The 72089-nt window shown below is 37.3% G+C and overlaps 3 protein-coding genes across 10 annotated transcripts; all 3 read right to left on the reverse strand.

The window, feature by feature from the left end:
• Positions 1-5948: 5948 nt before the first annotated feature.
• LOC142167097 (uncharacterized) lies at positions 5949-6584 on the reverse strand. The gene has a single exon (XM_075227253.1). It carries the CDS (start codon positions 6582-6584, stop codon positions 5949-5951), a length of 636 nt encoding a protein of 211 aa, XP_075083354.1.
• Positions 6585-14508: 7924 nt separating this feature from the next.
• Positions 14509-22366, reverse strand: LOC107808979 (uncharacterized). Of its 6 annotated transcripts, none has more exons than XR_001653298.2 (10): positions 22198-22365; positions 22013-22091; positions 21184-21263; positions 20998-21064; positions 20750-20821; positions 17108-17314; positions 16826-17009; positions 16617-16753; positions 16159-16370; positions 14509-14985 (listed from the first exon to the last, which is right to left on the reverse strand). XR_001653298.2 is itself a non-coding variant. In XM_016633549.2 (8 exons), exons 1-8 carry the CDS (start codon positions 22271-22273, stop codon positions 16748-16750), a joined length of 750 nt encoding a protein of 249 aa, XP_016489035.2. In that variant the 5' UTR covers positions 22274-22366; the 3' UTR covers positions 16503-16747. The 6 variants fall into 6 exon arrangements, 2 of the variants coding, with proteins under 2 accessions (XP_016489035.2, XP_016489034.2); XR_001653297.2 differs by lacking the exon at positions 14509-14985 and adding an exon at positions 16021-16064; XR_001653299.2 differs by lacking the exon at positions 16159-16370.
• Positions 22367-25884: 3518 nt separating this feature from the next.
• On the reverse strand, positions 25885-37153 carry LOC107808980 (serine/arginine-rich splicing factor SC35). 3 transcript variants are annotated; one of them, XR_001653300.2, is made up of 10 exons: positions 36912-37153; positions 36716-36794; positions 35964-36043; positions 35778-35844; positions 35529-35600; positions 28439-28639; positions 28152-28335; positions 27942-28079; positions 27386-27705; positions 25885-26965 (listed from the first exon to the last, which is right to left on the reverse strand). XR_001653300.2 is itself a non-coding variant. In XM_016633550.2 (8 exons), the coding sequence occupies exons 1-8, from the start codon at positions 36985-36987 to the stop codon at positions 28074-28076; spliced, it is 765 nt and encodes a 254-aa protein (XP_016489036.1). In that variant the 5' UTR covers positions 36988-37153; the 3' UTR covers positions 27800-28073. The 3 variants fall into 3 exon arrangements, 1 of the variants encoding a protein (XP_016489036.1); XR_001653301.2 differs by having other exon boundaries at positions 27386-27767; XM_016633550.2 differs by lacking the exons at positions 25885-26965; positions 27386-27705 and having other exon boundaries at positions 27800-28079.
• Between the last annotated feature and the right edge of the window lie 34936 nt (positions 37154-72089).

Genomic DNA, 72089 nt, shown 5'->3' on the forward strand with positions numbered 1-72089 from the left:
AAGAAATATTGATTCAATTCATATCATATCTATTACTAAAAAAATACAAAAATCTAACTACACCTGGTTCAAACAAAACCTTTGGAAAAGAACCGCGACACAAAGAAAAATCAAGGGGAAATTATTATACTACCTGACAAAAGAAAATCTTTTTGTATTTTTCTTTCGACTTACTTCTCTCAAGAAACCCGTCGAATGATATCCATCTTCGGGAAAAGTCGACAGTTTTAAATTTTTTATTGTTTTTTTTTCCAACTTTTTCTCACTCTAACTACTTAAAAGTACAAAACTAAAACTAGCACATATACATACACCACACAAATATCCCCCACCCCACACTTTAAGTTGTGGCATGTCCCCATAACACACAATTTAAAAGCAAAAGTAGAGAAAACTTTCCTGAATCTCTAGTCGGGGTATGAGTCGAAGTCGGGCTCCATTCCACACTCCTTAACTAGTGCACATATCGATGCAGACAACTTCTTCTTAGCCTTATTCGGGTACACCCCAAACTTATCTTTCTCAATCACTGGAGCCATTTCTTTTGAACTCTTCACCTTCCACTCAACACTTACAACTGGCTTCTCCTTTTTCACCCCCAGTTGCTACATTCATCTCAAATGTCACCGTCTCCTCACCCACTTTAAGCATGTGTTTCCTATCATGTATATCCAGTATAGCTCTACCCGTTTCTAAAAATGGTCTTCCTAAGATTAGGGGTATCTCCTTATTCTCCTCCATATTCATCACTATGAAATCTATAGAAAATATGAACTTATTTACCCGCACTAAGACATCTTCTACTATCCCCTCGGATATTATCATTGTTTGGTCGACCAACTACAAGGATATTGATACTGACCTTATCTTTCCAATTTCATTCTCCAGCTTCCTGTAAATAGACAAAGGCATTAGATTAATTGAGGCGCTAGAATCACATAAAGATTTATCAAAGTTAAGAGTGCCTAAATAGTAAGGAATTGTAAAACTCCCTGGATCTCCATACTTTTATGTGAGTTTATTTTTCAATATTGCACTGCAATGCTTTGTGAGCTTTACCACCTTGGTCTCTTCTATCTTTCTCTTCTTTGTAAGGATCTCTTTAAAAAACTTTGCATAAGCTGGCATTTGTGAGAGAACTTCAGTGAATGGCAAGTTTACATTAACCTGTCTCATCATATCTAAAATTTTCTCAAACTGCTAGTCCAGCTTTTCTATATAGAGCTTTTGGGGAAAAGGTAGAGCAGGCATGTGCTTGCTCACATCATCAGATTCCTCCCTTCTTGAAGTTTCCTCCTTCTTCTTTTTCTCTACTCCCTTCTTGCCTTTTTTCTTCTCAGTCTTTTTATCATCTTCAATTTTCAGCTCCTTCCCACTTTCTTTTTCTGGCGCAACTTCTTTGTGAATTGAAGTGGGATCTTTTAATACTAGTCCGCTTCTCAAGGTCACAACATTTACCATTTCTTTTGGATTCTTTTTATTACCAGCTGGCAGAGTACCTGGGATTCTCTCAGATATTATAGTTGCAATTTGTCCCATTTGTCTCTCCAAGTTATGCAAACCTGTCCCAAGTTCCTTGATAGCTGCCCCATGAGCATCTAATCTTTCATCAGTCTTGACAATAAATGACTTCATAAGATTTTCTAACCTAGACTGAATTGGCTGTTGAGGCTGCAATTGCGGCCTCGGCTAATTCCCAAAACCAGGAGCTCCTTGAAATCTCAAGTTATTTTGTTTCCATGTATTTGATGTACCCCCAGGTGAACTCCATGAAAAATCGGGGTTCTTTTGACCCATTTTATTGAAGTTGTAATTACCCACAACATTAACTTCCTCCATTGAATCTTGACACTCATGAGTAGGGTGTCCTCTTCCATATATGTCACATGCTGCACGAGGCTCATTATATATTGAAGCTAAGGTTACCTTCCTTATTTCCTTTGTTATGGCATCAAGTTGTACCTGCACAGATGTGTTCGCGTCAACCTGGTGAACACCAGTTCTTCTTCTTCTTTCAGCAACTTCAGAGGGCCACTGATTTTCATCCTCAGACAACTCATCTAGAATTGTGACTATCTCCTCTGGAGTCTTTTTCATCAACGGGCCTTCAGCTGCATTACTCAATGTTCTCTGTGAGTCGGTGTCAATCCATACCAAAAATCATGGAGTTACATCCAGAGTTCTATTCCACTATATTGAAATTTTCGCACTATCTCCTTAAACCTCTCCCACGCTTCGAACACAGTTTCAGTCTCATTCTGGCAGAAATTATGGATTTCTTTTCTAAACTTGCCCGTTTTAGCTGAGGAGAAATATTTAGTAAGAATTTTTCTGGTCATCTCCTCCCATGTTCTAATTGATCCATGAGGCAAGCTTCGAAGCCAATACTTTGAATTGTCTTTGAGAGTGAAGGGGAATGCCCTTAAGTAGACTGCATCTTGTGACACACTATTATATTGGAAGGTGTTCATAATCTCCTCGAAGTCCATCAGATGATTGTTTGGATTTTTATTCATCTTTTCTCTAAAGACACAATTGTTTTGGAGGGTTTGAAGTAACCCTTGCTTTAACTCAAAATTGTTCGTTGCAATAGGAGATGGTCTCACACTCGATAAGACTTGGTTGTGGAACGGTCTAGCATAATCGCCAAGTGGTCTCCCAGTACCGGGGATATATTTCCAAATTGGTCTGCACCCATAGGTCGATTCTGAGCCATTCTTCGAGCCCTCTCCTCCTCGAAGACAAGTTGTGCATTTATAAGAGCTGTCTCCTCCGCATCTCGTGCAACGTTTTCTCTTTGCTGGGCTGCCTCTCTTGCAGCCAAACCAACATTATCCTCATCTCCCGCCATTACTTCTTTGGTTGAGGATTGCCCAACTTTCTCTGTATTCGTGGGGAGATTTATTTCTTTCCTCAGATTTCACAGTTGCTTTTCAATTTCCTGCCCGTATGGTAGCAATTCCTTCCCAGAAGATCGGGACATGCACCAATCTAACCTATAGCCTGTGTACAGTCAAGGAACACCAAACGTACAAAGAGAAAAACAAAATAAAAAGAAAAATTCCTGAATTAACACTACAAACTATTTCCTACACTATTGATTGCCAATCCCTAGCAACAACGCCAAAATTTGACGAGCTAAAAACACAACATAAAATTATGCTCGCCAGTTGAATATAGTATAGAAAATATCGTATCCACAAGGATTGGAGTTAAACAATGTTTTCGTAGTTTATAGCTTTATTGCTATTCACGATAATCAACAATTAAGATTTGTGTGAATTAAAACTAATATTAACTAAAAGTTCAACTATTGGCTAATGACAAATGCAACAAGAGTAAGCAAGAAGATATCAAGGGGAGAAAATAGGGGTTGATTGGATAGGTGTAAGGTACTTGTTTGGGAATTATATCTAGTCGATTCACTTCTAACATTCAAGTGAGTCTCTCGAATTCACTCAATTATTAGTTAAACGTTTAGTAAAAACTCCTCTCTCGATTAAGTCTCAACCTCACAATATAAACTAAGTTAAGTTCAGTGAAGATATGCAAGAATTCGTAGTGGATTAGTCTTTAGGAGAACCTCTTTCAATTATCCTCCTAACTGGGTCTAAACAATAATTCAACTAGCCTCTTTCGATTACTAAGAAGAATCAACGAATTCAACCAACAAGATAATGCAAAACATCAAAAATTATGCATCTTTAGATTACATAAATATGTGAATATGTATGCAATAATAAAACTATGCAAAATGAATTTGGTCGCGCATTTTTCACCCTGTTCTGCCTCCCGTGCGCCCAATGCGCGACTAGTGCTCGGCCGCACACGTAGATGGATTTATGTTATGAATGTGGAAAAATATAAGACATAAAAGTTGTAGAGCTTTAAAATATCTTTCCAACTATATATTGCAGAGTCCAAACGGAGTTCTGAGTGAAAAGTTATGTGCATTTTACTAGACAATGCGCAAGATGCCTGCTCGATTATTCGTTTCGTTCTTAAAATGCACTATCATCCGTTGATCCACGAATACGATCCCGACTTAATCTTTGGGCTTTTACTCAGACTTCAAAGCTCAAAAATAACTTGAATTCATTCCATAACATCTATATAGACCGGAATCACTCCTACAAGGCATACAACACACAATTAGTGCAAAACACTAGCGAGTAAAGCTCCAATTCAATTAAAGTGCAGTAAATTAGAGTGTAGTAATTGACTAAAACATGAGATTATAGCCTACCATCAATGTAAAAATCTTATATTTGGCAATAAGTCAAATTTCATAAAGGGGAGACAGAGGGAGTAAATAGACAAAATCATTATATATATATATATATATATATATATATATATATATATATATATATATATATATATATAAGTGGACTCTGTTTTCTAGTTCCGAGAGACGGAGAACAGTCAGGTCCCGTTTCGCCAAAAGCTGATTCCGATCAGAAGTAAGTTCTTCCTTCTCATGAATTAGCCTTTGAAGGTCCTCTGAAGGAAGAAAATTGTCCTGCAAAATAAGAAGAGGTAAAACTCAAAATACATTCATTCAAAAGTGGGGAAAATAATAGAGGAAGAAATAAACGTACCGATGCGGCGTTATGCATAGAATTGTTCAACAAACACTCTCCCGAGAGTGTCTGAATCTTCTCCCAATTTTTTTCTGAAGCCAAAGGCTTTAGATAGTTAGCAATCTCCACTGGCCTCGAAAGCAAGTTGCACCCGGTGGAGACCGAAAGGGTAACACTCTTCCTCCTTTGTGGATCTTCATAAGGGGCAACATAATTTTGCCCCAAATTCTCTTGAACTGGGTACTGGGGAGGAGGGATACCTTCTTCATGGTCAGGTGTGACCGATGGAGATGATGCAGCAATCGTTGTTTGAAGAGTGGATGAAGATGGAAATGATATGGCAGTTGCTGGTGATGGTGAAGGTGGAGATGAAGCTGATGGAGTTGAAGAATGTGAAGCAGCTGCATAAAATGCAGTTCTGGTTATTTGATGCTCGCCAACTAAAGATGGCATGGACCTGGTACTCAGCCTCGCAATACCGGTTATAGCAATTGGGGCCCGAGAGTGATAATTGGCATTATCTACCAAATCAAATTCTCCCCAAAGTGCTCCGACGTCATCTTCAGCTGTTGCAATTGTCTCAACAGGTCGAGCATCCTGTTGAGATGATGAGGATTGTATCCTTCTATGTAAAGAAGCTCCCTCATCACTAGCTTCTTCATCATTGTCGATCATCACAATGTCTATCACCGGCCTGGAAGGAGGACCAACCACTATCGCCACCGGGGATGATTCAAGGGCATCAACCTTTGCCCTCTTATTCATTTCCCCGGCCGCAGGGGAGCGTCTCTTTTTTGGTTACTTGTTCTCTAGTCAGGGACTCCGTAAGGAAATGCTTGCACCCGAAGTAGGCCCGGAGAAGCTTGTTCTAGTAAGTGCCTCCTGAAGTAGCCTCGCCACATCAGCAGGGTCAGCCAAAAAACCCTCCTCGGGGACATCAACGGAGCTCGCAGGTAGACCTAATTTCGTGAGCAAGTCATAAGGGTTCAATCAAGTTCTTCATATACAAAAAGTGAAAATGAGGTAAATTAAAGTTACCATGATTTTTGGCCTTCCATCCGTACTTAATGGGCAGTTCTTTCCACAAACGGGTTTCGGATGTAATAGTACCTATTTCCAGCGCTGTTACATTAGCTGTAACTTCTGTGGGCTTGATGTTAGGCAATTACAGGATTTGTTGGTATTATTCTGGTATGAAAGTTGGTGCAGTGGGAGTGGAAGTGAAAGTTGGTAGTGCAGGCTGTTCAATCACCAAATTAGTTGTTCCTTAAGGGTTGTATTTCTTATTGAACTTACCATCATTTGGATATCCCACTAGCTTGTAGCATTGTCCCTAGTATGACCTTTTAGTTTGCAGTAATCACACTAGAGATTATAGTTCTTCTTTAGCTTTTGCTGATTTCCAACCCTATTTGTCAACAAGGCAGCCATTTCACCAGCATCTAAATTTGCAGAAGCATTTGCCATAGTCTTTTGCCTTTCACGTTCCATTAGCATTGAATACGCCTTATTCACTGATGGTACTGGGACCATCATCAAGAGCTGACTCAGAGCCTGTTCGTATGACTCATTTAGCCCCATTAGAAATTGTAGATGCTTTTGGCGCTCCATAAAGTGAACAAATTCAAGAGATTTGGCACGGTCACATCTAGGAATTTGTGCAAAACTATCAAATTCTTCCGAAAGCACTCTCAATCTTGAGAAATAAGTTGAAATTGAGCTAGTGCCCTGACTAGCAGTAGAAATTTCTTTGTGGATCTGAAAAATCCTAGAACAATCTACCTTATCAAAACGCTCCTTCAAATCATCCCATACCGCACCAGTATTTGAGGAATACACCATTCCACTCAGTAATTCCGGTGAAACACAGTTCATCAACCAAGATAGTACAATCGCATTACAATGTTCCCAAAGGTCAACGAGATTTGTACCGTAATTCTCCCTTTTGCATGTGCCGTGAATGAAACCTAGCTTGTTTCGACCTAGGATTGAACTCCTCATCGCATGGATCCACACTGAGTAATTTTCGGTCCTCTCAATTGTAACGAGATTAATATAGCTCCTGAATTATCATTTGAATTCAGGAAGAGCGGATGATTGTGACTTAGTTTCTCCGGTTCGGTGTTATCGACTGTCACCATTGACGATCTTCCTTCCAAGCTTAGAGAAAATAAAAATTGAAGACAATAGGACCACACTAATGTCCGTGTTAAGCTGATACCATGTTGAATTCAGCTATCCATGAAGCTTTGCCATGGTGATTGAGCTAAAATCTGAATTGCCATGTTAGCTAGAGAAGAAGGAGGTTGCAGAGAATGAATCTTAGGGAATATTCTAGAAGAGGAGAGAGAAACTCTAATTTTTCATTCCAAGTGTAAAATGTATCTGTACATGTGTATATATTATGTGTGAAGACTAATCAATCTCTCACGACCCAAAATCTATTATAGGTCGTCCAACGTCATCGTTAGGCAAGCCAACAGGAATCATCTAAATAATTATCTATTTTAAATCTTTAAAAATCAGGAATTTTATTAAATAGATAGAATAAAAAGTGGCACTCATAGAAACATGTGCTTTTCTTTACCAATTTACGAATGTAAATAAATTGCAAAGTGGAATGATAAAAATGACGTGAACTACAATAATGATCATCCACTAGGAATCCCCAAAATCCGGTATCACAAGTGCATGAGCATCTACTAGAAAATATAATAAATACAACGCCTGTCTGGAATACAAGTTAGACAGGAGAATGTAAATAACTCCGATGGAAACTCTATATGATGCGGATCGTAACATGGAATGCAGCTCACCGTAAAGTCCCCGCAATAGTTGCGCCTCTGCGCCAAAGAGACCACCAGACATATATATATATATATATATACTTGCACAATAAGTACAGAGTGTAGCATGAGTACGTAAATCAATACGTACCCAGTAAGTATCTAGTCTAACTCCAGAGAAGTAGTGACGTGGGGTCGACATCGACACTTACTAATGGTCCAATAAATCAAATACTATAAGAAGTAAACAAATATGAGGCAGGGTAAATAAACGACAAAAACAATATAGGTATGTGGAATGATCATCCTCTGCACAGTAAACTCAAGCTCTCAATTATCGGCTACCTCCTCAACCGGATTATATAAGTAAAATAGTCCCCATCAGATAGGTCGTCAAAACTCAAATCAGGGAAACTCACGGATGCGATGGCTTCTTGTCAAATATTGCGCACGACGTTGCCGAGGAGAACGGCCCGATCCCATAATAATATGATACTGCCGAGGGTCTAACGGCATGAACCATAGATGCATCTATTATACTGTCGAGGCGAACGGCCCGCTCCCATAAGAGTGTGGTACATAATCCTGCCGAGGCAAACGGCCTGATCCCATTAGAGTAAGAGGTTTTAACGGGTCCCTGACCCCACTCACAAATATACGTGTGAGTTATGAAATTTAAGAAAACTTTGCATTGATACGCCCAACGCGAGAGAAATTTGTAAGGGAGGCACAAATTTCCACAGCTAATCAAGTAGATCGTCCAATTTCTAAAATAGCGAGACCATTTCTCTACGTAAGTCAAATCTCAGGCCGTAATGCAAATAAAGTAATTAAACAAGAAAGGATGTCTCAAACAGCACATTTAAAACATACCGTGAATCTTAGTCTACCCGGATATAATCAGGAGTTCTAGCATACGCACGGACACTCGTCACCTCGTATGTGCGTAGCTCCCACAACATGTAGCATGTAATCAATATAATACCTACGGGGTAATTTCCCCCTCACAAGGTTAGGCAAGAGACTTACCTCGCTCTGAAGTTCCATAACCAGCTCCAATGCCTCTTTAACTTCTCAATTCAAAGCCAACGATCCGAAACTAGTCAAATAAGGTGCAAATCAATCAAAATATACTCTAATGCGTATAATGTAACAATTTATAATAATTCTCAACCCCAATCGAAAAGTCAACAAAGCCAACCTTCAGGGTCACGTGCCCCGATTCTGAAAATTCTCAAAGATAAACTTTACACATAACACCACGAACTCAAATATATAATTCATTCCTAATTCCATGTCCACTTTCATGGTCAAAATCCAAAAATGCCAAATTCTATGTTTTCTTCGAAATCCCACAATTTTCACCAATTTTCAAGTTCAAATCCATGTATAATTCATGTGTTTAATTTACAATATTAAGAAATTACTTACCCCATAATAGATGATTAAAATGGCACTCCAAAATTGCTCCAAAGTCGGCTCCCATGGAAGATATAAAGTGAAAATGAGCCAAACCCCTGATTTTAAAAGAACATTGCCCATGTCGACCTTCTTCGCGAACGCGGCAAGTCCATCGCGTTCGCGAAGCACTACCAGCTCCAGTTCCAAAACTGCTCTTCGCGAACGCGAGTCAAATCTCGCGAACACGATGCTTTACCAGGCGAACCTTCGTAAACGCGGTGCACTTTTCACGAACGCCAAGGCTAAAATCTCCCAAGCCCAATTTCCCATTCGCGAATGCGATACCCCAATCGTAAATGCATTGATTTGCTCCTCGAACCTTCGCGAACACGTTCCCACAGTCGCGAATGCGAAGCATAAAAATCCAGCAACCGAAAATCCCTCTTCGTGAACGCGGTGACACCTATATGTTTGCGATGAACGACACCAGAACCAGCAACAGCAACAGCAAAAGATGAAGAAATTATCCGAAATCACCCCGGAACTCACCTGAGGCCCTCGAGGCCCCCGGGACCCCGTCCAGTCACACCAACCATTCCCAATACATAACACGAACTTGCTAGAGACTCAAATCACACCAAACAACATAAAAACTACGAATCAATGATCAAAACCATCCTTTCAACATTCAAACTTCGACGAACGCGCCCGAATCATACTTAAATATTCCGGAATGATGCCAAACTTTATGCACAAGTCACAAATCATAATACAAACCTATTCTAAGGTTCGAAACCCTAAACGGACATCGATAACACCAAAGTACACCCCAAACTAAACTTAGAAAATTCTAAAACCTTCAAAATGCCAGTTTTCCACAATAAGTGATGAAATGCTCCTAGGCGACTCGATACTCAACCCAAACATACGCGCAAGTCCGAAATCATTATACGAACCTATTGGAACCTTCAAATCCCGATTCTGAAATCGTTTACTCAAAAGTCAAACCTTAGTCAATCGTTCCAACTTAAAGCTTCCGAAATTCGATTCCGACTACACGTACAAGTAATAAAACATGAAGTGAAGCTACTCAAGGCCTCAAACCGCCGAATGACGCACTATAGCTCAAAACTACTGATCGAGTTGTTACGGTATCTAGCTGTTGTTAGTATTAAAGCTAACTCTAGTATAGTGTAAGTTAGTTATAACTAACAAATGGATAACTAAGTAAGCTAACCACCACTAGCACTACTAATCTCAACAACTTCATTGCTCAAAATACTAGACAAACTCCCCCTCTCTGCATAATCGTAAACCAAGAACGAGTGTTGTGCATTGGAACAAGAGCCATAGAGTTTCACAATGTTCCGATGCTTAATCCCTATCAATTAATGCCTTTATTTCATTCATAAAGTTTTTGAGATGTGTATTCTCAAATGAAGAATGAAGTCTTTTCACAGCTATATTCTCTAATGATGGAAGGTTTACCTTGTAAACGCTTTCATGCCCTCTTTGCCCAATGCATAATTTTGCATCAAACACCTCTGTGGCATTTAAGATATCCCTGTAAAATGCATTCCCATCTAACATGGATATCGAAAGCCAACCATCATCCCGTCTTTCAACACATCTAACTCTCCTACTTTTATCACTTATAAGAAGACGTCAATGAAAGCACATAGAACAATTACTACTGCTCCCATAACAGGATCGGAAGTACGGTGATGAGGATGAGTTTACGTTTACGTCCCTTCATGGCCTTTCGCAAGGCTGGAATCCTGCTATATTGCCGCAAAGACATTTGTTACATTCTAATGAAGCATTTGTAAAAGCTTTATTAATTGGTATTGGACCTTCCAATGCATTACAACAACAACAACCCAGTAGAATCTCACTAATGGGGTTTGGGGAGGGTAGTGTGTACGCAGACCTTATCCCTACCCCAAAGGAGTAGAGAGGTTGTTTCCGAAAGATCCTCGGCTCAAAAAAATAAAAAGACAAAACGACAAGAGGAGACAACATTAGTATCACCACAACAATCATAGAAAAAATAGGAACACCATGAAATGCAGAAGAAAGATGCAAAGAAAAAACGATATCTAGTAAATAGAACATGCACTGACAAGCGAAGTAGTAAAACACAACATTGTCACTAGCTACCCTAGACAAAAACCCTATGTGGCCAGTCCCACAATGGTAAGAAGTAAGTCAAGACTTAACTACATCCTAACCTACAACTCTACTACTCGACCTCCACATCTTCCTATCAAGTGTCATGTCCTCGGAAATCTGGAGCCTCGCCATATCCTGTCTAATCACCTCTCCCCGATACTTCTTAGGCCGAGATTCAGGAATACAGCAAGAGATGTCATTGTGGGATAGATTGATGTTTGCCAAGTTCTGCAAATGGGCTAACTGAGGAGATATCCATTAAGAAGGTTATGGCTCAAATCAAGTGCTCTTAGATGAGTTATCATCCCTATCTCCGCTGAAATTTTCTGGTCAAACTTGTTGTTGCTTAGGTTTAAGAGAAACATATATAAGAAAAATGAGTATATAATATTGACCAAGAACAAGAAGGAAACAAAAAACAACTTATCAAAAATACTGTGTCGTGGCAAGCCACTGTCTTGAAAGCAATTTCGGCCCGACTGGGTGCAAATCGTTAAGACCGGTCGTTCCCCAAAGTTCCACAGCACCTCCAAACACGTGCACTCGTGGGTGGAAGTTTGGAATTTGTACAAAACAATTGCTCAGAAAATAGTTGAAGAAGAAAAGAGATGAAGGTGTTTTCAGTGTCAGATTATTCACAAAGAAGACAAACTTTTGTAGGCAAAGTTGTTGGACAGTTACACGTGAAGGAATTAATCTAAAGCTGTTACAGAAATTAAATGGAGTCGTTACAAAAATTAACTACAGCTGCTATAAGAATTAAACAAAGTTATTGCAAAAATTAAATCATGGTTGCTACAAAGTACTTAACAAATTGGATGTTACAAAATCCAATTCAATGAGAATGAATTTGGACATATTCTGTATTTGGATACTTTTCTAGTATGCTCAAAAAATGAAGAAATAATTTTAGCAAAACTAGGGGGCAAATCGACCCGTTTTGCCTTCAGGACCAATTTCTCATGTGCCCGAGACTATTCCCTTTTACTAGCTCTTTACAAGCCCAATAAAGAGTAATTCATTATAAAGAGAAGAAAAAGACTTTCCACAACCAATGAGGGGCACTTTATCTTTCACAAAAGACAAAGAAGTAAAGAAGGAAAAGGGACTACAAAGAAATCTTTGACTTTGCATTACCATCTATAAATAATACCAACAACATGTTCATGTAATCTCTTATAAATCGCAGTTGCTATCATCTACTTATAAATCCCATAGATACCAGCGACTTATAGATCGTTTATAAATAACATTATACTACTATGTTATAAATCGCATTTCCTTCAGCGACTTATAACTGCAATTATAATTTACGTCTTGATCTATTATATTAATATATTGGACTTATAAATCACATTTTCTGTATTCGACTTATAAATCGCATTCGCAATTAGTATTTGCGACATCACAGTAATCGTTAGTAATTACTCTTTGCGACTTATAAATCGCATGTAACGTAATTAGTATTTGCGACTTATAAATCGCAAGTTGTAATGGCAATTAGTATTTGCAGATTTATGCCTCATTTATTTTTTTAAGATTAAGATGTCTGAATCTGAATACATATCTGAATATGAAGATGTGTATTAAGATTAAGACATCTGAATCTAAATACACACCTGAATATTAAGATGTGTTTTAAGATCTGAATACTAAATTATTAAGACTGTTTATTTTTTAAACATCTGAATATATAGAATTTATCTTTATTTAAAAATTAATAAACATAAATTCAAATAAAATATTAATTAATCTAATATTCTATCAAATAAAATGCTAGAGACGGTGGTTGGTGGTGATTTTGGTTGATGGTGATGGTTCTGGGTAGTAGCTAGTGGTGAGTAATAGCGATAGCGATTATGGTTGAGGATGGTGGTGGTGGGTGGTAATAGTTAATAATGGTGGGTAGTGGTGGTGGTGGTGGTGGTGGTTGTGATTGAGGAAGGTGGTGGTAGTTTATAATGGTAGGCAGTGCCGGCTATGGTTGTTGATGGTGATGGGATGGCTAGTTGTGGTAGTTAAGGTGGATGAGTTTGTGGTTGTGGTTGAGAATGATGGTGGTGGGGTAGTGGGGATGGTGGATAATGGTTGTCGATAATGGTGGCAGTTATGATTGAGTATGGTGGTGGTAGTGGATGGCATGGTGATAGTTGATAATGGTAGACGGTGGCGATAATTAATAATGAATGTAAATGATAGTATCTTAATGAAATTAAGTCTTTGTTATATATCTTAATCATACAAATATTTCCAGACTCATTAAGTGATTGAGAATTACAAAAAAACAAACGCTTAATGATTAAGATTCAAAGCCGATTTGCGATGGGATTATTCCTGCAATCTGATTGAAGGACAAGTCAAGATAGACAAGATTAGTGAGCTTTCCTATTTCAGGTCGGATGGTGTCAGAGAGTTGGTTCATGCTAAGATTAGCATATTCAAGAAAAGGGAGAGATGAAAATGGAAAATCATTGAGTGTGCGAATGACACTAGCATTCGTAATATTCAACCTGTTTACCCTTCCATTAGCGCATATAACTCCATGTATACCAGCCCTTGCATGCATCAGAACTTGCCACTCTAATGCTAGAAGAATTCTTGGCACTTAGTGTCCATGAAGCCAATAAGGAATTATTCTGGTTTTGGAAAGTTGCTTTCCACTTTAGGAGAGCATTTGCTTCTTCAGTGGAAGCAAAAGTAACTGTGAAAAGATATACTGAAGGAAAGAAAATATTATAGGAACCATCATCATGGCTAAAGAATGAAATTAGGTTGTTTGATTTGGTTTGTAATGAACTCGTGTGTTGGGTAGAGTTTATATTATGGTGAATATCATTACAAGTCATTGGCATTTAATTCTCAACTTGTGAAGTAGAAAGACTTTGGAGTCGATGAGTTAATGTCTCATTATCCATGAAAGTAAATACCAATGAAATATGTACAAATACAACTGAACCATGTAGTTGGACAAAAGGCCCCAACCTCAGTTCTAGACCAACTCGATCTGAGACACCATTACTTTCTAATCTCTGCTACTAGTTAACATATAGTCATGTGCTAATATACTGTCTGCCTTTATATTTGGGGTTCGTGGCTTCTGCGCATATATTTTTTTTCCTAATAAGTAGTTTTGTTTTTATGCACAGCCTCTTCGGCCTCCGAAAAATATGTGCAACGCCTTTTCGAGGTTATGAATTCAAATGCTGCTCATTATTTTTCCTCTCCAGCTTTTTTCTTGTTTTTCCAGCTAACGGAACACTAAGAGAGCGAGGGTTGAAGTTCATTGTACCTTTTCTCTTTTGCTTCTTAAACATTAGTGTAAAAATCAGTACTTATTATGTAAATACATTACACAATTATTGAAGGGAAGACTGATACTTTTCTGTGCTTGAGCAGTTAGGAGGTGAACTAGTATGCAGCGCAATATGTGGTTAATCTTCAGTATTACAAACTGTCGGCTAGTCAAACAGATTTGGTAAATACTTACCAATGTTTGCACGAACGCATATCTACTATAAATTACCAGGTGATTTAATAAGAAAAGAATATATATAAATTACCCATGGTTACGTGATAAAATATGTGCAAACATATATCATATATCTATTGGTTTATAACAAACATCATTTGTACATTTTATATGGACAATTGTTCCATTGGCGAGTTCTAGTAAATGCCGTTGGATCACAATTTTATTTTAAAAAGATTGAAGAAAGAATAACAAAATGTCCACTCTCCATCGTCCACAAAGCTGACAGTGGTCTTGGCAGGAATGTCCATTGGTTCGTCAATATGGAATGAAATTGAAGGATTATTCTTTCTGCTGCAACATGGAAGTTTGCCAATTGCAACAGGTAAGGTAAAAGAAAAATAACAGGCCCATCACCCACTTTGCTTTTGAACTCTCATCACAGCCTCATTAACCAAACATAAAGAGCCGACCCTGCTAAGTATCGGGCAACAGGAAAATCCGAAAGCTCCCTAAGCAACATCTTGATACCTTTTCCAACATCCTCATCAAGCTTAGTCAAATCCATAGCCATCTAGTAAAAATGTATTCGTCCAATATGGTAAGCAATTAATTAAGCACATGCGGTTCAGAAACCCTATGAAAGGGCACAAATTCCCGGTGAGACAGCACCATAACACAGTAATATCCCACAAACCGAATCAACTAGAGATCTAGTACACCATCATATTGGAACCCTAATAGAGATGGTATCACACCCGACTACAGTAATGAAAAATACCCTAGCCGCTATCACATAACCTCGCCAAAAAAGGCACCTCTATATGCCACTGGAAAGTTCTACAGTGATTTCTAACACAAGTGCCAATATGAAGATAACAAGAAAGGTGAGTTCAGTGTATCCAGCAAAGTGCAGGTGGAGTCAAAGGTTAGGTTTGATAAATTAGCATTCTCACTGTTGGCAACGTGCACATGTTCCATTAAAAAAGTAACCACTAGGAGACTAGGTCACCCAGCGCAACATAAACACACAACTTAGCTCCTGCAGAAGGTGCATGAACAGCATCCAGAGGATCCAAATGAACACATTAAGCAGACCATCAACACCAAAAAGCAGCATCAATTTGATAGGCTATCAGCTAACAGCAACAAAAGATCTACAGGGATCAGCTAGAATGTCATGCATATAAGCATGAACTCATGCGCTGTAACATAGTGCAACTATCATTAGCTTAATTATAGGAGCTACGCTATGTACTTGAAGAACATTTTTAACACCATAGAGCACATAAAAGATACTAGAACCAAGTATTAACAGATTGGGAAATTCATTATTTATTTTATTTACTTTGATAAGCATAAGATGAAAAAATCGTAGCAGCTCGATGTTTACGGTCAAACAATCACTACGCCTGAACTCATTGATTCAGTCCAATATTGATATCTCTACTCAACATAACAAAATCTTGACCTGCATTCAACTTCAATATACAAATGTGGTTTTTTCATCTTTAAGATGATCATAGCTAACACCTTCTCAGGGCAAAATATGAAGTTAAGGCAGAAAAAGGAAATGACTGTCAGGCCAAGGGCATAAACCTAGCGTGACTTCAGAAATTCAGGAGTTTCTTATCCTTACTGATCATGAGCATCCTGAACATTTGTATAGAAAACGATAATTTGTCACCAGCAACAAAACTACAACAGCAAAGCTAAAACAGCATCAACAGCTACTGCCTTTGCTTACCATTTAACCAACAAACAGTAGTATATCACCAGCAACAAATTATAAACAGCCAAGTTAAAACAGCATCGACAGCTGCTGCATCTTCTTGCCATTGAGCTAAGAAACAGTAGTTTGTGACCAGCAACAAAATTACAACCAACAGCAAATAAAACAGCATCAACAGCTACTGCATCATCTTGCTATTCAGCCACATTGACTTTTCACGGACCCAGCTATAGAAGGCCAATAATTTTCATCATAAGTAAATTACCACAAGGTATACTACTACAATATATGCAGTACACTTTGAATAAGAAAAGCAATAAGAAATCAAATAAAGCCAAACAGAAAATCCACAAAAGCAGTAATTATAAACCAACAATAGATATCTCAATATCAGAACACCAATCCATAATACCAGTATGCAGAGGTAACATCAAAGTTCTGGTATGGATCAAGTACAACAAAAAGAGTTAAACCTTATAAATAAGTCAGGCCAATCAGTTCTAGCAAGCAGAAAATAGATGAAAGGTCCTTCATTTGGGAATGTCCTCTTGATACGCAGCATTGACCAAAGCCAGATGACAATTGTGGCCTCCTCCTTTGCTACTTAATCCTACAAAAGCAAATGATGTTTTCTCATCACATTTATACTATAATAAAACAATGTACGACAGCCACAACTTACATCAGCATCAGAACATGGCAAGGGGCTGCGAGAACCAGCACGTCTACCACGCGGTGAGACACTCTTGGGAGTTGGAGACCGCTCCTTGCGATTACGACCATCTGGACTAGCATCCCTAGAAGGGGTTGTTCTGCGTGGAGAAGGGCTCCTCCGAGGACTGGGGCTACGACGAACAGGAGAGGCACTTAAATGTAAAATAACACGTCAGACAAAGCTTATGAGATTGCTTTCCCTGGGGAAGAGAGAGATAAGAAACAAAATATTTAATTATAAAAAATCTACCTTCCATGAGACCGACTTCGGCTGCGCCTCTCTTCATCATATTTACCCCTTCCACGAGCTTTGTGATAATCCGGGCTGCGGCTGCGGCTTCTGCTCCGCTGACGGTAATCTTTGTCTCTTCCACGGTACCGATCACGGTCATACCTCCCCCCACTTCTACTTCGGCTTCTCCTTTTAGAATCCTTGTCCCTATAATGATCTCGATGCCTAAGATAAATAAACAAATAAAAGAAGGTGAAGTTCAGATTGTGAAATACCGCCCCCTACAACCTCTTTTAGCTCAGAAAAATGTCAATCATTTAACTCAAGTACCACACAAAAGTGGGAAGCAAGATTATGTGAACACTTCCACCTTGTTTTGGAGAGGTCATAGGTGATAGCAGAAGAATATCAACAAATGGAGAACAAGAAAGAGGTAAGAGAGTATTCATTTTAACACCAGTATCCATTCTAAAACCCAATTATGTTTATCCACAAAAGCTCAAATTTTAACTATGCCTTGATGGGATCACCACATTCCACACCCATAATAGGTTTTGAAGTTATAGGTTGTTCTGAACACAATCCCAAGCAGATAACCGATATTAGTATCCAGCCAGGTAGTAGGTGATGATGCTGAACATATAAAGGAATCACCATCTAATCAAAATGAAACATGATTTCGCAATCCTACTCAGATATTTTGACTCACATATTTTGTAGTGTTTGCAGTGTAGATCGTAAAAAAAACATTAACGGCAGGAAGCAAGTATATACCACAACATTATTTATTATCATAAATATTAATGACAGGAAGAAAGATAACAACTTTACTGATTTCCATACTTCCCTCTCTTACCGAGATGGCTGGTACATACTACAAAGACGAATTGAAAGCATGAAGGCCAAAATAAAGTCATTATCAATTCAATCATTCAACTCAACAAGAGGAAAAAATCTTCCCCAAAAAAGGAAAGCTTAACAAAGCTGCCGATTTATTAAGGGAAAATTCCATGTACAACAGCTGATGAAGGAGGATAATTTTACCTAAAATTCAGAAAACAGTCACCAAATTTTTTTCAAGAAAAAGATCATTCAACTAGTTAGGTTTGTCAACTGAAAAGCTACGGAAGCATCACCATCTCCCTTCCATTCCCTACTCCAGATCATCCACATTTTATTAAGGGCGGAAAAGGACAGGGAATTTCACGAAAATCAATTGCATAGCAGTTTTCACATGTTTTGATTGCAAAGAATCATGAGACCCAAAATAGCATCTCTCAAGCAGGCAGTAGAATTTTCTACTAGTAAATCCTGCAGCCTGATTTTAAAGGATCGTTTTAAACCTCCACACTCTGGTTACCAAAAGAAAAATTCTGATAATTCTTTTGACATCAATCAGTTAAAAATCAAAATTTGTAAATCTGAGCAACGGAAATGTTTGTCGATAGTATAATGTTAAGAGAAATTGGCAAAAAAATCTAAATCTCTGAATGCCTTAAACTATGTTTAATTCCACGAAGAGGAGTGAGAGGAACTAGTATGTTCACTTCCATAAGGTTGGAGTATTTTGATATTCTACTCCTAGTTGATTAGTGCTTACAGAATAATCTATATCTATATTATATTAGTCATTTGATTATGTTCCTAATATTTAGTAATAATTGTCTAATTAATTTTCTAACATTTAGAACTTTGAATCAACTAAAATTTTAGTTATTAAATCTTTCCTTATTTGAACCAAGTAAAACTACTAATATGCAAAAATTTAAAATCGAGTAAAATTTTACTTACCTAAAGTCCTTTTTTTATGATCTATTATTTCGACATGAAAACACTTAAACAATAACAATTAATTAATAAAAAGGTATATCTTAGTACTTGAAAATTATTTCTGTCCAAGTTTTTGCACCAACAAATATACGTGTACCATTATATTTGGAATGTTCGTTTCTTATGATTTTGTCCTTTTGTATTCTTTTCTGCAATCTCTTTGTTGTTTGTGAATTTATTAATGTAAATTAAAAGTTCTTATCAAATGTGGCTCATTAATTTATTTCTTTTGTGTTTTAGTTCCTTAGTTATTGACGGCTTGTAGTGCATTACATATCAAGTTAGTTATCGTATAATATTAGTTTAACATTAGTCATTTTAGACTTTATCATTGTCAATTATACATTATACTTATTTTTCTATGAGTTATAGGGTTAACCTCTTCATTCTCAAAATTTCTAAAAGACCAAAAGTATCAAATTTTTAATTCATTTTATTTGGCAAGAATCTTTGAAGAGTTGACAAAAGTATAAAGGAAAAAATATTTAACAAAATTTAATTTTTCAAATTTCATGCTTAAACAAAGTGTGGTCATTTTGAATTTAATACAGATCAACGAAACAACAGTGATTTTCATAAGATATTTTAAAAAATATACTCTTTACATTCACATAAAATACAGGTTTATAACAATATAGAAGTTTGCATTGTTAAGTTGTTTTCTTATAGAAGTGCTTTAAAATATCCAAGTTAACAATGTGAATACAAGTTAACATATCGTTCTACTTTTTCCAGGCTCCCAAATACAGTTAAAATTACAATAAGGCATCCAAGGATGTTTTCATACATGATTTCATTCTTTATTGAGCTAGCTTGTATAATATCGATATTCATAAGTTTTAGGCGCTTAAACTTCTTCTCTTAATTTTTGTTTTATAAACTTAAAATACATTATTTAACAATAATATTTATATAATTTTTAAAAAGTTTATACTTATTAACATGGGAACACGTGCAAAGCGCGTACCCTAAGACTAGTGTGAAATAAATAGATAAACTCTTAATTTCAGTGCATTTTTGAAAGTGTTGGGATAAATAATTTTAAAAAAAGAGAGAGAACTAGGGAGGGCTATCAAACCCTTTACAGTTTTAACTTCTAGTAGTCTTATACTTACCAGATAAGGACAAAACTCTACTCTATTGTTTCCCCTACCACCACCAGCTCTCTTTTCACCTCCAACTAAAGACAGTGTTAACCTGTTTAGTATTCTTTGAGAACCTTTAAGATCGCTTCTCTTAATCATTGTTATTAAAAGCCATCACTTCATCATGATGGAGGGTTATCGCTTCAAGGAAGCCGCGTGCTTTAAGAGGTGTGCACTTCAAATAATGAAGCGCAAATTAATATAAAAGAAAACAACGATTTTTTGAATCTCAATTTGGAGGAGTTGGATATATTTTGGAAATATTATGTATTGGTGCTAAAATTAGTTATTCTAATTGTAATTAATTGTTATGATACTAAATTCATGTATGACATTTTTTCTTTTCCATAGATTGCGCGCTTCAAAGAAACATAAATAAATAAATTGCGTGCTTCATTTCAAAGAAGTTGTGCGCCTCACTTCTCGCTTTTCACTTCAAGTCACATGGACCTTGCTGCTTCTTTTCACTTTTCGCTAGTAAAAACATTGCTCTTGACGTAGAAAGAACACATGATCACAAATTCCCATGAAATTCTTATAGGAAATATCCCCAAAGTTTGATTATGAGTAATCAATAGAGCTCAATGATCAGGATCGCATTAACACAAACAATTATATTCCAATTGAAATCCAAATGTCCACGATAGGACTTTAAGTGGACACAATTAAATAATTAAGCTCTTACCTTGATCTAGGACTACGGCTTCTTGACCTTCCTCCTGTCCTATTTACAGGCTCCAAAATTCTACCTTTGTCACTGATAAGAAAAAGAATCCTAGTCTCTATTAGACATAGTTTTATTGCCACAAAACAAAAGGTTATTACAACTCAATTTATAGGGTAAGATGCACCTAAATATAGAAGAATAAAAACCACAACTTTAAACAAGGAAGCTCTGCAACTTACTGAATATTTGCATCAAATAAAACTTACATTCTCTCGGCATTTGGGCCGTACTTTGCAAATCGAACCATTATTTCTCGACCATCTACAACTCTTCCTGTGCCCAAATATTGGTGTGATCAAGAGCAACATAAGACTACACCCAAAACGTAATATCTACAAAAAGTTTGAAGGACTAAATAACTTAATTTACATATTAGTGATCACTTCACTTACCATCGAGCTTTTCCACTGCCTTTTGAGCCTCATCCTGATACTTGTAGCGCACAAATGCAAAACCTCTAGAATCTCCAGTCCTAAAGCACCAAATAAACATTGTACATGTCAAATAATAGAGACACCACTACATCTTTGTCTATCTCCATACCAAGATAACACCAAGACATCATCTGTAGGTCTCAGCTCATAAGTAATGTAAAACTATCAGAAGTAACACCTTGAAGAGGAGAAATCATTTCCTCGCTATTTCACTTCAATATTTATATGATGGTACCAACTACACGCTGAACTTATAATATTTTTTCTATGACGATAGTGTTCGAGCCAAGTTGCGCGCACCTCCGACTATCCAAAACGATACCTGCATCCTCCCACCTAACAGTACAGGTACCCGGTAAAGCTGTTCACCAAGGCGTAGGCGGATAGGAAGAAATAACAGTTTAAAATATTAATTTGACTTATGTATTATATTAATGGTAGTTAAATTAAAATTTCAGGATAATGTTTGAAAAGTTAGTTTGACAGAGAATATATCAATTATCAGATGAATTTGAATTTTCGAAAGTTCCAATGTAAATGAATTTGAGCTCATCAAAGTTGTAAGTAAAGTATAGGATGATATAATTAGTTTAATGATGTCTAACATTTAATTGAGACATACCATATAACCAAGAAGTAGGATGGAGAAAAGAATACCACGGTAATAAAGAAATAAATAAATAAATAAATAAATAAAGACAACAAACACATAACAAAGATACCGGTTTGCTCAATGACCCAAAGAAAATACATATACAAGCAAAGGTAAAATAGAAAAAGTAAGGACCTTCGGTCTCTAGGGATAAAGACATCGACAACTTTTCCATACTTATCGAAAAGAGGAAACAAGTCATCAGCAGTGGTACCTGTACAAGCAAACAATGATTGAGTAATATTAGATTCAACAACTTTGCAACACAAGAAAAAAAAAAATTGCTAATTGGTAAATAAAGGGAAGAAGGGGGTAATTACGGAAAGTAACGTTGAGAACGAGCAGAGAGAAGGTATCTTTGATGTCCGGAGGGCCTGTTCTTCCGAAGTGAGACATCGCCGTTAGCCGGAGTGAATGACTGATAATAAGGTAGAATGGTGTTAGGGCTTGGTATCGGGTTGGAGAAGATAATGTAGTCTGTTTGTACCAAATTGGCCTTGACTTGTTTGCTTAAATTCAGTTTATGCCTCATATTTGGAGAAAAGGACACGAATAGTCCCTTATGTTTTAGGATTGATATACATTAGTCTTAATACTATACCCACAAGCAGTTTCGGTCCCTTAACTTTACCAAAATAGAACAATTTTAGTCTCTGCTATATTTACAACACATGGAGATAGTTATTTTTCACGAAGTTTATCTATAAAAAGTATGTAAACCGTTTAAGTTGAAGAAACCATTGGGACGATTTTCTCAAGATTCATTTCTCTTAATTCACACCTTAAGGAAAATATAACTTCAAGATCTCAAAAACAGAAGTGTTACTTAATTCAAAGGCAAAAACATTAATTGATTCACTATTTCATTTAATGGACGATAAAAGGAAACATATGAATGGGTTCAATTATAATGAATAGAGCTTTTTTTTGAGACTAGTTATAGAGTACGTGCCACGTATAGCCTAGCGATTATTATAAAATTTAAATGTAATAATCTTTAAATATAATGTATAAATTAAAATTACTTATTTACCTTATAAATAAAAATCAAAGCTTATAGAAAGTGCAATTTTTAATTCTGGATGATTGTTATTATAATTAATATTGTGAAAGGCCTTTTGTTCCTCCTTTGTTTAACTTCCTTGGAGAAGGAAGGGAAGTTACCCGCTAAAATTCAAAGGATATTTTTTTCATAAAAGAAAAATATTGAAAATCCAATTCGCTTATACTCATAATGAAGACTCCTAAACCTATTAGAGTTCTAGGTGCACAATATTTAGTTTCCTACTTTGATTTCTCCAATTTAGGTGTCAACTTGAGATTTTTCTTTTTTTTTTGGTGTTAATTACTTTTTCAAACAAGAAAAAAATTAATAATTAAAATTTTACTTGAATTAAATTCCTAAATATTAGGAAAGTAAAATTAAATTATAATTTTGTCTAGTGTGAAATATTTTTTTGAAGGGTAAAAAAAGATGATAATATTTTATTAAGGGGTTTCATGCTTTTAATATAGTATTAGTCTTAGAATATGCGTTTTGCGCGTGTACCCATATTAATAAGTAAATAAGTTTAAAAATCACTTAGATATTATCATATAATTTGTTAGAGTTATAAATTAAAAATTTTAAAAAAAATTTATAAGTTCCTAAAAATGATGAATGTCGACTCTATTTAGCTAGCTCAATAAAGGAAATAATCATGTCATGCTATCGTCCGCAAATCCTTATTGTGATTTTGAGGACTTTTCTGGGAATATTTTATGAAAATTGTTGATATTTTATTGACTTAATGCTGAAAATAAATAACACAAAATATTATTATTGTTATTCTTCGAAGATTTGACAAATAAAATAAATTAAAAAATTTAATTTTTTGATCTTTTAGAGATTCGGGAATGAGAAGTTTAGCTTATAGCTCTTAAAATTTGATACGTGATAATCTAAAGTCTAAAAATGAGTAATGTTTAGTTAATATTTTATAATAAATAATTAGAAACTAAATATAGAGACCTATTATTTGCTGGAACAAATGCGAAAAAAGAAAAAAATAATTTATGACAACTCAAATAGAATACATCTTGTCATTTGTTATTTCATATTTATTGCTTCAAGTTTACATTTTACCAATTAGACTCTTAATACTATATTATAACTGGATTTGCTTTATTGGTTGATTAGTTTTAGTACTAATGTTCTTTCTATAAAAATAACTTTATGTACCCTAATTAAGAGTTTGTCAAATTGAAAATTTATTTTTCATGAATTTAGAAAATAATTGAATTGGATTCTTTTGCTAATTAGTTGTATAATTTAGAGACTTAATTACTTATTATCAATATTAACAAAAATAATACATTTTTTATTGATTCAAATTCTTAAAGGTCATCTCATGATATAAATATCTAACTATAGTTATAATTTTATCCACTATGAATTACATGTTCAAAAGGTTTAAAAAAACTAATATGATCATATTTCACTATTGAATCTTTGTGTTTGCAGAATAACTAGTGTTATTGACTCTTGCCAATTACCTTTATGATCTCTCTTTCTCCCTATCTCTTTATATCTTTTATATTTTTAAATATATAGTTGCTTGTTCTAATTGGTAAATGTAGTTTTCAAAAATCATGTAAAAAAAATATTATTTGGGTGAAAAGTAGCCCAAATTTGATATGCAGATGTATTATGGTTCATATATATAGTTCAAAGTTAATATGTAAAGAATTATAATTATATTACATTTTTAAATAAATAAATAAATTATATTAGATAATTAATATATTAAATAATTTTAAAATCCTATATTAAGATCTTTTACATAGTTCAAATAAGAAAATAGATAAAACTTTAAGTAATTTTGAAAAGGGGATAACTTTCTTAAGTATATTAACCATTATTTTTATAAAATTAGCACATTACAGTTTGTTATATTTTTTTCTAAGTAAATAAATAACTTATATTATATATTTAAAATAATAATTGATTTTTACTTCCTATTTAAAATTTCTTACATATTTCAAAGTAATGATTAGACAAACAAACTTTAATTGATTTGGAAAAAAGGATAACTTTTTAAAGTTTTTGCCATTATTCTACGTTTAAAATTTGCACCTTTTATACACCATACAAATTGGTTGGTATTATATTTTATCGTCCTACATATTTTTACAACTTCCACAAATACTAAACATGGAAAGATAATACTACTCATTTTAAAACCTAGATATTAGGACTTCTTACCTAGTCCAAATAAGGAAAAGTTTAATAACTAAAATTTTATTTGATTTAGAAGTCCTAAATATTAGGGAAATAATTAAAATTATAATTTTGTCCAATGTAAAATCTATTTTTAAAGTATATAAAAGGCGAACAACATTTCGCTAAAGGTTTTTGTGCTTTTAATATAGTATAAATAGATATGAACGAGGGAAATGGATTTGGAAATGTGTATCTCAATTGTTTCTTTAGTTTAAAAGATTCGTAAATTTCTAACAAGTAAAGCTGCTTCATATTGTATGGTTAAATTCGACAAACTATGTGGATTATACTTTTTATACGTAAAATCATGGAAGAACTATACATTGATTATTATTTAGTCCCTTTGGGAGTAGTATCTACCACTAACCATTCTAATTTTGAGGTCCGGGCCATTTCCAGGCATCTTAAGATTTACTGAAAATCGGCCAAATGACATGCCTGTCAAACTAGAAAACATGTCTTTGGAATACGAGAGTGGCGCTGGAATTGGAGGGGCACATTTCTGTGCATTAGTTTTGAAGGGAAAAAACGGCGTGCACTGTGCAGAACAAATTGCGGTTTTTGAGTACTACAAACTGTCGGCAGATCTTGATAAATTATCTAACTACTTGCAGGTGCTTACACCCAACCAGGTGCTATAATCATTAGATAAATATCAATTAACCAGAGACAGATAAGCGATAAATAGATGTGCAGATATATGCATTACTGGTTTTCTGTAAACACCAAATGTGAACTAAATATTTAGTAACAATTCTGTAAGGAGAATTGTTCAATTGCTTGTAAATGTCTATTATCATCCGATCACAATTTGTTTTAAAAGGACTGAAGAAAAGAATAATAAATGTCAACTCTCCATGGCGTGGAAAGCTGACAGAAGCCTTGGCAAGAATCTCCATTGGTTCGTCAATACAGAATGAAATTGAAGGATTATTCTTCGTAGAGCAACGTAAAACTTTTATCAACGGCAACAGGAAGGCAAATATATATGACATGGCCATCAACAACTTTGCTTTTGAACATATTACTGCCTTATTAGCCAAACAGAAAGAGCCAATCCTGCAAAGTATTCCCCGTAACAGGAAAAATCAAATGCTCCCAAAGCAGTATCATGTTACCTTCCCAAACTTGCTCATCAAGCTAGTCAAATCCATAGCCATCTAGCAAAGAGTACTTGTCCAATATGGTAAGCACATACCATTCCGAAGCCCTATGGAAGAGCACAAATTCCTAGGGAGAGAGTACCCTAACACAGTAATTTACCCCACTACATCAATCAACCAGAGTTCTAAAACACCACCATATTAGAACCCTAATTGACAAAGGGTATCACACTCGACTATTGTAATGAAATACCCTAGCCGCTATCCCATAACCTCACTTAAAAGGAGATCAAAAGCCCTAATTCCACCTCTAAATGCCATTGGTACATTCTACTGTGATTTCTATACACACTTGCCAATATGAAGATAATGAGATACATGCATCAAGCCACTAGCAGACGGAGTAAAAGAAGGTTAAGTTTTGATAAGATTAACATTCTCACAGGAAACCATCAGATCTCCAAATCGGCAATGTGCACATGTTCCACTAAAAAATAACCAATAAGAGACGCAGATGGTGTATATCTGAGGTGACTCAGCACAACATAAACACACAACTTAAGCTCCTGCAGAAGGAGCATGAACAACATGCAGAGGGTCCAACTGAACACATCAAGCAGACCATCAACACCAAAAAGCAGCATCAGTTCGATAGGCTATCAGCTAACAGCAACAAAAGATCTACAGAGATCAGCTAGAACTTCACGGGCATGAACTCATGCGCTGTAACATAGTGCAACTATCATTAGCTTAACTATAGGTGCTATGCTATGTACCTGAAGAACATTTAACACCATAAAGCAAATAAAGATACTAGAACCTAGTATTAACAGATTGCGCGATTCATTATTTATTTATTTTGATAAGGGTAAAAATGAGAAATCAAATCAGTGCAACGTTTAAGATCAAACAATCACTACATCTGAACTCATTGATTTGGTCACATTGAAATTTCTACTCGGTATAACAAAATATCGACCTGGAATCAACTTCAATAGCTACACTTGAACATGTGGATTTCTTTCATATAAAGAAAGATAAAAAAATGACTGGCAGGCCAAAGGCACAGAAAAACAAAACGACTGGCAGGCAAAAGGCATAAACCTAGTATGACTTCAGTTATTCAGGAGTTTTGATCCTTACCGATCATGAGCATCCTGAACATTTGTATAGAACCCGATAATTTGTCACCAGCAACAAAATTACAACAGCAAAGCTAAAACAGCATCAACAGCTGCTGCATATGCTTGCCACTCAACCAACAAATAGTAGTATGTCACCAGCAACAAATTATAATCAGCCAAGTTAAAACAGCATCTACAGCTGCAGCATCTCCTTGCCATTCAGCGAAGAAATGGTAGTTTGTGACCAGCAACAAAATTACAACCAACAGCAAATATAACAGCATCAACAGCTGCTGTATCATCTTGCAATTCAGCCACATTGATTTTTCAGGGACCCAACTATAGAAGGCCAATAATTTCCATCATCAAGGTATACTATCACAATATTCCATGCAAGTATACTATGAATAAGAAAAGAAATAAGAAATCAAATAAAGCCAAAAAGAAATTCCACCAAAGCAGTAATTATAAACCAACAGTAGATATCTTAATATCACAATACCAATCCATAATACCAGAATCAGAGGTAACATCAAACTTCTGATATGATCAAGTACAACAAAAAGGAGTTAAACCTTATAAATAAGTCGGGCCAATCAGTTCTAGCAAGCAGAAAATAGATGAAAGGATCCTTCATTTGGGAATGTACTCTTGATACGCAACAGCGACCTAAACCAGATTACATTCGTGGCCTTCTCCTTTGCTCCTTAATCCTACAAAAGCAAATAATGCTTTTTCATCACATTTATACCGTAATAAACCAATGTATGACAGCCACAACTCACATCAGCATCAGAATGCGGCAAGGGGCTGCGAGAACCACCACGTCTACCCCGCGGTGAGACACTCTTTGGAGTTGGAGACCGGTCTTTGTGATTACGTCCATCTGGACTAGCATCCCTAGAAGGGGTTGTTCTACGTGGAGAAGGGCTCCTCCGAGGACTGAGGCTACGGCGAGCAGGGGACACACTTGATGTAAAATGACACGTTAGACAACACTTCTGAAAATAGTTTTCCATGGGGGGAAGAGAGAGAAGAAGAAGAAGCAAAATAAGAATAGAAAAATTTCTACCTTCTATGAGACCGGCTTCGGCTGCGCCTCTCCTCATCATATTTACCTCTCTCGCGATCTTTGCGGTAATCTGGGCTGCGGCTTCTGCTCCGACGACGGTAATCCTTGTCTCTCCCACGGTACCTATCACGGTCATATCTGTCCCTACTTCTACTTCGGCTTCTCCTTTTAGAATCCTTGTCCCTATAATGATCACGATGCCTAAGATGAAAAATAAAAGAAGGTGAACTTCAGATTGTGGATACAACTCTTCAACAGCTCAAAGCAAAATGTAAATCATTTAACTCAAGTAGCACATTAAAGGGGAAGCAAGATTATTTGAACACTTCCACCTTATTTTGGAGAGAAAATGGGTGATAGCAGAAGAATATCAACGATGGGAAGACAAGGAAGAGTTAAGAAAGTATTCATTTTAACACCAGTAGCCATTCTAACACCCAAATATGTTCCACTTCCACAAAAGCTCGAATTAGTCATACCTTGATGGGATCACCACATTCCACACCATAATAGGTTTTGAAATTATAATATCCAGCCAGGTAGTAGGTCAGTCGTTTTGCAGGGTTTGCAGTCTAGATTGCTTAAATTAATTAAATGCAAATGTTTTCTACCATTTAATATTGAAAATAAAAAGATTAATCACAGAAAGCAAGTAAAATAACGACATTATTCATTATCATGAACATTAATGGCAGGAAGTAAGATAACAACGTTACTAATTTCCATATTTCCCCCTCTCAGCTTAACATATTGAGATGGTTGCTACATACTGCAAAGAGGAATTGAAAGCATGAAGGCCAAGTAAAGTCATTATCAACTCAATCAATAACAAAACTGCCAATTTATTAGGAAGGGCAAGTTCCATGTACAACAGCTGAGGGGGGAGAAAAATTTTACTTAGAATTCGGAAAACTGTCTCCGAAAAAAAAGAATTTTTAAAAGAATCCAACTAGTCAGGTTTGTCAACTGAAAAATCTATGGGAACGTAGGCTAAACCTAAATTGCTCGGACATGGCAATTTCGGTACCGTACCGGTGTCGACACGACACTGACACGGGTAAGGGTGTGGGATTTGTGTCGGATCCGGTCAAACTAGATCGGGTGCGTTGACCAAAAATTTGGGGAAATTGATTTCCCTAAGTAAAGATTTGAAGAGATGGGAAACGAAATACCTTCAATTTCGCTGCTATGTAGTAATTTATACTAGTTCTTTTGTCTCCTTTGAAGCTTTTTGTCTTGGTCAATCTTTGAGTTTCCATGCTGCAAGTTTCTGAAATCAAGAGCTCTGTGTTTTTTTTAGGGCAGAGAAGCTGTTGATGGGTGGACTACTGGACTGAGGCATATTGGGAAGGGCTCGAATGGGTGTGTTGTACTGGAAAAAACCAGAGACATGGAGAAGGTTTTGTTGGGGAAGATGATTAAGAAGGACTGAAGAAAGGCGCAGAGAAGAACGGCGCAGAGAAGAACGATTGAAGAAGAAGACCTAGGAACTAATTAGGAGAACTAGTTTGTTAATTGATACATATATTATAATATTTTTCCACGTTAGTTTATGAGATAAATATTACAAATATTATATTCAAAAGTTTTAAGTTTATAAAAATTAGAGTTTTAGTTGTACCAAAATAATTAGAGTTTTAATCAAAATAATAAACAATTATTTAATTGTAAACTAAATTTTCTTTTTTTATGCTTTAAAGGCACACATTTTTTTATGTGAGTAAACTTCATATATATTACAAACAAGTATTTACTCTAAATAAACAAATTCTATTAATTAACCTAATAATACTATTTATAAATATTTTTTCTCTATTAATTAGCATATTATTTTTTTGACAGAATATGATCGCGCGAAGCCTAGAAAAATTTATAAATTGTACATAATAAAATTGAACCCTTTGTTCTCCATTATATGCTATGTTGTGACACATATTGTAAGGGTAATTATAAATCACATGATTTGAGAATGAACTAAAATAATTTAGAAAAATGTCAAAGAAGAATAATCGCAAATTTTAGAAACCAAATCAAGAATTAGAGCATTTAAGAACACTTCATTTATATTAGTTAAAGTGAATATGAATTATTTGTATTCTTATAGTATATTTGATTAGGACCGCCAATTAATATCGAGCTATCGAAATACTTGAAATATAATTAATTATTAATGGTTAAGGTTATATAGCTTTCCGACAAATTACATTAATCGAATAGAGTAGAAAACTCTTCTTGTTAGATTGTTTGTTCTTCCTATAAAATCAAGTGGGTAAAAATCTCATTTAATAGTATAAGTTTTGATATAACGAATTGCACAAAGTTTAATCACATAAATTATATATTTGATTAGGGCTAAAATATAGATTTATCTAGTTATCTATTAATAAGGCATACAGCACTACGATGATATTATTCTTAAATAAATCACATTTATCACATTAATAAATGTCTATTTAATGTTAGTATATACGTTAGTCTATATGTGTTAGTGTATGCGTTAGTCTATAAATCACATTAGCATTAGTCTATTTAATAAATGTTTATTTAGTTGTTCCCCCACCGTTGGTTTTCCCCCCAAAAGTACAAAAGTGACCTATAAGGCTACTAATTCCTTTCAAAAGTATTTTCTCACCAAACAAAGTCCCTCAAAAGTCCAAACGCCTGTTGCCTTCATCTTGTTTACCATTCCAAACGCCTACTGCCTCCAAAGTCCATTCCATTTTGCTGCATCTTCATCTTCTTCTTTACCATTTTATTTAGCTCTTAAAAATGTCTTCTTCTACCTCCTTAACAGCAAATCAAAAGGGGAAAGGTTTGTTAAGGCCAATAAAAAGTGTAGGCTCCGACTTTGATGATAAACCTCTTTGGAACCATGTCAAAGTTCTTTCACTTACTCCAAATGGTGGTGGAAATAGAATATGGTCATGTAACTATTGTAACAAAAGAGTTACGGGATCATATTCTAAAGTCAAAGTCCATTTGTTAAAAATCTCTGGTCAAGGTGTTCAAATATGTAAAGAGATAAGCAAAGAAGTTTGTGAAGCTTTGAAGCAAGAACATGAAGAAGCTGAAAATAAAAAAGCATCTGTACAACTTGATGCGAGGAAAAAGTCGGATTACGTATCGCTTCCTGAAGGGTCGGATTTATCGCATTTTAAAAAAAGAAAAGGTTCAAACGTTGGAGCTCTAGAGAAGTCGTTCGGCATTGAGAATAGAAACATCGCCGACAAAATGGTAGCCCGCATGTTCTACGCTTCAGATTTATCTTTTAATTTTGCCAAGTCTCCTTATTTTAGAAAGTATTCAGAGTTTTTGGCAAAGACTTCTTTACCCGGTTATGTTCCGCCAACGTACAATAGGTTAAGAACTATCATTTTAGCTCAAGAAAAAGCTCATATTGATAGAAAATTGCAACCTATTAAGGATGCATGGAAGAGAAAAGGATTGTCTATTTGTTCCGATGGATGGTCGGATATTAAGAGGCGACCATTGATAAACATAATGGCGGCTTCTAGTAGTGGTCCAATATTTTTAAAATCAATCAATTCAAGTGGCGTTGTGAAGGGTGGAGAATATATAGCTAATTTGTTCATTAAATCAATTGAGGAAGTTGGTGCAAGTAATGTTGTTCAAGTTATCACCGATAATGCAAGTAATATGAAGCTTGCCGGTTCTACGGTTGAGCAAACTTATCCACATATATTTCGGACACCATGTGTTGTTCATTGTTTGAACCTTGCACTAAAAAGCATGTGCCAACCTTCCGAAAAATCAACTCAATTTATAAAATGGATTTTAGATTTGATTGATGAAGTTAGTAGCTTGAAAAATTTTGTGTTGAATCATGATATGGCTCATGCTCTTTTTCAAAAAGCATCCAGCGTTGTCTTTATTGAAAGTTGCCGAAACGAGATTTGCATCTCATGTTGTCATGACTAGTCGTGTTCATCAAGTGAAAGCATCTTTGGAAAGAATGGTAATGGATGATGATTGGAGAAACTATAAGGGAGATAAAGTGATTTAAGCTAAAACGCGTGAAATTAAATCCCTTGTAATGAATGACGAATGGTGGGATAAGATTGAGTACTTTTTAAAGTTTACCGAACCAATTGTGTCTATGCTTAGAAGTGCCGATCTTGATGCTCCAAAGTTGCATCTTGTTTATGATATGTGGGATACAATGATCGAAAAAGTGAAAGCAATTATCTTTGAACAAGAGGGAAAGGATCTTATTGTCGGGCAATCAGACTTTTTTTATACAATTCAAGAAATTCTTGTTGTTAGGTGGAATAAGAGCAACACCCCTTTACATTGTATGGCACATTCTTAGGTACCAAAATACTACCATGAATCATGGCTTAAAGGGGAAGGCAATGGGGTTCGAAGGCTTGCTCCAAATGAGGATAGAGAGATCTCCTTAAATAGAGTTAAATGCTTTCAAAGATACTTTAAAGATTCAAATGATCTAAAACAAGCGTCTTTAGAGTATGGAGCATTCGCAAGTGGTAGTGGTTTCTTTAATGAGCCTCATGTGGTTGAGGCTATGATGTATGAGGAGCCTCTATCTTGGTGGGCTAACCATGGTGTAAACGCTCCACTTTTGCAAAGCTTGGCGTACAAATTGCTTTCACAACCGGCTTCTTCTTCTTGTTGCGAAAGGAATTGGAGCACCTATTCGTTGATCCATAGTATCAAAAGAAACAAGTTAGAGACTTTTAGAGCCGAAGATCTAGTTTTTGTGCACTACAATCTTCGCTTGCTTTCTCGTCAAAAAGAAACATATACAAGTGGCCCAAGAGCAAGTATTGGGATGTGGGTATGTCTATAGTTTATGTTTTCTTGAATTTATATTTCCTTTAGTATTTTTTTTATTTTTTAAATCATTTTTATTTTAATTGTGCTTTAGGTGGAGATCGTTTTGATGTTGATGAAGCCACCAATGATCTACTTGACTTATCAATCGATGAACCTCAACTAGAAGGAGTCATATTTGAAGAGGAGATTGAAGATGTGCAAGAAATTGATCTTGAAAATATTGAGGAAGAATGCTAAATGTTATTGTTCAATTGTTAAAACTTAGTAGTTATCCTCTCCTACTTTTTGTTAGTCTATATAGTTCAATGTTAATGTAACTTTATATGGGAATGCTCGAATGGTGATTGCAATTGTAGACTTGTAGTTTATTTTTGCCTTTTTGGTGTTCATACTTATTTTGATTGACTTAATGAGAATGGCTAACTCTTCATAATTTGTGACTTGTCAGAGAAATGCTAATTGTTAAATGATATTTACATCTTTTATTCTCTATGTTCTTGTCAAGGTCATGTTCTTCGACAAAAACAGTAAAAGCCTAAAAGGTATGTTTTCAGTTTTCTTTATCATTATATATCCAACTCTTTTACTTATGTAATTATATGATATTTATTATGTTTTAATATACTTTGTGTAACTTGTAGGAGAATATGAGAATGGAAGAAAATCAAGAAATCGCGCCTACAACTTGAGAATAAAAATCCACACTTTACAAGTTATAGGTAAGTATTCCATAAAATTTCTCATAATGTAGAGATATTTTTATTTTTGAATTATTTTTAGCCGGATCCCCGCACTCGTGTCGGTTCTAGGATTCGTATCCCCGAATCTAAAAATTTCCATCTCAAAGGATCCGACCTCTAGATCCGCACCCGTGTCGGACACCCGCACCCGTGTCAGAGCAACTTAGGGCTAAACATCACCATTTCCCTTCCATTTCCCTACTCCAGATCATCTACATTTCATTAAGGCTGGAAAGGACAGGGAATTTCAAGAAAACCAATTCAACAGCATTTTTCACATGTTTTGATTGCAAACGGTCATGAGACCCAAAATAGCATCTCTCAAGCAGGCAGTAGAATTTTCAACTAGTAAATCCTGCAGCATGATTCTAAAGGATCGTTCTAAACCTCAACATTCTAGTTACACGAAGAAAAATTCTGATAACTCTCTTGACGTCAAAATCAGTTGGAAACCAAAATTTGTAAATCTGAGCATATGAAATTTTTGCCAACAGTATAATGTTATGCAATTGGGAAAAATAAATCTAAATCTCTGAATGCCTTAAACTATATTTAATTCCACAAAGAGGAGGGTAGGCCCAAGAAAGAGGACCTTGATTGTTCATTTCTATATGGCTAGAGATATTTTATATTCTACCCCTAGTTGATTAGCACTCGCAGAAATTAAGTAAAAAAATAGATAAACCTTCCTTATTTCAGTCCAATTTTGAAAGAGTTGAAACAAAGAGAAAAAAAGACTGGATGGCTATCAAACCATCTACTATAACATCCACTAGTCTTATACTTATTTACCAGATAAGGGAAAACTCTACTCCTTTTGTCTCCCCTTCGCTCACCAGCTCTCTTCTCACCCCCAACAAAAGACAGTGTTAACCTGTTTAGTGTTCGTTGAGAACCTTTAAGATTTTTTCTCTTGACCATTGTTATTAAAAGTCATTGCTTCATCGCATTGACAAGCAAAGGGTTATCGCTTCAAGGAAGCCGTGTGCTCGAGAGAAGTGTGCGCTTCAAATAATGACGCGCAAAGTGATCTAAAAGAAAAGCAAGCATTTTATGAATCTCAACTTGGAGGAGTTGGATTAATTTTGGAAATATTGCATATTTGATGGTGAAATTAGTTATTTTAATTGTAATTTGATTTATTTTTTTCGAGAAAGGTAACAATGATTGTAATTTGATTTTTACTACACTAAATTCATATATGCCATTTTCTGCTTTTCCATAAACGTCGTGCATCAACGAAAAATAAATACATAAATTCTGTGCTTCACTTCTGGATTTTCGCTGCAAGTACCATGGACCTTGTCACTTCCTTTTCGCTTTTCGCTTTTAAAAACATTGCTCCTTAGGTAGAAAGAACACATGATCACAAACTCCAACGAAATTTCCTATAGGAAATATTCCCAACATTTGTATGACTAATCAACAGAGCTCAATGATTAGGATCACATTAACACAAACAATTATATTCCAATGGGAATCTCGATGTTCACAACAGGGCTTTAAGTGGAAGAACTAAGTAAATAAGCTCTTACCTTGATCTAGGACTGTGGCTTCTTGACCTTCCTCTTGTATTTTGTACAGGCTCCAAAATTCTACCTTTGTCACTGATCATAAAAACAATCCTAGCCTCCATTAGACATAGTTTTATTGTCACAAGCAAATGGTTATTACAGCCCAATTTATAGGATAAAAAATGCACCTAAATATACAAGAGTGAAAATCACAACTTTCAACAACGCAAGCTCACAACTTAATAAATATTTGCATCAAATAAAACTTACATTCTCTCAGCATTTGGGCCGTACTTTGCAAATTGAACCATTATTTCTCGACCATCTACAACTCTTCCTGTGGCCAAATAATAGTGTGATTAACAGCAATATAAGGCTACCACCCAAATTGTAATATTCAGAAAAATATTGGAGGACTAATAACTTAATTTAAATGTTAGAAATCACTTCATTTACCATCAAGCTTTTCCACTGCCTTTTGAGCCTCATCCTGATACTTGTAGCGTACAAATGCAAAACCCCTAGAATCTCCAGTCCTAAAGCACCAAACAAATAACAGAGTTTAAAATATTAATTTGACTTATGTATTATATTAATGGTAGTAAAATAGAATTTCAGGATAATGTTTGAAAAGTTCGTTTGACATAGAATATATATAATGAAAACCCTCAGGGGTTGGCCTGGTGGCAATTGACTTGAGCCTTGGGGTTTGCTCCCTTTCAAGGCCTCAAGTTCGAAACCCACTGGGTGCAAACAATTTCTGAGGGCCATCGGACTGGGTAAAACCTGAATTAACCGTGGTGCACTTGCGGGAAACTCCTTGCCGAGGGTGCACAATTGCGGGAAACTCCTTGCCGAGGGCCTGTGCACCCCCGGGATTAATCGGGCTCAAAGAGACTCGGACACCCGGTGCAAAATCAAAATATATAATGAATTTAAATTCTCAAGTGGCAAAGCAAATGAATTTGAACTCATCAAAGTTGCAAAAAAGTATAGGATGATATTATTAGTTTAATGATGTCAGACATTTTAGATCGTCCTAAAATAAAAGGTGGGTCATATTAATTGAGACTATTATGATATAACCAAATAGGATGGAAGCAAAACGGTGATAAAAAAAGACAACAACCCATAACAAAAGTTTACTCGGTGACCCAAAGAAAACAGTACATATTACAAGAAAAAGGTTAAATAGAAAAAGTAAGAACCTTCGGTCTCTAGGGATAAAGACATCGACGACTTTTCCATACTTATCGAATAAAGGAAACAAGTCATCAGCGGTGGTACCTGTACAAGCAAACAGTAACAGCAATTGAGGAAGAGTATCAAATTCAACAACTTTGCAACAAAAGAAAAATAAATTTGCTAATTGGTAAATATAGAGAAAGAGAAAGGGGTAATTACGGAAAGTAACGTTGAGAACGAGAAGAGAGAAGGTATCTTTGATGTCCGGAGGGCCTGTTCTGCCGAAGTGAGACATCGTCGTTCGCTGGAGTGATATGATAAAGTTGAATGGTTAGGGTTTGAGCTATAGGTTATGAATGCTGCAGAAGACAAATGGTGCCAAATTGACTTCAACTTATTTGCTAAACTTCAGTTTATGCCACCTATTTGGAGAAAATTACAAGAATAGTCCCTTTTGTTTTGAGATTGGTCTAAACTAGACCTTACCTATATAATAAGTGAAAGCCTTTGGTACGACCAAGGGTACTTTATAGTAAATAAAAGCTGCTTTATGGTTAATTGTGAGGTGTCTTTCAACCTTGAAAGACAAACACGTGTTGTCTTTGCTCTTCCATTTGTGGTTGGGCCTTTGATGACGATTCCAGAACCAAAGTATGGTTCTTTTGGACTCAAACAATCATAACATATAAAAAAAAGGCACCATAATATGTATAGTGTGGTTATTTATTACGTTATACCTTAACGGCACGTTTATCCGTTAAGGTATAGCGCGGTTAATAACCTCGCTTTATTTGAACTTAAATGGACGGGAAGGTATAGCGCACATATGTACCGCGCTATAGTATATCCGTTAAGGGATGCTGAGGATCTTTCACAGGCGCATGTTTGTTTGTATTACTATTATTTATATTTATTTTTATCTCATTGATTAGTCATCAATATCTAAAGCGTTTTTATTTTTTTTAAAAGACATCATCCTCGCCCGTCACGGAGGCCACTTTGTACGATACCGGCACGCCTGAGACGGATGATTATATTCAGGAGCCCGCCGAGACCATGGTAAGACCATTAAATTTTTTTAGCTAACACGTACATTAGTAATATATATTTCATATACTAAAACATTATCACCAACATCCATTTGGTTCCGTATACGCGTTATTTTTTGCACTTGTCGTTGACGCAAATACTCCTTGTTACACACCATTTTAAATGGTTTCGGCAGCCAATAATGCTCAGCACCCACTGGCTGCAACTGTCCACTGTAGGTGTTTAAGTATGCAGCAACTCTATATTCTTTATCAACGTACCTAGTTGTCGCGAAACCTGTATGTTGAAAGCACTTCAGGGCATGTGAGCACGGCATGTGATAGATGGACCATTTTTCACAGGAGCATAACCTTCTGGCTTCATTGGCGGTGTGTGTAGTATTCCCCCAGTTGTGATGAATAGCAGTGCGATCTTCAAAAATATTTTGCTCGTTGCAATACTGCAAAAATTTTAACGACCCGACCGGTCATTTTGAGCATTTACGCCCCTTTCAACTATTTGAAGTATTGAATAACTTCCTACGAGGTATTATGACTTGTGTGAATTATCGGTTTTGGTTTTAAGGTATTTCGGAGTTAGCTTGGAAGAATGAATTTCATGTTGGAAGCTTAAGTTGAAATAGTTGATAGGATGTTGACTTATGTGTAAACGACCCCGGAATAGATTTTTGATAATTTTAATAGCTCTGTATGGTAATTTTGGACATAGGAGCGTATCAGGAAAATTATTTGGAGGTCGGTAGAGGAATTAGGCTTGAAATGGCGAAAGTTGAATTTTTGGGAAGTTTAACCGGGGAGTTGATTTTTTGATATCGGAGTCGGAATTCAGTTCTGAAAATTTTCATAGATCTGTTATGTTATTTATGACTTGTGTACAAAATTTGAGATCAATCGGAATTGATTTGATACGTTTCGGCGCAAAATATAGAAGTTGAAAGATTTAAAAACTCATAACTCGATTCGATGCGCGATTCGTAATTTCTGCATTGTTTGGCATGGTTTGAAGCCTCAACTAAGTTCGTATTGTATTTTGGGATATGTTGGTATATTTGATTAAGGTCCCGAGGGCCGAGGGTGGATTTCGAAAGGTTAACGGAATGAATTTCAGACAAAAGGAGCTGCTGGAATTTTTCTGCTGCAGAAGCTGTTTTTGGACAGCAACTGGTGCAATCACAGAGCCAATTTTGAAAGCTTATATCTCAAAATCTATAAGGAATATGAATTGTTTCAAAACATGAAAGTTGTAGTCATTTGATTCTAGTTTCCAGAAAGTTAAACCATTCATCATTTGGACATAAGTACAGAAAGTTATGGTCGACTGAATGAAGGTTGGTAAAGTAGTTTTGCCAGAAATTTCTGATGCATGGAGCCGACTTTGGAAGCTTATGTCTCGAAATATATAAGAAATCTGAAAATTATAAAAACATAAAAGTTGTAACCCTTTGATTCTAATTTCCATAAAGTTAAACCATTCGTCATTTGGATAATTGTACAGAAAGTTATCGTCAACTGAATGAATACTGGTAGCAGCTTATATTTGTCCGAAAATCAGGCAAAGTCGCATTTCACACATGTGACTTGCATGGGCATAATGCTTAAAAATGGGATTTAGCCATTTAAACTCATTTTTTAGTTTTGAGCCTCGGATTTGGGTGATTCCAAAGGGATTTTTCACGACTTCAACTTGGGTAAGTGTCATAAATCCATGGTTATATTCATCATTTATTTCAGATTTAAATGGAAGAAATCAAGATTTTTGCAAAACTTTTCAAGAACGAAAATTTTAGATTTGAGGTCGAGTTGTTACCGGAATTTGATAAAATTGGTATGGGTGGACTCGTAATTGAATGAATTGTCGGTTTTTGTGAGTTTCGTTAGATTCCGAGACGTGTGCCCCACAAGCGATTTTTGAGTTAAATTTCGGATTTTTATGAAAATTTTGCATTTTCTTATGGAATTAATTCTAATAAATTTTATTGACTGAATCAAATTATTTCTGGCTAGATTCGAAGCGTTTGGAGGCCAATTCATTAGGCAAAGGCTTATCGGAATAAGAATTTCACGGTTTGAGGTAAGTAACAATTTTTAAATCTAGTCCTGAGGGTATGAAATCCTAGATTATTGTATTATGTGAGTATTTTGGAGGTGACACGCATGCTAGGTGATGGGCGTGTGGGCGTGCACCGTGGGAATTGGGACTTGGTCCATTCCGTGAAACTGGAAAGTTGAATAAGCTTATCGTTAACTATGTGCCCTTTCTGTGCTATAAAAATTTGACAGTGAAGCATGCTTAGGCTATGTGTTGGTGCTGTAAAGTCCACAGAGGTCTTGTACATATTGAATTATCTGCTAACTTGTTATTTTGTACTCAGTCACAGTTTACTTGTTTATTTTATCTCAGTCTCTATTGTTCATTATTGATGCATCATATTATTATTATTTGGGCTGAGTATCATGACTATTGAGAGCCCGAGAGACTAGAGAGATTTATGACTGAGTGAGGCCGAGGGCCTGATTGTGAGATATTATACTATAGCACGTGAGTTATCTGTGTGGATCCTTTTATTACACTATAGCACGTGAGTTGTCCGTGCGGATCCAGATATTTATACTATGGCACATGAGTTGTCCGTGCAGATTATAACGCTTGGGCTGTAGGAGCCCCTCCGGAGTATGTACACTCTAGTGAGCGCGAGTACCCATTGAGTGTGAGTGATGAGGGATGAGAGCCGAGTGGTTGAGCTGTTATGACGAGTTGAGTAACTGTTGCCTTTAGAGGCTGTACTTGCTTTTCATTTATTATTGCACTTAGTTGCTATCTGTCATTGTTGTAAAATTATCTGAATGATTTTATATCCAGATTACATGAACTTGAACTGTATAAACTAATTTGACTTAAACTGTTGGAATTGATAACATGTCTTCTCTCTACTGGAATTACTGAAAATGAACTGTAACTATGTAGCTCGTTACTATCTTCAGTTCCTTATTTACTATTGTTACTTGCTGAGTTGGATATACTCATACTACACCCTGCACTTCGTGTGCAAATCCAGGTATTTTCGGATATAGCGGGTGTTGATTCTTTTACACAGTTGATTTTCCAGAAATTCTGAGGTAGTTGTCGTGTTTCACAGACCTTGCCTCTCATTCCATATCTCCTTATTTACTATATTTGTCTTAGACTATTATGGACCGTATTTTCCAAACTTGTATTCATATTAGATGCTCATGTACTCAGTGACACCGGATTTTTGGAGTGTTTGTATTGGTATTTGCGAGATTTGTGGATTGTGTTTAAATATTATATTTTCAAACTTAAAAGAAATTGTGGTTTATTGAGATTGTCGACTTGCCTAGTATCGAGATAGACGCCATCACGACATGTTAGAATTTTGGGTCGTGACAAAAATGAATGCCACTGTGCTCGTTTCCTATATTTCTCAAATCTTTTCATTGGTATTGGCATAAATTCAACACCCATTTCCATCAACGACGATGCATCTCTCGATCTTTCAACAAACCTCTCCGCCATCTGCTTGAATGACATCCGCACCACGGCAGTGACAGACAATCCACGTGCAGACTTCAATAACCTGTTGAAAGACTTTGACACATTTGTAGTCAGAATTACCCATCTTCTACCCCCATTCACATGCAAAGTCTCCTTGTCATGCTCATGTCGCATCAACCAACTATAGGCTCTATGGTCTTCCTGCCTGATCAATTCCATTCACCTTGTGAATTTACACTCTTGGTGATCTATTGCAGCCATCCACATTAAATCATGCAAGTCCTTGTTCGGATAAGACCTCTGAAAGATGGCCTTCAAGTGCCTAACATAGTAACGGTGGTAGGCATACGGTTCCTGCCATGCACGCAAATTCTGTATAGAACTTAAAATATCGCTATACCGATCATATATTATACAAATACCTGAACGCTGTCTGACAACGTGCTCGTTCAAGTTGTTCAAAAATAATTTCCACGTCTCTTGACTTTTATTGGCACAAATAGCAAATTCTAGGGGAAATATACTTCCATTAGCATCTACTGCAACAACGATCAACAGCTTAATATCATATTTTCCATAAACATGAGTGACGTCTATGGATATTACCGGCCGACAATGCACAAAACCATCAATGGCTGGTTTAAATTCCCAGAACATATATCTGAATATATGTTATGGTATTCCCGAACTCCACGCAAGCTTCCATTCAACAACAGTCTTAGGTTTAAAGTATTGCAATGCGGCCATGTATCTGGGTAGAGAGACAAAGGACTTATCTCAGTTACCATAAACAATTTCAAACGCACGTTTGCGCCTGAAAAATGCCTTTCTTTTGGTAATAGTACATCCATATACCTGGTGGACAAATGTTATACACTCTTTGATCTTGTACCTTATGGACGCTTCAATGTGTGAAATCAAGACAAGAGAAATCAAGTCAACATTCAAGTTAAAATGATTCTCACTGAATGTGTCCATTTCACAATTGTGGGTGCCAATGTATTCATCCACAAACCACATATTTATTTTCAACTTCCTCGCACGCAGTATCCAATTACAACCTGTAAATCATCTACGACAAATCACCTTGTATACATCCGGAGATGACTCATGAACCACGATCTCACGACACTCTTTTATGCTGTACATTCGCACCGCCCTGCATAGGCGCGCTTTATCAGCAAAAAGCATGCCCTTTGACAGCGCCGTTGCTCTAGATTCATCCCACATTGCTGTCTGAATTTCGTCAAGATCCCTTGTGAGGGCAGCCACATCCGGCATACTTGGCAAATGATAAAGGTAGGGAATCTCCCTTGAATGAAACGACATGTGAGACTCGTACACTTTTGGTCTAACGGGAGGTGGAGCATGCTCTCTCGTCAAATCAGGTTCAACATTCTCGTTCTCATCATCATCACCCTCATCAGGTAAGGGTGTGTCATCTTCAGACTCATTGTTGTCATAATCACTATTCTCTTCCTAACTCTGCGCATCTTCCAGATCCCGATTAAATATGCCGTATTCGGGGAATTGAGTAAGGACATGATCTTCAAGTTGCTCGTTTTCACTGCACAACCAATAAAATAATGAGTTTCTCAAATTGATCCAAACTTTACATATAAACTTTATCACTTCACTTACAAATCATAATGTGTTTATATCCCATGATGCACATTATCCTATTGATGATGACTCCCGGATGGACCACCATAATCCAACACATCAAAACTAGGCATATTTCAACTGGCCGTTGGTTCATAACTTGTAAAATTCATATCTGGCCGGTACCCCATAGGAAATATATGAGTGTTAACACAAATTCAATACATAAAAATAAACATTGTAACGCAGAGGAAAATTGAAGTTTACCACTCGGCTTGTGGATTATGTAAACTTGGGGAGAAATTATTTTCTCGCTACTCATTCGCCCGTAGAGATAAGTTTAGATCAAGCCAAACTCTTTCACCCAGAACCTGTTCGGCTAAAACTGCTCAAAAATAACCACTAGATGATTGGGGGATATCCCTACTTTGCAGAACCTCATGATTACGAACATTTTCAGCCTTGACATACATTTCCAACATTTTTATCACAAGAAATTCTTGGTGTTCATCCGGAGTCCTCAAAAAATCTCTCAGAGTTTCACCGTCTTCGATGTTAAACTCAGCATAACAAGTAACCCCTTGCGGAGTAACAGAATATGGATATCTTCCGGTTACTTTAATATTCACCGAACGTTTGCTCACACTCATTTTTTTACATAACAACGATACCAATGTATCGTACTCCATTGTAAGTGGCAACTATAGCATACTGAGTTATTCTCCACCACAACCTCACCCCCCAATATAATGAAACCCTAATTCTTCTCTCTTCAGACATTATGACAAAATGCAAAATAATTTAATGAACAAATATTTAACGAACAAATATTTTGGAAGACTTGAAGGATCCTGAATGGATTTTTACAAAATCCTGAAACTCTTTAAATAAGGAAAAAATCAGTCTGGGGGGTATAATTATTTGATGTATATCGCCTTAAATATGCGCGCTATATCCCTATGAATTATTGGTGTGTCAGTTAAGTCCAGAAGAATTATTGGTGGGCCCAACTTTTATGTATAACGCAGTTATCGACTGTGCTATACTTTATGAATTATTGGTGTGTCAGTTAATTCAATACAAGAAATATTGGTGGGCCCAACTTTTATGTATAGCGTGGTTATTGACCGTGCTATACCTTAACGGATAAATATGTCATTTAAGGTATATCGCGGTGAATAACCATTCTATATATATTATGGTGCCTAGTCTTCTTTTTTTTTTACATATTATAGTTGCTTGAGTTCAAAAAAAATCACACTTTAGTTCCGGACTCTTTTGATTAGTAATAAGCAGAAAGTTCCATTCCCATCGTTCTTCTCCTCTGCTTTCTCGCTTGGGTTCCTTTTTGGCGAGTTCTTCTTCTCTTCTGATTTCATTTTACTTGATATTCTTTTTTGCACTTTTCTTGGTTTACTATACAGTTCCCATCGTCCTTCTCCTCTGCTCGCTTAGGTTCCTTTTTCTTCTTCTCTTCTGATTTCATTTTACTTGATATTCTTTTTTGCACTTTTCTTGGTTTACTATACAGTTCCCATCGTTCTTCTCCTCTACTCTCTCGCTTGGGTTCCTTTTTCTTCTTCTCTTCTGATTTCATTTTACTTGATATTCTTTTTTGCACTTTTCTTGGTTATTGAACTTAATAATTATGAATGGTTTGAACACAAAAGCGTGTGGGTACAAGAGTTTTTTGTGCCATGCCTCAGTAAAATTTTATAAAGTTTCATTCTTATGACATTCAGTTTGAGATGGACCTTCTACGAAGAAAATGAAAAATGCATAAGTACTAAGAAAATAGCTTTCTGTTTGTTTCTCGCTATGCAAGCCTTCGTGCATTCTTTTCGTTCAGCCGAATCGCAATCATATTTTTTGGCAAGAGAAATTGGGGTTGAACTGCAATTTTCTTCCAGTCCACCTTTGCTACAAATGGTTATTTGTAGATTCCGATTCCTTGGGTAAAATTCACTGTTCTCGACTTGTTTGATAAATTTCTTCAATGAATCCGGTTTTCTATTTGATTTCTTAAGCATCTTTCGGGGGTAAGAGAGAGAACCAAAAAACGAACATTGCATGCATAACAATACTCTAAACTCTAGAGACCCAAATATTTGACATTGTTAGCACCCAACTATTTCTATTTTTACCACAAACTACGGTAATTATTGTTGAGGTTTTATTTTTTAAGATGTAATATTCTTAAAATGAGGGTGAATGGGAAATTGAGGGAAAATGAAATTTTGAGTAAAATTTTAAGTTTCCCCCTCTTAACAATGAGACATTGTCCCATATTGGAAGTGAAAGACATTTTTGGTGGGTATATATATAATTGCTCTTCTTGTAGCTCTTAAAGAGTTAAGAAGAAAGCAAGCCTCGCGCCGTCGTCGTCGTCGCTCGCTCGGCTCGGCTTCGGCTACGGCTACGGCTTCGGCTTCGGATTCGGATTCGGATTCGGATTCGGATTCGGATTCGGATTCGGTCAAATGATCGATTGATTGATTAATTTTTTGGACCAAATTTATTTGTTAATAGTAAATATTAACGTAAGATTATCCGTATTTGTAAACGGATATTTTCCAATCCGTGTATTGATAATTTGGCAGCCGGATAATGGTCTTCCCACCATGAAGTGCTTGCTCCACAAACATGAAGTGCTTGCTCCACAAACATGTAATGCTTGCTCCACCATGAAGGGTGGACGTTTGGTCTTGCACTCCTTCTTGGCTGCTATATATATGAGCAGCAAATGTTTTTTAACTTCAAAAAAAAGCAACTGTAAGTGTGATTTGCTACCGAACTTTGTGTTCGCCGAAACACTGGGATTTGAAGTACCGCTACACCAGTGTGTTATTCGTTCTATCCTGGGAGGAAATAATCCATTACCTTGGGTACTAGGAGGGGATTAAATTCCTTAAGGAAACACTGTGAATTCAGTGGGCTCGAATTTATTATTATTGTTTCATTACGTTAACTTATATTTTGCAGAATTAATATTTACAAATACAGCAATATTGACCGGGAATAACAATCTTAAGGAATTTAATATTTATTTCTGTACTTGTGTTATTCTTATTATTCTGCAAACTAAAACCTTTGTGGTTTGTGTACTCCCATTTTGGAGAGTTAAGCCTTCGTGGCGTTTTGTTGGATATTAAAATCTACGTGATTTTTACTCCAGTTTGAAAACGTGTATTAAACGTTTGTTTGTGTCATTCTTTTACAGAAAAGATGATGACTGAAAACGAAAACCAAGCTGTTCCGATGGCGACTGCCAACGCAACGACAAGCCGAACACCGGCGTTGGCACCGGCAGAAAAACCCGGAAAATTTTCCGGGATTGATTTCAAACGCTGGCAGCAGAAGATGTTCTTCTACTTAACTACTTTATGTCTACAAAAGTTCATCAAGGAAGATGTTCCTGATCTGCCGGATAAAACTCCAGATAATGAACGCTTTCTCGTGATTGAAGCGTGGAAGCATTCTGATTTTTTATGCAAGAATTATATTCTTAGCGGACTGGATGATAATCTGTATAATGTATACAGTAGCATGGAGACATCCAAAGAATTGTGGAATGCGCTTGAAAAGAAATATAAGACTGAAGATGCCGGGATGAAGAAATTCGTTGCCGCAAAATTTCTGGACTACAAAATGATAGATAGCAAGTCTGTTATTACTCAAGTCCAGGAATTGCAAGTGATTATTCATGATCTACTTGCTGAAGGTCTTGTAATCAACGAAGCATTCCAAGTAGCAGCAATGATTGAGAAGTTGCCTCCGTTGTGGAAGGACTTCAAAAATTATTTGAAACACAAACGAAAGGAAATGTCCCTTGAAGATCTCATTGTTCGGTTGAGAATTGAAGAGGACAATAAAGCTGCTGAAAGGAGAGGCCGTGGAAATTCAACAATAATGGGAGCAAATATTGTTGAAGCTAACAAAAAGAGGAAGAAGGCTTCTGGTCCGAAATACAACCCAAGCAAGAAGCGGTTCAGTGGAAACTGCTACAACTGTGGGAAAACCGGACACAAATCTACGGAGTGTCGTGCTCCGAAGAAAGACAAGAAAAGGGGTCAAGCAAACATGGTAGTAAACCATGATGATGTTGATAACTTGTGTGCCATGCTCTCTGAATGTAACTTGGTGGGAAATCCTAAACTGTGGTGGTTTGATTCAGGAGCCACTCGCCATGTTTGTGCAGTTAGAGAGGCTTTTGCTACCTATGCTCTTGCTGAACCCGGAGAGACAGTTTATATGGGAAATGCTTCAACAGCAAAAGTTGAAGGATATGGGAAGGTATTTCTAAAAATGACTTCTGGCAAGGTCATGACTTTGAACAATGTCCTTCATGTTCCCGAAATGAGAAAGAATTTAGTCTCTACTGGACTTCTTGTTAAGCACGGTTTTAAGTGCGTTTTTGTATCCAACAAGGTTGTAATTAGTAAGAATGGAACATTTGTGGGAAAAGGTTACCTCACCGAGGGCCTTTTTAATCTAAATGTAATGGTTGTTGAAAATAATAATAATATTTCAGCTTCTTCTTACTTACTTGAGTCAAATGATTTATGGCATGTACGTTTGGGTCATGTCAATTATAAAACCTTGCGGAAAATGATTAACTTGGAAGTACTGCCCAAGTTTGAATGCGAAAAATCAAAATGTCAAATATGTGTGGAATCTAAGTATGTTAAACATCCTTATAAGTCAGTTGAAAGGAATTCAAATCCTTTAGACTTAATTCACACAGATATTTGTGACATGAAGTCAATACCAACTCGCGGTGGAAAGAAGTATTTCATAACTTTTATTGACGATGGTACTCGATATTGCTATGTTTACTTACTGAATAGTAAAGATGAAGCAATAGACGCATTCAGGCAATACAAAAATGAAGTTGAAACGCAACTTAACAAGAAAGTAAAACTGATAAGAAGTGATAGGGGTGGTGAATATGAATCTCCTTTTGAAGAAATATGTTTAGAATATGGAATTATTCATCAAACAACAGCCCCTTACACGCCCCAATCTAATGGGATTGCGGAAAGAAAGAATCGCACATTAAAGGAGATGATGAATGCGTTGTTGATAAGTTCTGGTTTGCCACAGAACTTGTGGGGGAAGCCATTCTTACGGCTAATCGAATATTAAATCGAGTGCCCCATAGCAAATCACAATCCATTCCTTATGAACAATGGAAAGGAAGGAAGCCCAACTTGAATTATTTTAAAGTGTGGGGGTGTTTGGCAAAAGTGCAAGTTCCTAAACCCAAAAGGGTAAAGATAGGACCGAAAACCGTTGATTGTATTTTCATAGGATATGCGACAAATAGTAAAGCATATCGATTTCTGGTTCATAAATCAGAAAATCCCGACATTCATAATAATACGGTTATAGAATCAGATAATGCTGAGTTTTTTGAAAATATATATCCGTATAAAAAGGAATGTGAATCGTTTGGTGAAGGATCTAAACGACCTCGGGAAGAAACAAAAGAAAGTACATGTAATCAGGAGAATCCAAGACGTAGTAAACGTCAAAGAACGTCTACTTCATTTGGACCAGATTTTGTGACTTTCTTATTGGAGAATGAGCCTCAAACATTTAAAGAAGCTATGACTTCTTCGGAATCATTGTTTTGGAAAGAGGCAGTCAATAGTGAAATAGAATCCATATTGAACAACCATACATGGGAATTGGTTGATCTTCCTCCTGGAAATAAACCTTTGGGTTCTAAATGGATTTTTAAGAGAAAAATCAAAGATGATGGCACTATTGATAAATTCAAGGCAAGGCTCGTAGTCAAAGGGTATAGACAACGAGAAGGTCTAGACTACTTTGATACATACTCTCTAGTTACAAGAATTACGTCCATACGGATGTTAGTAGCATTAGCTGCAGTGTATGGTCTTGAAATTCATCAAATGGATGTTAAGACGGCCTTCTTAAATGGAGAGTTGGAGGAAGAAATTTACATGGAATAACCTGAAGGGTTTGTGGTTCCAGGTAAAGAAAAGAAGGTATGTAGACTTGTTAAGTCTCTTTACGGACTAAAACAAGCACCCAAACAATGGCATGCGAAATTTGACCAAACAATGTTGTCAAATGGTTTTAAGATAAATGAATGTGATAAATGCGTGTACATTAAAAATGTTCCAAATCACATAGTCATTGTTTGCCTATATGTGGATGATATGTTGATAATGAGTAATGACATTGCCAACATAAATGCTACTAAGCGTATGCTCAATAGCAAGTTTGATATGAAAGACTTGGGAGTTGCTGATTTAATTCTGGGAATTAAGATCAATAAGACTCCTCAAGGTCTGGCATTGTCACAATCTCATTATATTAAGACAGTACTTGAAAAATTCAAGCACTTGGGCTTTAAAATTGCAAAGACTCCAATTGACGTGAATCTTGCATTAGCAAAGAACAAAGGCCAAAGCATATCACAATTGGATTATGCTCGTGTATTGGGATGCTTAATGTATATCATGAATTGTACACGACCAGACATAGCTTGTGCTATAAGTAAACTGAGTCGATATACGAGCAATCCAGGCCAATCTCATTGGATGGCAATGAAACGAGTTTTGGGATATTTAGAACATACCCAGAACTTTGAATTGCACTACAGTAATTTCCCTGCGGTGATTGAGGGATACTGTGATGCAAATTGGATCACCGGTTCAACTGATTCTAAGTCCACGAGTGGATATGTATTCACTATTGGTGGAGGAGCGGTATCTTGGATGTCGTCCAAACAAACATGTATTGCCCGCTCTACAATGGAGGCTGAATTCATAGCCTTAGATAAAGCCGGTGAAGAAACTGAATGGCTCCGGAATTTCTTGGAAGACATTCTATTTTGGCCCAAACCGTTGGCACCAATATGCATACATTGTGATAGTCAAGCGGCAATTGGAAGGGCTGGGAGCGTCATGTATAACGGTAAATCTCGTCATATACGACGAAGACATAAAACCGTTAGGCAATTACTCTCTAGAGGAATTATCACAATTGACTATGTAAAGTCAAGTGATAATGTGTCGGATCCACTTACAAAAGGCCTAACTAGAGAGGTAGTTGAGAAATCATCAAGGGGAATGGGGCTATGGCCGAGAACAAGTCATTGTGGCGGTAACTCTACCTAGAAGACTGGAGATCCCAAGATCTAGGTTCAAAGAGATCAAACAAAGTCATTAATGACGGTTCAACATTGTCAAATAAAATTTTAGTCTATTCTCGTGATGAGACAATGTTCAGTACCAAGGATAAAGCATTAAGGCTTTTTAATGATTTCTAAATTTGATACGGGGTATATCAAATAGTGTATCTACAGGATGACACGTTTAGGAATCACCTATTTAAGTGTGAAGTGTGAGCCGCTTCAAGGAGAACTTTGTAAGGCCAGTTCTCTACGCACTTATGAAACCAGGCGGTGTTCATGGCTGAAACGAACACAACAATGAGAACCAAAGACAGTTAAGGGTTGATTGTGTGACTTATGGTTGTCTAGGTATACACCAAAGATCGACGGTTCAAAGATATCAAATCTACCGATTGACCGAGTATATCCGACATAAGTTTACTACGGAAAGTTCAAAGGGAAACCTACTTATCCAGATGCAATTAATCCTTGCTTGTAAATCACACAGTTTTTTCATGCATACTTCCGTGATATAGCCATTCCCCATTCATGTGGGGGATTGTTGAGGTTTTATTTTTTAAGATGTAATATTCTTAAAATGAGGGTGAATGGGAAATGGAGGGAAAATGAAATTTTGAGTAAAATTTTAAGTTTCCCCTCTTAACAATGAGACATTGTCTCATATTGGAAGTGGAAGACATTTTTGGTGGGTATATATATAATTGCTCTTCTTGTAGCTCTTAAAGAGTTAAGAAGAAAGCAAGCCTCGCGCCGTCGTCGTCGTCGCTCGCTCGGCTCGGCTTCGGCTATGGCTACGGCTTCGGCTTCGGCTTCGGCTTCGGATTTGGATTTGGATTTGGATTTGGTCAAATGATCGATTGATTGATTAATTTTTTGGACCAAATTTATTTGTTAATAGTAAATATTAACGTAAGATTATCCGTATTTGTAAACGGATATTTTCCAATCCGTGTATTGATAATTTGGCAGCCGGATAATGGTCTTCCCACCATGAAGTGCTTGCTCCACAAACATGAAGTGCTTGCTCCACAAACATGTAATGCTTGCTCCACCATGAAGGGTGGACGTTTGGTCTTGCACTCCTTCTTGGCTGCTATATATATGAGCAGCAAATGTTGAAGAAATACTCAACTCAACATACAATTCGCTCAACAAATTGGCTATACATTGCACTCCTTCCTCTCAGAACTTCCATACGTTTTTCTGAGTATATACTCCTTCGTTCTGCATTGTTTTTTAACTTCAAAAAAAAGCAACTGTAAGTGTGATTTGCTACCGAACTTTGTGTTCGCCGAAACACTGGGATTTGAAGTACCGCTACACCAGTGTGTTATTCGTTCTATCCTGGGAGGAAATAATCCATTACCTTGGGTACTAGGAGGGGATTAAATTCCTTAAGGAAACACTGTGAATTCAGTGGGCTCGAATTTATTATTATTGTTTCATTACATTAACTTATATTTTGCAGAATTAATATTTACAAATACAGCAATATTGACCGGGAATAACAATCTTAAGGAATTTAATATTTATTTCTGTACTTGTGTTATTCTTATTATTCTGCAAACTAAAACCTTTGTGGTTTGTGTACTCCCGTTTTGGAGAGTTAAGCCTTCGTGGCGTTTTGTTGGATATTAAAATCTACGTGATTTTTACTCCAGTTTGAAAACGTGTATTAAACGTTTGTTTGTGTCATTCTTTTACATAAAAGATGATGACTGAAAACGAAAACCAAGCTGTTCCGATGGCGACTGCCAACGCAACGACAAGCCGAACACCGGCGTTGGCACCGGCAGAAAAACCCGGAAAATTTTTCGGGATTGATTTCAAACGCTGGCAGCAGAAGATGTTCTTCTACTTAACTACTTTATGTCTACAGAAGTTCATCAAGGAAGATGTTCCTGATCTGCCGGATAAAACTCCAGATAATGAACGCTTTCTCGTGATTGAAGCGTGGAAGCATTCTGATTTTTTATGCAAGAATTATATTCTTAGCGGACTGGATGATAATCTGTATAATGTATACAGTAGCATGGAGACATCCAAAGAATTGTGGAATGCGCTTGAAAAGAAATATAAGACTGAAGATGCCGGGATGAAGAAATTCGTTGCCGCAAAATTTCTGGACTACAAAATGATAGATAGCAAGTCTGTTATTACTCAAGTCCAGGAATTGCAAGTGATTATTCATGATCTACTTGCTGAAGTTCTTGTAATCAACGAAGCATTCCAAGTAGCAGCAATGATTGAGAAGTTGCCTCCGTTGTGGAAGGACTTCAAAAATTATTTGAAACACAAACGAAAGGAAATGTCCCTTGAAGATCTCATTGTTCGGTTGAGAATTGAAGAGGACAATAAAGCTGCTGAAAGGAGAGGCCGTGGAAATTCAACAATAATGGGAGCAAATATTGTTGAAGCTAACAAAAAGAGGAAGAAGGCTTCTGGTCCGAAATACAACCCAAGCAAGAAGCGGTTCAGTGGAAACTGCTACAACTGTGGGAAAACCGGACACAAATCTACGGAGTGTCGTGCTCCGAAGAAAGACAAGAAAAGGGGTCAAGCAAACATGGTAGTAAACCATGATGATGTTGATAACTTGTGTGCCATGCTCTCTGAATGTAACTTGGTGGGAAATCCTAAACTGTGGTGGTTTGATTCAGGAGCCACTCGCCATGTTTGTGCAGTTAGAGAGGCTTTTGCTACCTATGCTCTTGCTGAACCCGGAGAGACAGTTTATATGGGAAATGCTTCAACAGCAAAAGTTGAAGGATATGGGAAGGTATTTCTAAAAATGACTTCTGGCAAGGTCATGACTTTGAACAATGTCCTTCATGTTCCCGAAATGAGAAAGAATTTAGTCTCTACTGGACTTCTTGTTAAGCACGGTTTTAAGTGCGTTTTTGTATCCAACAAGGTTGTAATTAGTAAGAATGGAACATTTGTGGGAAAAGGTTACCTCACCGAGGGCCTTTTCAATCTAAATGTAATGGTTGTTGAAAATAATAATAATATTTCAGCTTCTTCTTACTTACTTGAGTCAAATGATTTATGGCATGTACGTTTGGGTCATGTCAATTATAAAACCTTGCGGAAAATGATTAACTTGGAAGTACTGCCCAAGTTTGAATGCGAAAAATCAAAATGTCAAATATGTGTGGAATCTAAGTATGTTAAACATCCTTATAAGTCAGTTGAAAGGAATTCAAATCCTTTAGACTTAATTCACACAGATATTTGTGACATGAAGTCAATACCATCTCGCGGTGGAAAGAAGTATTTCATAACTTTTATTGACGATGGTACTCGATATTGCTATGTTTACTTACTGAATAGTAAAGATAAAGCAATAGACGCATTCAGAGCAATACAAAAATGAAGTTGAAACGCAACTTAACAAGAAAGTAAAAATGATAAGAAGTGATAGGGGTGGTGAATATGAATCTCCTTTTGAAGAAATATGTTTAGAATATGGAATTATTCATCAAACAACAGCCCCTTACACGCCCCAATCTAATGGGATTGCGGAAAGAAAGAATCGCACATTAAAGGAGATGATGAATGCGTTGTTGATAAGTTCTGGTTTGCCACAGAACTTGTGGGGGAAGCCATTCTTACGGCTAATCGAATATTAAATCGAGTGCCCCATAGCAAATCACAATCCATTCCTTATGAACAATGGAAAGGAAGGAAGCCCAACTTGAATTATTTTAAAGTGTGGGGGTGTTTGGCAAAAGTGCAAGTTCCTAAACCCAAAAGGGTAAAGATAGGACCGAAAACCGTTGATTGTGTTTTCATAGGATATGCGACAAATAGTAAAGCATATCGATTTCTGGTTCATAAATCAGAAAATCCCGACATTCATAATAATACGGTTATAGAATCAGATAATGCTGAGTTTTTTGAAAATATATATCCGTATAAAAAGGAATGTGAATCGTTTGGTGAAGGATCTAAACGACCTCGGGAAGAAACAAAAGAAAGTACATGTAATCAGGAGAATCCAAGACGTAGTAAACGTCAAAGAACGTCTACTTCATTTGGACCAGATTTTGTGACTTTCTTATTGGAGAATGAGCCTCAAACATTTAAAGAAGCTATGACTTCTTCGGAATCATTGTTTTGGAAAGAGGCAGTCAATAGTGAAATAGAATCCATATTGAACAACCATACATGGGAATTGGTTGATCTTCCTCCTGGAAATAAACCTTTAGGTTCTAAATGGATTTTTAAGAGAAAAATCAAAGATGATGGCACTATTGATAAATTCAAGGCAAGGCTCGTAGTCAAAGGGTATAGACAACGAGAAGGTCTAGACTACTTTGATACATACTCTCCAGTTACAAGAATTACGTCCATACGGATGTTAGTAGCATTAGCTGCAGTGTATGGTCTTGAAATTCATCAAATGGATGTTAAGACGGCCTTCTTAAATGGAGAGTTGGAGGAAGAAATTTACATGGAACAACCTGAAGGGTTTGTGGTTCCAGGTAAAGAAAAGAAGGTATGTAGACTTGTTAAGTCTCTTTACGGACTAAAACAAGCACCCAAACAATGGCATGCGAAATTTGACCAAACAATGTTGTCAAATGGTTTTAAGATAAATGAATGTGATAAATGCGTGTACATTAAAAATGTTCCAAATCACATAGTCATTGTTTGCCTATATGTGGATGATATGTTGATAATGAGTAATGACATTGCCAACATAAATGCTACTAAGCGTATGCTCAATAGCAAGTTTGATATGAAAGACTTGGGAGTTGCTGATTTAATTCTGGGAATTAAGATCAATAAGACTCCTCAAGGTCTGGCATTGTCACAATCTCATTATATTAAGACAGTACTTGAAAAATTCAAGCACTTGGGCTTTAAAATTGCAAAGACTCCAATTGACGTGAATCTTGCATTAGCAAAGAACAAAGGCCAAAGCATATCACAATTGGATTATGCTCGTGTATTGGGATGCTTAATGTATATCATGAATTGTACACGACCAGACATAGCTTGTGCTATAAGTAAACTGAGTCGATATACGAGCAATCCAGGCCAATCTCATTGGATGGCAATGAAACGAGTTTTGGGATATTTAGAACATACCCAGAACTTTGAATTGCACTACAGTAATTTCCCTGCGGTGATTGAGGGATACTGTGATGCAAATTGGATCACCGGTTCAACTGATTCTAAGTCCACGAGTGGATATGTATTCATTATTGGTGGAGGAGCGGTATCTTGGAAGTCGTCCAAACAAACATGTATTGCCCGCTCTACAATGGAGGCTGAATTCATAGCCTTAGATAAAGCCGGTGAAGAAGCTGAATGGCTCCGGAATTTCTTGGAAGACATTCTATTTTGGCCCAAACCGTTGGCACCAATATGCATACATTGTGATAGTCAAGCGGCAATTGGAAGGGCTGGGAGCGTCATGTATAACGGTAAATCTCGTCATATACGACGAAGACATAAAACCGTTAGGCAATTACTCTCTAGAGGAATTATCACAATTGACTATGTAAAGTCAAGTGATAATGTGTCGGATCCACTTACAAAAGGCCTAACTAGAGAGGTAGTTGAGAAATCATCAAGGGGAATGGGGCTATGGCCGAGAACAAGTCATTGTGGCGGTAACTCTACCTAGAAGACTGGAGATCCCAAGATCTAGGTTCAAAGAGATCAAACAAAGTCATTAATGACGGTTCAACATTGTCAAATAAAATTTTAGTCCATTCTCGTGATGAGACAATGTTCAGTACCAAGGATAAAGCATTAAGGCTTTTTAATGATTTCTAAATTTGATACGGGGTATATCAAATAGTGTATCTACAGGATGACACGTTTAGGAATCACCTATTTAAGTGTGAAGTGTGAGCCGCTTCAAGGAGAACTTTGTAAGGCCAGTTCTCTACGCACTTATGAAACCAGGCGGTGTTTATGGCTGAAACGAACACAACAATGAGAACCAAAGACGGTTAAGGGTTGATTGTGTGACTTATGGTTGTCTAGGTATACACCAAAGATCGACGGTTCAAAGATATCAAATCTACCGATTGACCGAGTATATCCGACATAAGTTTACTACGGAAAGTTCAAAGGGAAACCTACTTATCCAGATGCAATTAATCCTTGCTTGTAAATCACACAGTTTTTTCATGCATACTTCCGTGATATAGCCATTCCCCATTCATGTGGGGGATTGTTGAGGTTTTATTTTTTAAGATGTAATATTCTTAAAATGAGGGTGAATGGGAAATGGAGGGAAAATGAAATTTTGAGTAAAATTTTAAGTTTCCCCTCTTAACAATGAGACATTGTCCCATATTGGAAGTGGAAGACATTTTTGGTGGGTATATATATAATTGCTCTTCTTGTAGCTCTTAAAGAGTTAAGAAGAAAGCAAGCCTCGCGCCGTCGTCGTCGTCGCTCGCTCGGCTCGGCTTCGGCTTCGGCTTCGGCTTCGGATTTGGATTTGGATTTGGATTTGGATTTGGTCAAATGATCGATTGATTGATTAATTTTTTGGACCAAATTTATTTGTTAATAGTAAATATTAACGTAAGATTATCCGTATTTGTAAACGGATATTTTCCAATCCGTGTATTGATAATTTGGCAGCCGGATAATGGTCTTCCCACCATGAAGTGCTTGCTCCACAAACATGAAGTGCTTGCTCCACAAACATGAAGTGCTTGCTCCACAAACATGTAATGCTTGCTCCACCATGAAGGGTGGACGTTTGGTCTTGCACTCCTTCTTGGCTGCTATATATATGAGCAGCAAATGTTGAAGAAATACTCAACTCAACATACAATTCGCTCAACAAATTGGCTATACATTGCACTCCTTCCTCTCAGAACTTCCATACGTTTTTCTGAGTATATACTCCTTCGTTCTGCATTGTTTTTAACTTCAAAAAAAGCAACTGTAAGTGTGATTTGCTACCGAACTTTGTGTTCGCCGAAACACTGGGATTTGAAGTACCGCTACACCAGTGTGTTATTCGTTCTATCCTGGGAGGAAATAATCCATTACCTTGGGTACTAGGAGGGGATTAAATTCCTTAAGGAAACACTGTGAATTCAGTGGGCTCGAATTTATTATTATTGTTTCATTACATTAACTTATATTTTGCAGAATTAATATTTACAAATACAGCAATATTGACCGGGAATAACAATCTTAAGGAATTTAATATTTATTTCTGTACTTGTGTTATTCTTATTATTCTGCAAACTAAAACCTTTGTGGTTTGTGTACTCCCGTTTTGGAGAGTTAAGCCTTCGTGGCGTTTTGTTGGATATTAAAATCTACGTGATTTTTACTCCAGTTTGAAAACGTGTATTAAACGTTTGTTTGTGTCATTCTTTTACAGAAAAGATGATGACTGAAAACGAAAACCAAGCTGTTCCGATGGCGACTGCCAACGCAACGACAAGCCGAACACCGGCGTTGGCACCGGCAGAAAAACCCGGAAAATTTTCCGGGATTGATTTCAAACGCTGGCAGCAGAAGATGTTCTTCTACTTAACTACTTTATGTCTACAGAAGTTCATCAAGGAAGATGTTCCTGATCTGCCGGATAAAACTCCAGATAATGAACGCTTTCTCGTGATTGAAGCGTGGAAGCATTCTGATTTTTTATGCAAGAATTATATTCTTAGCGGACTGGATGATAATCTGTATAATGTATACAGTAGCATGGAGACATCCAAAGAATTGTGGAATGCGCTTGAAAAGAAATATAAGACTGAAGATGCCGGGATGAAGAAATTCGTTGCCGCAAAATTTCTGGACTACAAAATGATAGATAGCAAGTCTGTTATTACTCAAGTCCAGGAATTGCAAGTGATTATTCATGATCTACTTGCTGAAGTTCTTGTAATCAACGAAGCATTCCAAGTAGCAGCAATGATTGAGAAGTTGCCTCCGTTGTGGAAGGACTTCAAGTGGGCTCGAATTTATTATTATTGTTTCATTACGTTAACTTATATTTTGCAGAATTAATATTTACAAATACAGCAATATTGACCGGGAATAACAATTATGAATATAGAGAGAAAAATATGTGGAGTTGTGAAAATGGCAAAGGGGTTGAGGTTTATAATGGGCTTTACATAGATAAAGGTAATACTAGATTGATTGTTTTGTTGCAAGTTGGATAGCGCTCATTTTGATTTTTCAGTGAAAGACTCATTAATTCAATTTGTTCTTTCCTCACAGATTTATTCTGCAACCTGTGATTGTAGCAGTTTAAATTTAATATCTTTCATTTTATTAAGTTGGAATATAACGATCACATTCTTGATTGGAAGATTTTGAAGAAAGTATAGGTACTGAAGGGGGAAAAAGGGGAACACCTCTTTGACTGTTAGAGGTAATTTTCGCATTTTATTTCTCATTGTTGAACTTCAGATAATTTTTCATACTATGTGTTTATCCAAATAGTATATATTATATGTTGGGCTGAAAGTATTTTACCTCAGAAAAGTATTATCGTTTTGTCCTGTTGTTCTGTGGCGGAGCTAGAATTTTCGTTAAGGGGTGTCAAAATATATAAAAGTAAACATACCAGAAAATTAAGGGGAGTCAATACATAGTATATATACATATAATTTATTTTTTTACCTAGCTACACAGTGTATTTTTTCCGTGAAGTGATGTCATATTTGACCCCCTTCCTATATATAAGGTGGCTCCGCCACTACTGTTAGTTTTTTGTTCTGATGTTATCTGTTCAGGTATAAAGCTAAAGAGTTAAATTTGATATTTCGTTAAATTTAGACGTTAATAAAAAAAACTTTATCAAACACTTGAAGAAAGGATATCTAATAATAAAAGAAAGGTGGATATCAAAATCAGAATTGGATTGCTTGAACGTTTTCAAGGGACTTATCATACATATTCTCATGAAAGCAATTATCAGAGTCTATAGGACTTTATCAAGCAGCTTCTGAGTACCAAAATAGACCATTTGTAATAGTTTTGGAACAACGAATAATATCATTCTTGTTATTTATTTAGTTTGTTTATGGAATTCAATTTGAAGATATGAAAGATGTTATCGAATAAGATGAGGATGACGAAGATGACCGGGATGAAGAGGAGATGAGGGGAAAAAAAGGTGAGATTTATTTTGCCTAGTTTTTCAAAGTGATTCAACTTTTTCATGTTATCTATGTTGGGATATTCCCGTGAAAGAGGGTCCTTAGATTTTTACAAATTGTTTTTGCAAAGTAAAAGTTGATATGTTATCACTTCTCAACTGCTACATGGTAATAGAAGGGTATTGTAGCCATAAATATTGCTTTTAGAAGTTAATTTGAGTGTGTGTTTCTCTCACATCTTGAACCATTAAAATAGAGTGGGGATGAAAAAATAAAGCAACTAATGAACTAACCTCTTTTCTTCATTCCTTTGTCATGTATATTCTAGATATCTTTGGGTCTTATAGTTAAAGTATTATGTTTCATGACACTTGTAATATCAATGAAATCATCGGAGTCTTGCATTTACACTATTTGTTAACTGATTTGACATGTTCTTTTATTTTATTTTTAACTGACTTAGTATATTATTTAATTTTATTTTCTTTTGGTAAATAGCTCCCTATTTTGTAGTTCTATTCATCTCCATAACTTAAAAAGTTGGTTCACTTTGTGGCATCTCTGGCAAGTGTTTGTTGCAAGAAATTGGAGTTTGATCTAATGCAATTTGCAGCTCAAACTATTGATCTATTTTTTTTAACAGGTAATTATGATTGGATTTTCTGTGATTTTGTGATTTTGACCTAGGTTCTAAATTCAGGATGTGAGCATGGCATTCATAAACATTGAAGTATTACAGCCAAATTCAAAATATAAGATACTACAGTAAATTTTTTCTGATAAACTAATACTATTTCACCACATCCTTCTCCATTAGACCTGAAGTTTTTTCATAGGCATGTGGGGTAAAGAATCTTTTCTCAACAACAGACAGATCAGGGATGACAGAGGAATTATTTAATTACCAAGGTGCATATGACATAATCACATTAGATTGATATTTCCAGATTTGTTATCAAGCGGTCCTTGAAAATTAGATAAAACTGAAAGTGTATGTGTCTGGAAAATGAGGGTTCACAACTATTATTGCTAGTGCAGAAATGCTGATAAAACTGCAAGTAACCTTGGTCACTGAACCATCTAAATAGAATGTTAATTAATAATACCCTTCATACTGTCCGAACATGTATTCGTAGTTTATGCTTGCTGGTGTGACGGAGAAGAGTAAAGCAACTCAATTTTTTAAACAAAGATATCAGTTTAAAATCTTTCATCATTTAAAGATTTTTTTTATGTTGCATACAATAATTGGGTACGACATTAAAAGTCTATGAGCAGAGGGTCTTCCGGAAACAGTCTCTCTATCCCTTCGGGTAGGGGTAGGGGTGGCAATTTGAGCCCAAACCCATCTAACCCGCCTAACCTGCCCAGAGATTAATGGTTTGGGCTACAAACATTTTAGCTCATGAGTCTATTTGGGATGAGCCCAAGTTAACCAATTATTTTTTATAGCCCATTCTCACTATGAAGTAGCCAAATACAACCCATGAAACTCACCTAAAACAAAAGGGATCTCAACCCAACTCATCTAGAAATTTACTTAGTTGTCTCATCATTAGTATTTGTATCTAAGTTTAAAAATGAGAATCAAGGTATTTAAGTTGCCCATTCTATTTTTTTTCGTTTTTCTTCACCACTTATCCACCCCAACCCCCCGTAATTTTTTTTTTCTGTTTTGTATTTTTTCGTTTTTCTGCACCATCTAGTCATCCACCCCACCTGATTTTTTTTAAAAACTTTTTTTTGTATTTTTAATTTTCTGTTTTCTGTTTTTTTGTTTTTCTGCACCATCTGTCACACCTCCTTTTTTTCCGAGGGATAGGGGAGTTTTTTCAATTAAAGTGACATTATTCGAAATGAGATTATTTATTTAATTAGAGTCGCCTATTGGAATAATTATTATGGTATCCCAAGTCACCCGTTTATTTTAAAATCCCAAATCGAGGAAATTGACTTCGAATTATGATCCGCGAACACAGAAGACCGGGTAAGAAATTCTGTTAACCCGAGAGAAGATGTGAGGTACTCCCGAATTCCGTAGTTTTAGCATGGTCGCTTTAATCATACTTGGCTTAATTAATTGATTAAAAATATATTTTTAGAACCTGTGTGCATTGTGCCTTTTACTGCTTTTAAATGCTTGATTATTCGTGATTATAGAATTATCTTGAAACGAGTCACGCGTACGTGTATTCGTTTTGTTTGGTGTGTCAAAATCATGTCACGCGCACATATGCATAATTAAGAACACTTTATTATTAAGATTGTTTCACCCAAATTGCGCGAACTCTGTAATGATCCGGCCGGTCGTTTTGAGAGTAATAGCCTCGATCCCCTATTTACTGCTTCTCCCATATCTATTTCTGCTATTGTGACTTGCCGGGAGGTTTTGTTTTCGTTTTTGGAGTATTTTGGGATACTTAGTCCCTAAATGGAGGATTAAGCCTTAGGATTTGGACCGTAGTCGGAACTGTGTGAAGACGACTCCAGAATGGAATTCCGTCGGTTCTGTTAGTTCTGTTAGGTGATTTTGGGTTTAGGGGTATGTCCGGATTGTGTTTTGGAAGTCTGTAGCTCATTTAGGCCTCAAATGGCTAAAATAGGAAATTAAGTTTGGAAGTTTGACCGTGGGGTTGACTTTTTGATATCGAGGTCAGAATCCAGTTCCGAAAATTTTTATAGCTCCGTTATGTAATTTATGACTTGTGTGCAAAATTTAAAGTCAATCGGACTTGATTTGATAGGTTTCGGCATCGAATGTAGAAGTTGTAAATTCTTAAGTTTCATTAAGCTTGAATTGGGGTGTGAATTATGATTTTAGCGTTATTTGATGTGATTTGAGGTTTCAAATAAGTTCTTATGATATTTTAGGACTTGTTGGTATTTTTGGTTGAGGTCCCGAGGGCCTCAGGTGAGTTTCGGATGGTTAACGGATCAAAAGTTGGACTTAAACAGCTGCAGCAATTTTCTTCTGCTGGAAATGCAGAAATCGAGCCCAGAAAAATCGAGCCCAGGATCGAAGCCCAGAAAAATCGAACCCAGGATCGAAGCTCAGAAATCGAACCCAGGGTCGAAGGCCAAGATCGAAGCCAGGGTCGAGGCTCAGGATCGAGGGCCATGATCGAGGCTCAGGATCGAGGGCCATGATCGAAACCATGATCGAAGCCTTGATCGAGGGCCAGGATCGAGGCAGAACCGAGGGCTGCCTGGACAGAATTATAAAACAGGGTTCGTCCCCTGTGCCATTTTTGACGAATTGGAGCTTGAGGAGAGGCGATTTTTGATAGATTTGCAAGGAAAAATATTGGGGGTAAGTGATTCTAACTCAGATTTGGTCAATATACGTGAATATATCATTGTTTTCCCATTTAATTAGTATGTTGAGATGAAAATTTAGGAAAATTTTAAAAGTCTCATAGAAACGAATTTTTGAGTTTTCGGTGTCGATTCGAAGTCGGATTTGAGTGAAACTGTATTGGTTGGACTCGTAATTAAATGAGTTATCGAATTTTATAAGTTTAGCCGAATTCCGAGACGTGGACCCACATGCGATTTTTGAGTTAATTTCGGATTTTTATTGAAAAATGTAGTATTTTCTTATGAAATTGATTCCTATAATTTTTTTTGATTGTATCAAATTATTTTGGCTAGATTCGAGCCATTCAGAGTCGGATATTCGTGGAAAAGGCATTCTTACTATTGATTGAGCTTGGTTCGAGGTAAGTGGCTTGCCTAACTTTGTGTGGCGGAAACTCCCCGTAGGATTTGTACTATTTTTGATATATGAGCGCCGTGTACGTGAGGTGACGAGTACGTACACGGGCTAATTGTGTAAAACCCCGATTTTTCTACTAAGTAATAACCTGATTTCCTTCTTATTTGAGTTCCATCAGCATGTGTGATATCCGGCTATACTAGAATAACATGCCTACTTGCCTTAACTGTTTACTTGAACTACGTGCAACATGTTTAGTGAATTTACCTGTCTTTCCTTACTTAGGTTGAACTGTAGAATTTCGTGTCGTAACTATTGAATTCTAATGTTTGCCTGCATATTTACTTTGGGACTACGGAACGGTATTCCGAGAGATCCCCCTATACTGCATATTTACTTTAGGACTACGGAACGGTATTCTGGAAAATCCCCATGTACGACATATTTACTTTGGGACTACAGAACGGTATCCGGGAGATCCCCCTGTACTGCATATTTACTTTGGGACTACGGAACGATAATCTGGGAGATCCCCCTATAATGCATATTTACTTTAGGACTACAGAACGGTATTCTGCGAGATCCCCCTGTACTGCATATTTAATTTGGGACTACGAAACAGTATTCCAGGAGATCCCCCTATACTGCATATTTACTTTGGGACTACGGAACGGTATTCCGGAAGATCCTCCTGTTGTGCACATTTACATTGGGACTACAAGACGGTATTTCGGAAAATCTCATGTTGTTATCTCTGTGTACTGAGCTGTTGTCTTCTATGATTTCATTCTTGTTAAATTTCAGTCTTTATTTTACTGCGGTATTTCATTCTATCTTGTGTTATTATATATATACCAGTAGGGTCCTGACCTGACCTCAACACTACTCGACCGAGGTTAGGCTTGGTATTTACTGGGTACCGATTGTGGTGTACTCATGCTACTCTTCTGCACATGTTTTTCGAGTGCAGATCCAGGTACTCCTTATCAGCCGCACTATCAGTTAGCCAGGATAACTTTGGAGACTTCAAGGTATATCTGCCGCGTCTGCAGACCTCGGAGTCCCCTTCTACTCTTCCACATATCCATTATCTTATGTATTTTCTTTTGATAGACTCTGATGTATAGAAACACTAGATTTTCCTCCTGTAGTTTGTGATTCACGATGTTTAGGGTTTTGGGAATGTTGTGTAGTATATTGATGAGTTGGTTATTGTACATGCCAAGTGGCATGGTACTCAGTTATAGTGTTATTGCTACAGTTAGTTGTTAAATTTATATTTTTATTTCATTTATTCCGCAAAATATTAGGCTTACCAAGTCATAGAGACTAGGTACCGTCACGATGTCATACTGAGGGGAAAATAAGTCGTGATAAGTTGGTATCAGAGCTCTAGGTTCATAGGTGTCGTGAGTCACAAGCCGGTTTATTAGAGTCTCGCGGATCGGTACAGAAACATCTGTACTTATCTTCGGGAGGCTATGGAACTGTTAGAAAAATTTCACTCCTTTGATTCATTGTCATGCGAAAATTGTTGACTTCAAAAATTCTGAACTTCTGTATTCTATTCTCTCATAGATGGTGAGGACACGTACAAGCGAATTTGATGACCAGTCACCCGCACCCCCTGCTAGAGCTGCGAGAGGCCGGGGCCGGGGTAGAGGCCGAGGACGTCCACGTGGTGCAGCCAGGGTAATCCCGCACGAGCTGCTACAAAGGAGCCCCCCAGTAGCTCCAGCTGGAGGGCAGACACCTGAGGTACCTGTTTCTGCACCAGCCCTCCAGGAGACTCTAGCCCAATTTCTGAGCATGTTCAGCACTTTAGCTCAGGCTGGATTGATCCCACTTGCTCCTGCCACATCTCAGGCCGGGAGAGGAGCACAGACTCCCGTCGTCGGTACTCTAGAGCAGTGGGTTCAGGTCGACCAGGTTCCAGAGATTGTACCAATGCAGCCGGTAGCTCCAGCTCAGCTCGAGGTTAGGCTAGCAGCTTCTGAAGTGGAGCAACTCAGACTTGAGAGGTACAAGAAGTATCACCCACCTACCTTCAGCGGATTGGCTACAGATGATGCTTAGGGTTTTTTGGAGGAGTGTCATCGTATTCTCCTTATTATGGGCGCAGCGGAGACGAGCGAGGTTTCTTTTACTACATTCCAGCTTAGAGGAGCAGCCTATCTGTGGTGGTGTGCTTATGAGCTGAGTAGTCCGGATGAGGCAGTTTCATTTATATGGACTCAGTTCTCGGACATGATTTTGAGAGAGTATGTCCCTCAGAGCCTCAGAAACTCATGGCGTGCGGAGTTTGAGCAGCTGCGCCAGGGATCCATGACTGTGTCAGAGTATGCAGTCCGTTTCAGTGATTTGGACCGACATGCATCGGCCTTGGTTGCCACAGTTCGAGAGAGGGTTGGACGGTTTATTGAGGGATTCCACCCCAGTATCCGGATTAGTATGGCCAGAGAGTTGGAGATGGATATTTCTTATCAACAGGTTATGAGTATTGCCAGGAGATTGGAGGGCATGCTTGCCCGGGATAGAGAGGAGAGGGAGGCCAAGAGGTCTCGAGAGACTGGTTCTTATTCTGGTGCTCGTGCCCTAGCAGCTCGCCATGGTAGGGGTTATGTGAGTCGCCCCGTTCATTCAGCTCTTCCAGACGCCAGTGGTGTCCCAACCCCTTCTAGGCCTCATGAGCCTTATTATGCACCGCTAGTATCTAGTGTGCCTCCTGCACGGGGTGTTCCTAGTGGTCAGTCCAGCAGATCTGGCCCGAGCCAGCCACAACAGCCACGCCCTCCCAGAGCTTATTTTGAGTATGGGGATTGCCCCAGATTTAGGAGGGGTGCACCTCCACAGACTTCTCATCCATAGCGTGCTCCACCGGGTCCTCAGGATATGATTACAGCACCTGCTGCCACCCCACCTGCTCAGCCAGCCCGATGTGGAGGTCGGGGAGGTCGAGGTCTCCCTAGAGAGGGAGGCCAGGCCAGATATTATGCCCTTCCTACTCGTATAGAGGCAGTCGCTTCTGATTTTGTCATTAGAGGTATTGTTCCAGTCTGTCATAAAGATGCATCGGTATTATTTGATGCAGGCTCTACATATTCATATGTGTCCTCTTATTTTGCCCCGTATTTGGGCGTATCGTGAGATTCTTTGAGTTTCCATGTTTATGTGTCTACTCCTGTGGGAGATTCTCTTGTTGTGGACCGTGTGTATCCGTCGTGTTTGATTGCTCTTAGTGGTTTTGAGACCAGAGCCGACTTATTATTGCTCAGCATGGTAGATTTTGATGTTATCTTAGACATGGACTGGTTGTCGCCCCATTATGCTATTCTTGATTATCACGCTAAGACCGTGACGCTGGCTATGCCAGGTTTACCACTATTAGAGTGGAGAGGTACCTTAAAGTATACTCCCAACAGAGTTATTTCATTTCTTAAAGCTCAACGAATGATTGAGAAGGGGTGTGACGCGTATCTAGTTTATGTGAGAGATGTCAGTATTGATACCCCTACAGTTAAGTCAGTTCCAGTAGTGAGGGACTTTCCAGATATGTTTCCAGCTGATCTTCCGGGCATGCCGCCCGACAGAGATATTGAGTTTGGCATTGATTTGTTGCCGGGCACTCAGCCAATCTTTATTCCTCCATATCGTATGGCTCCTCTTGAATTGAAGCAGCAGTTACAGGAGTTGCTTGATAAGGGCTTCATTCGGCCCAGTGTGTCACCTTGGGGTGCTCATGTCTTATTTGTGAAGAAGAAGGATGGTTCTATGCAGATGTGTATTGATTACCGCCAGTTGAACAAAGTCTCAGTGAAGAACCGATATCCTTTGCCTCGTATTGATGACCTATTTGATCAGTTACAGGGTGCTAGAGTGTTTTCTATGATTGACTTACATTCAGGTTATCATCAATTGAAAATTCGGGAGCCAGATATCCCGAAGACTTCTTTCAGGACCAGATATGGTCACTATGAGTTTCTTGTTATGTTTTTTGGGCTGACCAATGCCCCGACAGCTTTTATGCACTTGATACACAGTGTGTTCCGGCCTTATCTTGACTCATTCGTCATTGTGTTTAGTGACGACATTCTGGTGTACACCCGGAGTCGGGAGGATCATGAGCATCACATGAGGACTGCGCTTCAGACTTTAAGGGAAAAGAAGTTATATGCCAAATTTTCAAAGTGTGAGTTTTGGCTAGACTCAGTTCAGTGGCATTCTTGGGTCATATAGTATCGAGTGAGGGGATCAAGGTAGACCCGAAAAAGATTGAAGCAGTGCAGAGTTGGCCCAGACCGTCCTCAGCTACAGAGATCTTGAGAGTTTTCTTGGTTTGGCGGGGTATTACCGTCGATTTGTAGAGGGTTTCACCTAGGACCAGGCTGACCCAGAAGGGTGCTCCATTCAGGTGGACAGAGGAATGTGAGGAGAGCTTTCAGAAGCTCAAGACAGCTTTGACTACAACCCCAGTGTTGGTATTGCCTGCAGGTTTAGGGTCTTATACTGTATATTGTGATGCATTGTGGATTGGTCTCGGCGCGATGTTGATGCAGGACGGTAGGGTGATTGCTTACGTGTCCAGACAGCTGAAGGTATATGAAAAGAACTATCCTGTCCACGACCTTGAGTTAGCAGCTATTGTTCATGCCTTGAAGATTTGGCGGCATTATTTGTACGGTGTTCCTTGTGAGATTTACACTAATCACCGGAGTTTGCAGCATCTGTTAAAGTAGAAAGATCTTAATTTGTGTCAGAGGAGGTGGTTGGATCTGCTTAAGGATTATGATATCACAATTTTGTACCACCTTGGGAAGGCCAATCTAGTGGCCGATGCTTTGAGTCGCCGGACAGAGAGTTTGGGGAGTTTAGCATATCTATAAGCAGCAGAGAGGCCATTGGCGTTGGATGTTCAAGCCTTAGCCAGCTAGTTTGTGAGATTGGAAATTTCTGATCCGAGTCGAGTATTGGCTTGTGTGGTCTCTCAGTCTTCTCTTTATGATCGTATCAGGGAGCGTCAGTATGATGACCCCCATCTGCTTGTCCTTCAGGACAGGGTTCGGCAAGGTGATGCTATAGATGTGACTATTGGTGATGACGGGTCAGAGATGATAGATATCAGTACGCCATGAAGCATTACGTTCACGCGGATGTAAATTCGAGCCAACTACTCGGAAGAGTAGGTAGTCATCACAGGAATGAAATGAGCCGACTTGGTCAGCCTATCCACAATCACCCAAACTGCATCAAACCTCCGCTGAGTCTGTGGGAGCCCAACAACGAAATCCATAGTGATTCGCTCCCATTTCCACTCCGGAATCTCCAATTTCTGAAGCAACCCACCCGGCTGCTGATGCCCATACTTCACCTGCTAGCAATTTAGGCACCGAGCAACATACTTCACTATGTCTTTCTTCATTCTCCTCCACCAGTAGTGATGTCTCAAGTCCTGATACATCTTTGCGGCACCCGGATGAATGGAGTACCGCGAGTTGTGAGCCTCTTGGAGAATCAACTCACACAAACCATCTACATTGGGCATATATATCCGGCCTCGCATCCTCAACAATTGTTTTTTAGTTGAGGTTCCGAGGGCCTCGGGTGATTTTCAGATGGTTAACGGATCAAAAGTTGGACTTAAACAGCTGCTGCAAAAGCTGCTGCAATTTTCTTATGCTGGAAATGCAGAAATCGAGCCCTGAAAAAACAAGCCCAGGATGGAAGCCCAAAAATCGAGCCCAAGGTCGAAAGCCAGGGTCGAGGGCCAGAATCGAATTCAGGGTCGAGGCTGAGGATCGAGGGCCATGATCCAGGCTGAGGATCTAGGGCCATGATCGAAGGCCAGAATTGAGGGCCTTGATCAAAGGCAAGGATCGAGGGCCATGATCGAAGCCATGATCGATGGCCATGATTGAAGCCTTGATCTAGGGCCAGGATCGCGGTAGGACCAAGGGCTGCCTGGACAGAATTATAAAACAGGGGACTTCGCCCCCTGTGCCATTTTTGACGAATTGGAGCTTGAGGAGAGGCGATTTTTGATAGATTTTCAAGGAAAAATATTAGGGTAAGTGATTCTAACTCGGATTTGGTCAATATACACGAATATATCATTGTTTTCCCCATTTAATTAGTGTGTTGAGATAGAAATTTTGGAAAATTTTAGAAATCTCATAGAAACGAATTTTTGAGATTTCGGTCTCGATTCAGAGTCGGATTTGAGTGAAACTAGTATGGTTGGACTCGTAATTAAATGAGTTATCGGATTTTGTAAGTTTCGCTGGATTCCAAGTTGTGGGCCCCACATGCGATTTTTGAGTTAATTTCGGAATATTATTGAAAAATATAGTATTTTCTTATGAAATTGATTCCTATAATTTTTGTTGACTATATCGAATTATTTTGGCTAGATTTGAGCCATTCTGAGTCGGATATTCGTGGAAAAAGCATTCTTACCGATTGATTGAGCTTGGTTCGAGGTAAGTGGATTGCCTAACTTTGTGTGGGGGATACTCCCCGTAGGATTTATACTGTTTTTGATATATGAGCGCCGTGTACGTGAGGTGACGAGTACGCACACGGGATAATTATGTAAAATCCCGATTTTTCTACTAAGTAATAACCTGATTTCCTTCTTATTTGAGTTCCATCAACATGTGTGAAATCCGACTAGACTAGAATAGCATGCCTACTTGCCTTAACTATTTACTTGAACTACGTGCAGCATGTTTGGTAAATTTACCTGTTTTTCCTTAACTGGTACTTAGGTTGAACTGTAGAATTTCGTACCGTAACTATTGAATTCTATTGTTTGGGTGCATATTTGCTTTGGGACTACGGAACGGTATTTCAGGAGATCCCCCTGTACTGTATATTTACTTTGGGACTACGGAACGGTATTCCGTGAGATCCCCCAGTATTACATATTTACTTTGGGACTACATAACAGTATTCCGGGAGATCCTCCTGTACTGCATATTTACTTTGAGACTACAGAACGGTATTCCGGAATTCCCCCTGTACTGCATATTTACTTTGGTACTATGGAACGGTATTCCGGGAGATCTCCCAGTACTGTATATTTACTTTGGGAGTACGAAATGGTATTCCGGTAGATCCCTCTATTCTGCACATTTATGTTGGGACTGCGAGACGGTATCTCGGAAAATCCCCTGTTGTTATCTCTGTGTACTGAGTTGTTGTCTTCTTTGATTTTATTCTTATTAAATTTCAGTATTTAATTTACTGCGGTATTTCATTCTATCTTGTGTTATTATATATATACCAGTAGGGTCCTGACCTGACCTCGTCACTAATCGACTGAGGTTAGGCTTGGTACTTACTGGGTACCGATTGTGGTGTACTCATGCTACTCTTCTGCACATGTTTTTCGTGTGCAGATCCAGGTACTCCTTATCAGCCGCACTATCAGTGAGCCAAGACAGTTTTGGAGACTTCAAGGTATATCTGCCGAGTCCGCAGACCTCGGAGTCCCCTTCTACTCTTCCCCATGTCCATTATCTTCTGTATTTTCTTTTGATAGACTCTGATATATAGAAACACTAGATTTTCCTCCTGTAGTTTGTGATTCACAATATTCCGGATTTTGGGAATGCTGTGTAGTATATTGAGGAGTTGGTTATTGTACATGCCAGGTGGCATGGTACTTAGTTATAGTGTTATTGCTACAGTTAGTTGTTAAATTTATGTTTTCATTTCATTTATTTCGCAAAATATTAGGCTTACCCAGTCATAGAGACTAGGTGCCGTCACGATGTCATACAGAGGGGAAATTGGGTCATGACAAACGCATACTTTCGTTTTAATTTTGAAAATCGTAATTGTGTCACGCGAACGTATACATAATCACGATGAATTGATTAAGAGCGTGCCAAAAGCATACTTTCGCGTTCAATGTAGCTACTAAACATATGGCCCAAATATACTTTTTAATTCTTGTTGAATTCATCCACCCAAATTCTGGTCAAATTTCGTTATTTTAATGGGTCAATACAACAAGACAAACCCAAACCTCTATTCGCTCCCTTTAGTCCCAACTCCACAGACCCAATTTACCCAATTCAACAATTTATATTAAACCCCCATTATCTTACCTAAATGATGAACAATAGACAACAATTAAGCATTTAAACTAAACTAAATAAAAGGAAAACTCCAACGAAGCAGATACAAATAAAAACCATATCAATCACTAAAGAGAAATTAAAATGAAAGTTAAGGCATGATAAAAATGACAAAGCATCCAATAACCAATGAACCCATTATATCCCAAGATTAAAAAAAAAGTGAGAACAATGAAAGGATAGATATGGACCTTAAGATGCTACTATGAATTTTGATTACTTTACAACGTCAAAATCAAAAGAAGGCCAAACCGCGAACAAGTACGAACGGAAGCCGCGCCGGAGAATCGATCCAAAACCTCGACTGTTCTCTCAACCCAGAAACGCTGCGTATTTGTCGTTCTATTTTATGTGCTTCGATGGTGTTTCATGATGGTTGTGAGCTGATTTTAGAGTGGTTTTCATGGCTAAAAGTTGCTGGATTTTTGACTGGTTTTGGTCCAAGAGAGGTGGCTAATGGTGGAGTTTTTCATGACAGTTTGGTGGACTTTCGGATTGGTTTTTCAGCTGTTCGTTGGAGGAAAAGGAGCTGGTTGGAGATGGTGTAATTACGACGGAGAGAAGGCTGTTTCCAGGGCGTTTCCGGGACTGTTTGGGATGAGTTGTTTTAGTTGAAATGCTGGTGCTTTGGAGGTTGTTTGGCTGCTTTAATGGATGATTTTTGCTAGAGTTTTAGAGGTGATTCATGACTTGAGAGGAGATGTTTAAAGGTCTGGTTTTGATATTAGATTTGTAGGGATTTCATGGCTGTCTTAGAGGTATTTTAATGGAGATTTTGTGGTAGTATCATGGCAGAAAGCTGCTGCGTTTTGGCTTGTGGAAGAAGAAAAGGGGTGTTCGGGTTTTTCTCTTCATTCTTTTTGCTTCCAACTCTCTCATTTTTGTTTCTTTCATCTCCAGACGTTCTCTTCTTTTTGTGTGTTTGTGTGCTTGCATATGAAGGGTGGGGTGAATTGGGGTGTAATGGAAAGGGTAAAGATGAATATTCTTCTACCAAAATCCTTGGAGTGAGTCCAGGTGAAAGAATATTTTGTGAGTGGGCCAGGGGTGAGTAGTGGAGAGCAAGAATAAAAAAGAGAGAGCGTGTGTGTTATGCATTTGCAAAAT

The sequence above is a fragment of the Nicotiana tabacum genome, chromosome 12 (genome assembly GCF_000715075.1).
Source record: "Nicotiana tabacum cultivar K326 chromosome 12, ASM71507v2, whole genome shotgun sequence".
Classification (NCBI taxonomy): domain Eukaryota; kingdom Viridiplantae; phylum Streptophyta; class Magnoliopsida; order Solanales; family Solanaceae; genus Nicotiana; species Nicotiana tabacum.

Bases quoted from the DNA above. Each gene is read 5' to 3' on its own strand.
- LOC107808979 (XM_016633548.2), bottom strand. From the start codon at position 22,273: ATGTCTCACTTCGGAAGAACAGGCCCTCCGGACATCAAAGATACCTTC. The intron at 21,264-22,012 runs GTCCTTACTTTT...TTGGTGCTTTAG, and splicing joins TTTATCCCTAGAGACCGAAG to GACTGGAGATTCTAGAGGTT. The intron at 21,065-21,183 runs GTAAGTGAAGTG...ATTTGGGCACAG, and splicing joins GGCAGTGGAAAAGCTCGATG to GAAGAGTTGTAGATGGTCGA.
- LOC107808980 (XM_016633550.2), bottom strand. From the start codon at position 36,987: ATGTCTCACTTCGGCAGAACAGGCCCTCCGGACATCAAAGATACCTTC. The intron at 36,795-36,911 runs GTAATTACCCCT...TTGCTTGTACAG, and splicing joins CGTTCTCAACGTTACTTTCC to GTACCACCGCTGATGACTTG. The intron at 28,640-35,528 runs GTAAGAGCTTAT...TTTTCATCTTAG, and splicing joins AGCCACAGTCCTAGATCAAG to GCATCGTGATCATTATAGGG.
- LOC142167097 (XM_075227253.1), bottom strand. From the start codon at position 6,584: ATGAGGAGTTCAATCCTAGGTCGAAACAAGCTAGGTTTCATTCACGGC.